General features: G+C 35.3%; 2 protein-coding genes and 1 long non-coding RNA gene across 4 annotated transcripts; all 3 read right to left on the reverse strand.

Moving 5' to 3' along the window:
* Nucleotides 1-1,632: 1,632 nt before the first annotated feature.
* On the reverse strand, nt 1,633-15,552 carry LOC127858030 (uncharacterized). Its single transcript, XR_008038730.1, has 3 exons — nt 15,401-15,552; nt 3,209-3,921; nt 1,633-1,748 (listed from the first exon to the last, which is right to left on the reverse strand). It is a non-coding gene; the product is annotated as an uncharacterized LOC127858030 (long non-coding RNA).
* A 971-nt stretch (nt 15,553-16,523) lies between these two features.
* LOC127858701 (uncharacterized) lies at nt 16,524-23,111 on the reverse strand. 2 transcript variants are annotated; one of them, XR_008039023.1, is made up of 4 exons: nt 23,007-23,111; nt 22,390-22,779; nt 21,743-21,902; nt 16,524-18,500 (listed from the first exon to the last, which is right to left on the reverse strand). XR_008039023.1 is itself a non-coding variant. In XM_052395931.1 (3 exons), the coding sequence occupies exons 1-3, from the start codon at nt 22,129-22,131 to the stop codon at nt 18,367-18,369; spliced, it is 339 nt and encodes a 112-aa protein (XP_052251891.1). In that variant the 5' UTR covers nt 22,132-22,308; the 3' UTR covers nt 16,524-18,366. The 2 variants fall into 2 exon arrangements, 1 of the variants encoding a protein (XP_052251891.1); XM_052395931.1 differs by lacking the exons at nt 22,390-22,779; nt 23,007-23,111 and adding an exon at nt 22,087-22,308.
* Nucleotides 23,112-41,885: 18,774 nt separating this feature from the next.
* Nucleotides 41,886-59,540, reverse strand: LOC127857251 (rho GTPase-activating protein 18-like). Its single transcript, XM_052393668.1, is given in 12 exon segments — nt 41,886-44,266; nt 46,497-46,636; nt 49,122-49,187; nt 51,509-51,534; nt 51,537-51,582; nt 52,510-52,734; nt 54,028-54,110; nt 55,309-55,432; nt 55,434-55,478; nt 55,826-55,903; nt 59,319-59,410; nt 59,534-59,540. Coding segments are annotated over 12 exon segments (1,113 nt in total). The 3' UTR covers nt 41,886-44,085.
* Between the last annotated feature and the right edge of the window lie 9,031 nt (nt 59,541-68,571).

A 68,571-nucleotide genomic window follows, 5' to 3' on the forward strand; every position in this document is an offset into this window, starting at 1 on the left:
TATATATATATATATATATATATATATATATATATATATATATATATATATATATATATATATATATATATATATACCGATAAACACCTGTACCTACACAGGGATTCTTCGCACCCGGAGTCTACAAAAAAGCAATACCATATGGTCTGGGTGTGCGTGCGAAAAGAATCTGTTCAGAGGAGGTTGACTACCGGAAGCACAGGCAGGCGGTGAAAACACAGCTCGTGAACCGTGCATATGACGGAGCGTTTGTGGAGACCGAATTGATAACGGTTGACAATAAAAAGAGAGAGGACCTTTTACGCGAAAAGACAAACTCGGAGCATAAAACAAGGATTCCGCTTGTGATAACGTTTTCGCGGTCACTACCCAACATCGGCCGTATCATCCGTAGACACCTACACACGCTGCACACGCCTGATAGAGTGAAGGAAGTGTTCTCTGAGCCCCCATTAGTAGCCTTCAGAAGGGATTGCAACCTGCAAGACATCCTAGTGCACAAAAAGCACAATAGGATGTTCTTCCGAAAGCCCAATATGGGCGGGCCCTTTAGGGCGCACAGATGCGCCATTTGCCCGTACATGATGAAGGCGGACTACTTCACAGATCCAAGCGGCAGTAAGTACAGCGTCAGAAACAATGTTGATTGCAAATCATCCAATGTTGTGTACGCGGTCAACTGTCGTCATTGTCGCAGGTTCGTGTATGTGGGAGAGACAGGCGGAACTCTGTACCAGCGACATCTATTGAATCTGTCGCGTATTTGCACACAGCATAGTTACCAGATAGCTGAACATTTCTACACAGATGGACATTCCATGGGTGATTTCCAAAAATAATGGGACTCGAAAAACTCAACGGGTCGGACGAGTACCGCAAAACCATGGAGCAATTGTGGAAGTCAAAACTAAGGACATACCGACAATATGGCATCAACGTGCAAGAATAAACGTTAATAAAAGGGCGCGTAAACAACGTTGACGCCGGAAATGCACGACGTCATTTCCGTTTATAATAAAATATCTGATAATAAAAAATGGCCGCTGATGAAAACCGTGAGGTCGAAAGCTTCGGCAAAAATAAATACAGCGTTTTTGTTTAAATAATACAAGGCTAATAGAGACTTTTGTTATATATATATATATATTGCAATGTTTTAGCGTAAACACTGAAATCTAAACAAGTTAGCTGTATGAAAAGTGAGAAGATTTATAAGCAATGCCTAACAAGAGCTAATGGTGAAGTGTGCACTGTGGAAAGAGTCCATATCCATAAGAGATTTAACTCGCAGTAACAACGTCCTGTGGTAGTTTTGTTTATGTGCTACGTGGTTTTATTGTTATTGTTGTGTTTGCATATTTGTTGTTTAATTGTGATTGTTTTAAATGTGCGGCACTTAATATGTTATTACCTTAAGAGTATCAGAAGTTGTATATTTGTAATTAACCCATTTATGCCTAGCGTCTAGAAAAAAGCATTGGCAAACAGCGTCTCAACAGGGTCTGCGCTGTTTGCTTAAATGAATTTATGTAAGAAAGAGTCTAAATATAGAAACAAATATACTAGACACCCCTAATATTGGAAATAAATTGATCCAATTTAGAAGGATGGGATACATCACTAGGCATAAATGGGTTAAGCAGGGTACGAACCATTCGTCCAAACAGTGGAGAGCTGAGAAACTGGACGAGTGCGAATACGCCAAATATCCAACCGGAAATGGTCGTGTTAACGTTCTTTAAATCCGCCTGTAAGCATGACAACAGTTACCATGTCAATTGAAATATAGCAACGAAATAAACTTGTGATTAGTGTAAGTTAAACAAATGCAATAAGTTTAGTTCTGAAAGCGAGTTATTTCTTTAACAATTTAGCATAATGCCAATAAAAATGTATCATTCAATTGAAAACATGTACGAATTCTATTCAAACAATCAAGAAAAGAAGCCTTACTTACAAAAATGAATTCATGTACATTAATAAACAATCGAAATTGGAAAACTAATGAAAAGTTTATTACGCCATATAACTCGAGTTTAGAAAAAACGCGTACAACCGGCATAGCGTTTAAATAATAAATCAAAAGCATGATTGGTGATGTGAGATCGTTTTAGCGTCTAGGCGTCCGGTATACAATTCAGTGACCGATGTTCTTTGTATTTGATATGTTTCGTGTTATATAATCATTTAAGCTATTAACACTATGAAACTGTATATGTAAATATATTAAGTAAAATTTGAAATAAACAATTATAATAACATATCTGAACAAGTCCTTTCGAGAAAAGCGAAATAAATCAGTACTCATTGGCCACTTGTCAATGACCAAAACACTGTGTAGTAGTCAAGAAATTGTTCTTAAAACTTATATAAGAGAGGACACTTCATTTCTGGCATCTACTAATTAAGCCAATTTCTGTAGAGACTGTGCGTTATGCATTTCCTAAAATGTCATCCCAGATAAGCCCGTGCTGTCCGCACATGCTTTTATGGTAAGACACATTTCGCTCTTATGGCTTTTTCGTTTCATGGATGACTATTCAAAATAAAAATTCAATCTACGCCGAAAGTCTCTTCCCTTTGTAGCCTGTGTGAATCTATATACAGCTTTATTATAGACCTGCTTTATGTATCCGAAAAATACAAGTTGTATCAATCGGTAAAATAAAATCGCTCATAAATAATTCCCGTATTATGCTACTCGCTAGTTTACCAATTCCGTATAACCATACTAGCCGGACTACTTTTAATAACGTCACTTTGAAAGCAGAAAATTATAAGGGCATTATTGTTTAATTATGAACGCGTAAACTTTTTTCACTTAAATGATTCAAAGTTGTATATAATTAAAGGAATATTACGCAAGTCGATCGTTACACATGTTTGTACCAGTCTAGTGGCTTGCGCTATTTCGTATCATACTCGAGGCTCCGCCTCTCGTGAGATACGTCATCACACAAGCCACTCGACTAATACAAACACATGGAACAATATTCCGTGTTTCTCGGGGACGACACGTAACGCACCTGCACAGTTCCGATTACCGAATGTCTTTTAGGATAACCGACTTAACATTAGTAATATATGAACAACAGTTTGATTTATTTTATGTAACAGCTCAAAGTCACTTTATGATATTTTATGAAATACATGTTTTATTTAATCTGCAAATCCTCTTCACAACATTTGTTAAAGTACGTTAACTTACCTCGAGCGGAAAAAATGGCGCAAAAATGGACAGACTCAGAAAACCGAGCAGGTTCGTGAAGCTTGTGAAAAACAGCACGAGTATCTGATCAAGTGTCAATTCTCGCCAAACGAGCGGCTTCTCCTCTACGTCGTCCTCGGCGGCCTCATTGATGTCGCCGTCGGCTCTCGGGAACTCGCTCGGGACATGATCGGTCGGTTATCGGGGTTGTTCGGGTCGTCCGGCCCAAGGTCTCCCTCCGATAGCGGCCACACCGCCCCTTTCGTGTTCATGTAACTGCTTAAAATTTCGATGCTAGTAGTTGACAACGACGACGCGGGTCTCCTACGAAACGCGCTTCGCGTTCCACCATGATCTTCCTCATCTTGTTTCCAACTCGCCGACCGAGTGTCATCACTACGCGTGGCACTGCCATTTGCTATTATGATCGCTTTTCAGTAGAATACGCATCGTTTTTATTCGGCGGTACGCTAGCCTCCCCCGGTAACTGCGACGGATTCTCCACGTCACGTGATGCTTCCCATACATTGTAATCCCGATCACGACCAGTACCGGAAGTTCTGTTCATACGATCTTCCGTCGCCAGTGTTGACGCGTTTGTTTGCGCAATATTATAAACGTCAACCAGAAAATGATTGTTTCCGTTAAGCGTGACACGCTTGGAAGAGACAGGAGTCGCCTGCGACATTCTTCCATTACGGTCCGATGTCAATCTGGAAAATATAATAAATCACTGTTATTGGTGGGACATTGGTTTTTTGTAATTTCGAGGGTTGAGTGAGCCATAGAATTAATAAAAACACATCGGAAAAATAACCGACGAATTCACCATAAACATTAAGGGAAAAATACCTACAAATTCAAAACAAACACATCGGGAAAATTACATGCGGATTCAACACAAACACATCAGGAAAATGACCGAAGCAAATCTGTTATTTTTGGCCGAAATTAGACATACTGAACTTTTCCGTGTCCACGGAGAAGTCATTTAAAAAACATCGTGTCGACGAATATGTATTGGCGTACAGTATTAAAAAATATGAACTAAGGTTTAGAGACATGAACGAAATGTAGAGTCGACGAATATGTTTAAATGTACGGTATTAAAACAATCGAAAAAAGCAATAAGAGAAAAGAACGTCTAATACAGATAACACATTTTATCATAAACGGAAGCTGAAAATAAACTGTACGAAGTGTACTACATTTATTGAGAAGATTAAGTATATTTACATAAACAGCATTATGATGTAGCGAAATTGTATTAGCAGTTTATTAGGGCCATTCCTATCGACAAGTTGTGTCACTGTTGTTTTGACGTCCTTACGCGTCATTTCCTGTTGTTGATGGTGTTTTATATGTATATGCAATAGTTTTTCCAGTAAAATAAAGTACATTAAGTCCATATATATATTAAAAATAAGGTCTGTGGAGGCGAATTATATCGGACACTAGCACATGTACTCTCATCCTGTCCTGTTGCTCTCTCTCAAGGTCGTTACAGATGGAGGCATGACCAAGTCCTGCGAGTGCTTGCCGACATCCTGGAGCAAGAAAGAAGGAAGGAGCGGCAAGTCAACACCAAAGGGCCAGGTTACATCAACTTTGTCAGGGAAGGACAGAAGGCAAAGGGTAGCCAGAACACAAGCCTGCTACAAGAGGCCAGACACTGGGAGATGAAGGTTGTTCTCCAACAGAAACTTGTATTCCCAGATGTTGTTCAAACAAACCTACGTCCTGATATAGTCATCTGGTCAACAGCTCCAAAGAAGATGATACTCCTGGAACTGACTGTCCCTTGGGAAGAAAGAACTGATGAGGCAAATGAAAGGAAGCGGTCAAAGTACCAAGAACTGGCAGACATGTGCAGAGAGAGAGGGTACACCACCTGGATCTTCCCTGTAGAAGTAGGATGTAGGGGCTTCCCTGCACAATCTGTGTGGAAAGCGCTAGGAGCTTTGGGCATCAAAGGCAGCGCTAGGAAAAGCTCTGTACGGGCCCTTGGCAAGGCGGCAGAGAGAGCGTCCAGTTGGCTCTGGCTACGACGCAATGAAACGACATGGAAGCCATCACAGACGAGCAGTGATTGATCACCACTGCTGCCCCGCCATCAAGAGGGTGTTCCGAGATAAGGGGCGAAATACCTGATGACTGATGGGAACTCGGCTGATGACGTCTGTGTTATGCAGTAACCACTGTATTACTCAACAGGGATTTAGTGATGGTAAGTATGTGTCAATTTGCTTGTATTCTTATTTGATACAAAGCTGAGAATAGACAACACAGTTTTGTATAAAGCGTCGGCACTTTAGAGAGGTACCTTAAAATTATTTCATCATGCTTTACTCTAAATTAAACATCTAATTAGATATCACTTAAGACATGCGTCGACCTTGATAGGTTTTGTTAACATTTGAATTAAAAAATGGGGTTGTATGCGATAATATATACGTCTGAAAACATGCGTTTGTTTGCCCTACATTTTGTCCGAAGACCATCTACTAAGCGTTTTTTATCAGTGAAACACCAACGTTATTACGATATGTGTTTTTTTAATAACATTTCAATACATTGATACATGTAGTTTCCTATACTGGAGTTAGTATCGGAACTCTTAATTCGTTGTTTATAAATGTACGCATAATTATAAGAACACAAGTTTAAATTAAAAATAACAGTACGCTCAGATCCTACTTTCGTATACTCGTTGATTTATTGTCAAATGACTGAATATTAATCAGTAAACACCGAATATCAACCCGAATAATCTTATCGCACCAAAGTGTATCGCGCCTTATCACGACGATATGTGCATATACCGGTAGGTCACGGACGAAAAGTAACCATTGTGTAAGTTTAAACTGTTGGCTTGTTTGTAAATCCTGTATAGTTTTGGATTCGCCACGAATCACCAATATGTGAAAACTTGTGTACGTGTGTAACATTTCGTCATGAGATATAATTGTTTAACACTAAACTCGCATTCGCGTAGATGATGAAGTTCCGTTTTGACTTAATAGTGATTGTCATTTTCGCATCTACAGTTTTACATTTTGATTTTTATATTTTGTTTAACGAGTATTATGTTCTAAGCCTACAAATCGCCAAAAATATCATGACACCTTTTCTCTCAGATGAAAATCTTTTTGCCGTGCTCTGTGAAAAGGGGGTGTGATGCATGTGCATAAAGTGTCGCCCCATATTGGCCTGTGCAGTCCGCACAGGCTAATCAGGGACGACACTTTCCGCTTTTATGATATATAACGTTTAGAGAAAGTCTCTTCTTATCAAAAATCAAGTAAAGGCGAAACGTTTCGTCCCTGATTAGCCTGTGCGGACTGCACAGCCTCATCTGTATCGACCCCTAACGCACATGCATTAAACCATCTTTTCACATAGCGCGGCTTATTTATGCAAAAGTGTACTATACGAGACCCATAGTTACGCTGTAAAACAGTAAATGAATTTTACATTCACATCGTTACTTATACGTGAACAGAAGAGATACCATCTTGCGAGTATAAATACGTTTTCCACGTTGATAACGACGTTGATAAAGTAGTGTATACTTAAACAAATATAAAGAAGTTAATAGGTAGTTGTTCTGCTTTCTGTGCAAAAAAATAATAATTTGTTTGCGTAGCAATCGCGGACGGCAGGCATGTACTCTATAGAGATCATCTTTTCATTCACTTCCTGAAATTTCAAGGACAAGTTATTTTCGTATACACTATATATTGAACGTACAAATAGTCACTTATAGTTCTTAAAGATCGGTAATGTATATGATGTTACTGTATATTATTGCTGTGTCTATTTTAAATGCATGTATGTGAATGTGACTGAAATAAACTACAGTCGAAACACGATGGCTCGAACTAGCTTGGTTCGAATTTCCGGTTGGCTCTAACTCTCCTCGAAGCACCGATGTTTTATTTCTATATATTCATATAAACTTTGCTCGGATGGCTCGATTTCGCTTGGCTCGAATTATCGGATGGCTCGAACTGTTTTCACAGTCCCGGCCATAGTTTTCACACGTTCTTTTGTTAGGTTGGCTCGAACTCGCTTTAGGTTGCATAAAAGTGTAAATCGATTAGGATCTTTTGATTAAAGCCAGGCAATATTTGATGTCACACAGGTTGCAAACATGGCATCGACTCGATCGTGAATTGATTTGAGTAAAATATGGCATTTTGTATAAAATCTGACTTTCTTGTAGACGCAGTATTATTATGGCTGAAACGGCTGACTCGCTTCTTGCTTAGCAATCCAGAAAAGAACCGGGTACCAAATCCGGGTGGGTATATAAATCAGCACTACCAAAAATGTCAGCTGTAGAATGTAAAGGGACAAAGAGAAAGTTAAACGATAAAGGTTACACATAAAAATATTACGCCATTTCGGCAGTAGAAAGAGGCAAAAACAACAAAAGAAAAATTTGCCGTCGAATTAGGAATGCATGAGTTGTTTCTAAGTGCGCTGTTACATGTACTCGTATGTGTGCTACGTATAACAATGCTGATATAATTTTTTATTTGATTTTTATTTGATTCAAACTTTAACTGATTTAGCATATTGGTTTAAAAAATATGAAGGATATATTTCGTTTGTATTAATTCTAAAGTAGAAAGTAGTGCGCAGTAGTACGGAGTTAAGGCAGTATGAATACTTTTTAACTGGAGGTGCATATGTATTGAAGACTTATGTTAGTAAATAAATGTATATTAGAAATCGGATGGCTCGAACTATTGTTGTCGGTCCCTGCTAGTTCGAGCCATCGGGTTTTGACTGTAATTAAATACTCTACATGTCCGTCGGGTTTTTATTTCGCGTGTTATTTAAAGCTGACAATTTATTCAGTGATGATGATTTTTTTGTGTAGCATAAAAACTGTTTGCATTCTACAGACTTAACCTTTGGTACCGACCCAACTTTAAGGTTATGCAGGTTGAGCTATAACCAATATTATACTATAATTGAACAAACCTTTGTTAAATCGCATAGTAAACTGTTTCATAATAAATCAAGAAAAAAATGCTGCATACAGATTGAACATGCTTATTGAAGTGGGAAATGCGCTAAGTATGTCATAAAAAGTTAACTTACAAACATTTGTGGTGTGGCGTACTTATCCTAGTTTGGGATGTTTTTGAAAAAAAAGTTGAATTGCATTGCATAGCTTTAAGCCATCTGGGCTTAATGCATGTGTAAATATGTGCGGTTTAGATTAGCCTGTGTATTTCGCACAGGCTAATTATGGACGACATTCATAGCCTTCAATTGATATTCATTTAAAAGAGACGTCCTTTAAACGAATATTTATATATTATATTATCATTATATATATATATTATATGTATGTAAGTATAGCGAGAAGTGTCGTCACTGAAATGCATGTTCGGACTGCACAGGCTAATATGGGTATCTTGTTCTGAGAAAACTGGGCATAATGCATGTGCGTTAAGTGTCGTCCCAGATTAGCCTGTGCAGTCCGCACAGGCTAATCAGGGACGACTCTTTCCGCCTAAACTTGATTTACGGTGAGGAGGGCATTTCTTGAAACTAAAAATACCATAAAGCGGAAAGTGTCGTCCCTGATTAGCCTGTGCGGTCTGCACAGGCTAATCTGGGACGACTTTTTACGCACATGCATTAAGCCCAGTTTTCTCAGAACAAAACACATGGGATCACAATTTCCGCAAACGCATTAGGCACTATGTTCCACAAGGCGGCTCATATTTCTGCTAACGTTGCTGTCACAGAAGTTATAATATGTGTCTTGTTCTGAGAAAACTGGGCTTAATTCATGTGCGTAAAGTGTCGCAATCAGGCTAATCAGGGACGACACTTTCCGCTTTTATGGTATTTTTAGTTTCAAGAATGCCCCTTCTTACCGAAAATCAAGTTTAGGCGGAAAGTGTCGTCCCTGATTAGCCTGTGCGGACTGCACAGGCTAATCTGGGACGACACTTTACGCACATGAATTAAGCCCAGTTTTCTCAGAACAAGACACATTTGTTAATTTGGACTTGATTAACAGTTTTCATCGGATTTTTGCTTACAAACCTCTTATGGAAGGTTTTAATAAATGTACATATTTTAATACCAATGCTACGTGACGCCTTGTATATACGTTGTCGCAACATTAACTTGAGCGAACGTGCATATGTCGTTGAAATGAAACGCACAACTATGTTTATGACAACAGACAACGTGCGCTAAAATGGCTCACTTTAGACGAGTATGACAATACAATAACGGAGAAAGTGTAGTTTATCCGCGAAAATACATATTCAATATAAGAAGAAAGAAGAAGGGATGGCGTGTCTATGTGTCCGTCTGTATGCCTGTCTTTAAATGAGCCCGATTATACTTTATTATCACATGTTTTGTATTTTATTTCTGTAAAAAATGTGTAATCTAATAAAAACTGAATCCTCTACATACAGAGTACACAAATTAATCATCTACATACATAGTACACAACAGAACCCTCTACATACAGAGTACACAACTGAACCCTCTACATACAGAGTACACAACAGAACCATCTATATACACATTTGTAGCATATGGTATTACTTAAACTACGCACCGCATACACGCGTTCACTTGCTTTTATGCAGTGACACATAAATAACTATTTAAAGGGACCTTCTCACGTTTTGATAAATTGACAATATACAAAAAACTATGCTTAAAATTCTCAAACTTTCTTTGTCGTTATGATATTTGTAGGGAAACAGTAATACTGGAAAGGTTCCGAGCTCTAAAATATTCATTATATGCATCTTTCGACGATTTAACAACATGAACATTATAAAGCGTTGCAACGCGACACGATTGAATCCTATGGATAGTTCTGTTGTAGTCGTTATATTTTGTGACAATACAAGGATTGCGTATATAAAGTATATCATATATCACTCAGTGCATGAGTACCGATGGCTGGGCGGTTGAAGCGTTAGACTTTTACTCCAGGGGTCAGTGGTTCGAGCCCAGTTTATTTTTATTTGTATTTCTTTACTTGTATTATTGTTTTTTATATTTGCGCTTTTTATATCCAATGTTTACTTTTATCAATATCAAACATCACCGGTATGATATTTTAAGTTTAATATACTGCATATAACTGTAAACTTAGTTATATTCGTCGGAACTGCATTTTTTGGTTTGTTTTTTCTTTAAAAAATGACTTTGTTCATGGACACTTAAAATCGCAGATTTGTGATGTTGGAAAATACATGAGGAATTTGCGTCGGTTATTAATGGATGTATGCTGTTTAAAACTTCTGGATCTGTAAACCCAATAACTCTATGCAAATTTTACCCATACGATTAATAATGAGTTGACAGTATATGCGTAGTAAAATATAAAGCTCCGCCGATGTGATATTTTAATTTAATATGTTGCCTATATGTTTATACAGAGAATGTAATTAATACAGCATATATTTGAATCATAACTATAAATGTATCACACAATATATTTTGGGTCCGAAGCAACATGTGTGATCGCTGGTTCTCCAATATACTGTAACATTTCATTGACAAATAAACGTTATCGTTATCAGCCCATTTAATCCTGTCCGCTTAATCGAATGTTCGGTTGAAAGATAATGACTTTCGATTATGAAATGGAATAACTGTCAACGATAACCGATCACGTGTTATACGCCGTATTGAACGATCACCGTTTCAGCAATGCCGTTTCTGCTTATATACTGTAAAAGATGATCATATCTGATTGCGCAACAGTGCGGCTAGAAGCTGTCCAAGCAAACATGTATATATTATTACTAGTGTGTATACAATGACACAGTTCAAGCTGAAAACATTTAACTTCGGTAGCGCGTTGTTGGCGTTTACTTGTTTAATCAAAGCGCTGAAGGCACTGAAGATGTTCGCTATTGCAAAATTTAACACGCAATTCATTTTTGAAAATCAATCGCAAGTTTAAAATGAAAACACGCCATTCAACTTTATTAAGTGTGTGTCATAGCGCACGGGTCGAATTGTGTGTGCACTTTTTATCATAGAAATAACTAAGACAAAATAAAAACAACATGCTTTTTTGGAAGTTCTGAAAGCATAGAAAGTATGATGAAAATGGTTATGAGAACTTAATATAAAGAAAATTTGCAGTCACCATCATATTAAAGGAATATTTTTTAATATCAAATGACTATCTCACCAAGAATATAAATTCATAATGAAAGTTCCGTGTACAAAACTTTTGATTTTTGACACCATATACAAATTCAAAATATACAATAATCTTCGTAGCTTGTATATGGAGGAATAAAAGTATATAAACATTGCTGTTTATGCTTTACTTGTTACCCGAGCAGTTCACACGGTGTCAACAACGCTAACAAAAACATAGGTATAGAGCACTAATGCGCTTTTAGGCGTAGCTGTTTCAGTTTTCATCTTAGTGACTTTTACATAACGCCAACAGACACGCATGAATATTTTCGAATATTTAATAAGCTGATTCGAGATACAACCTCTGAATTTTTGCTACATCAATGCGTATGTGCTCAATTCAAAGGATGTAGCACTGTTCAGTGTAAGGAATTCCGGACTTCTCTCTGTATGCTCAAACGACACAAATTGTGGCCCTGTTACAATTACGCGTTACAATCCAAATCGCAGAATTTCACTTTCGCCTCCAAGATGAGAAAACAATCATTAGCAAAATAGTATAGTGTCACGATAAGAGAAAATCGTTTAATTATCATACCACAATGTTTTCCGTACTTGGTCAGCACGTCTGGAAATCATTCCTTAATGTGTGGATAGGCTGCCATTATTAACAAGTTTGCTATTTTGAATTAAATTTTGTATCAAAAAGCATTGTTCTTAAATGTGGCATTTTCAATTCGCAATGAGATTTGTAATGATCCTCGTCATGCGAAAATGGGTCTTATTGCATATGCGCCCATCATATAAATAGCCCACTCAGCTATCCCTCCTTTTGGTAAGGAGAAACATAACATATTGAGTTTAAAGCGAACAGCATCGCCTATGGCCTGACTGCGCAAAAGCACATGTTGGGTTTAACAAACGCTTGCCGAAACGCATAAGACCCATTTTCGCATGACGGCGCTATTGACGTGTGATTTAAATGTGTCGAAAGAAAACTGCGTTTAAATCAAATATAAACATACGATATATTTCGATAGTGAAGAAAGATACTCATAACAAGGCATATGAGGACACATATGAAGTGCTCTCCAGTAGTATATTTTTTATTTACTCACACTAATGTGTGGTTTGGCAATGCTAACACACATTTCATGTGGTGAATATGCAGCTTACAAGTGAAAAACACAACACAATAGTTAAACTTTTGTTTAATTGTATTTAATTATTTAGAAAAGTAAATTGCTAACTTTATTTCAAAGTCAGCGTATACGCCGACTACATTTTTAAAAGACATTTATTGTTATAAATATATTTAATATAATATATTTAGTTGTTTTCGGTTTTAGCGATTATAAAGCATTTTCGAGGTTGCCTATAGTATGCCTGTAGTAATTGATGAACTCATATCCAACTGTCTATGTATTGAGAACTGTGAATATAAACAAGCGAAACCTTCTACTAACCTTCTACTTTTGCGTTACTATCACCCGTAATTACAAAAGATCGCCGCTATCTGTTCAGAACCAAAGAACGTTTTTAGAAATACCCGCTGTAGTAGCATAAACAAGGTTATGAAACAGGTCATTCGTATTATTATTATAAATGGTTTGTTATATTCGGGTTTAGCGATTATGAAACATTTTTTTTGTTTTTGTCTATCGTATTGTCCCGTAATCGTTCATAGTTCATAGACGACACATAGTTACTAACAATGTTCATTACTCTTAAATTACCGGTACGTAGCCTATCATTCGATATCTCGTCATGCGCGAATTGCCAAGATGACGAGTTTTGCATTAACTCCCATTTTCTCGTGCCGCTCTATTTATGTTAATTTCTCTGCATAATACAGGATAAAATATTCAACAACACCATGTATCAGTTTCTAGTCCAATTTAATGTCTAACATACTTAATATTTTCGGTTATACAAATACAGTCTGATAGCTACATGATCGTATCTTTCTCGATCCGTACACCTCCAAGCCTAAACGCTAACTGTCTCGTTTCCCTCTAACATCTGACCCGTGAAACTCAGTTATGAATCCCATTGGTCAGTGTTCTATACGTGCTTGTTCCTGATTGGCTGAATTTCAACCTACTGGAGAAGTCACTATTCAAGTATGCACACGTTAATGAGCGTTGTGGTACAAATAATAAATAATGCAAATACAGCCTAAGGCTTGTGTCAACAGCATTGTAACCCCTTTGTTGTTAATGCATACTCGCTACTGATATACTTGTCAATATTTCGTACATAAAGAAAACCCAAATATTTCACCCAATTTCTCATCATTATTTGACAGTATCGCTGAAGTTATTGTTGAACTTATGTTCAACGTTTTATAATTGAGAATATAAATAAGCGTCAACTTTTTCCCGAATCTCTCAATTTACGACCTGTACTACGTCATGGAGTTGTATGTGAGAGCGTAACCTATTGCGTTGTTATAACCCGTAAACTTTCCTTTGTTTATCGACAGGCGCATCTATTAATAGCCTCATATCATGAATGCCAAAACACCCGCGAAAAAAGAACCACGTGACCAAATAGGACGCTAAACGCAAATACCATGCGACTACGACTTTTATTATCGCTCCGCAATTCCTTTGAAGCCGGAGCCTTGTGGTTGCTATTACGTAAAGAATTGACCTCTAACTGAAGTAAGCAAAGGAAACGCAGCACCCATTTGACCCATTCCTTCTATGTGCGAAGGCAGATTGAATTTTACTAATGTATGGTTTGCCTATTATAACACACATTATAATGCGGTAAATATGCGACTAACAAGTAAAAAACACTATTATTAAACTTTTGTTTTGAATTAAGTTATTTAGAAACCAAAATTCCAAACCTTATTTCAAAACAGCAAGACTACATTTTTAGAGAATATTCTTGTTATATTTAAATGTTTTTTAACAGTTTCAGCGATAATGAAACATGTTTTATGTTGTCTATCGTATCCCTGTAATAATTGTTGAACTCGTGGTCAACGTATTATTAATTGAGACCTGTGAATATAAACAAGCGTAACCTTATACTAGTGCGTTATTCTCACCCGGACTTCCCTTTGTTTATCGCCAGCCGCAGAGTTATGAATGAGCTGAGCGAAAATACTACGTCACGCAGACGCAGCAGAAAGTGGACTATTTTAATCATTCATAAACAATCTCCTCCGCGACACGTACAATACGATCATTGTTTATTGATTCTTTTCTATAAAACACCGTTCGAAAATATTGAATGTAACACGATATTAATATAATGTTTCCATTTGTGAATACACATAATTGGAGAACTCAAACCTCTTGCATAAATTATACAACTCTTTCTTGCGCGGATACGCAAGCGGGTATTGGGTTAATCATACCTAGGCCGTATCGACCTGAATTTCACATCAAGCACTATAAACGGTCGCTAAAGCGACCATCTAAAAATGACAGTATTCGAAAAGAAAAAGCTCGACTATATATTTTGACTGTTCAGCAAACATTCCAAATAGTAAATAGAGTAATACATAGAGGAATATTTAGAGCTATCGGAAAATAACATTACATGTATTCTTTCTCAGTATTTGCAATGGAAAACACATGCCGTATTTATGTCTTACAGTTTTACATGTTGATAGCAATTTATTAACTTAGTTCGTTTTCCGTTGCGTAGATTTTTCTTTAAAGAATTGAATACTTGAATACTAAATAAAACGTAAAACGTAAATAAACTTGTTTAACTAGCACCCGGTTAATATAATATAACAATACAAATTATATACAGAAAAAAAGCACAAACGTTAAAAACGTTATTTTGGTTACTTACAACAAATGAGTAAGGTATGGCTGAATTAAGAAATTTAATAAGATGTAAATAAATGATTGATTTGCTGTTCTTTATATGTTATGCAAACTTATCAGTTGAGTATAAAATTGGTATATTTACATATTGTAAGACACGTCGTTGATTTGGTTGTATCAGTAATTGTTATAATTAAGCATAATCAAATTCAGTTTAGTTAATTATGTTTTTAAAAGTACTTACATGGTGTAATCTTGTTTTAAATCCTTGACACTTATTTTAGCCGCGTTACATATATTGTATTGTTTCAAAAGAATACCATGTGCTACCACAGTTAAAATGTATGACCCTACATCACATGACTGTAACTTCAAATAGATAATTAAACACGGCACAGCTCAACCTCATATATCAGATAAAAGAAGCGAGATATATTGAACTTACACATTCAAGGTTGGTAGCTAGGTTGGCGCAGTGATAAATGCGTATTGCAATTAACTCCCTTTTTTGTATCCAACGCGTGGGAAGTAATAAAGATTGATACGTTATCAGAAACAAGAAATATCTTTAAAAAAGATATACGGCGTTGATTGTGGTTGGAGTTTATGGAAGGTAAAGATTTAAATGAATGAGATCAAGGCTGGCTAATATCTTTTTCTGTGCAGTTTTTAGCTGCATCAAACGCAGTACGGGATGTTACGCGGAGTTTTCGCGGCTTATTTTACATTATTACATATTGCTGGTCATAAACCTATAGATACAAAAAAGAAAACCAAAGTCAACCGGCCACACGCGAAGTCTCCGTACATATTTTAAATATGTATACGCGCGTTCTTCGAACAAACCTGTTTGAGTGGTTTATCGGGACCCAGCAAACATTTTAAATCGGTCCGATATCGGCCCGATATTTATTTCAATATCGGCCCGACATCGGTAATTACATCGGCCCGACAACGGGAGTGCAACACGGCGCAATGTTGGCCCGACATCGGTATGTATATCGGCCCGACATCGGTAATTACATCGGCCCGAGATCAGGAGTGCAACACGGCTCGATGTTGGCCCGACATTAGTATGTATATCGGCCCGAGATCGGGAGTGCACCACGGCTCGATGTTGGCCCGACATTGGTATGTATATCGGCGATACCTTGTTGAGCCAGCATGGTGCCGACATACTTTTAACCATTCCTCAGTCCCTGTCTAGCCTCAATTGTTTTTAATTGTTGTTGGTAGTGTTAAGGGCCTAAAACAGTTTCTTAAATAAATGAAAGAAAATTTTCTTCAGACAACATTTTATTTTTACATTCTTTTCAACCAAACTGGAACACAGTATTTGCTAATTATACTACTGTCTTGAAACTGAAAATATTAAACTGATTTATTACTAATTCCAACATTTTTATTCTAATGGTGTAAAATTAATTAATATATACATTGACTAACAACAAATGTAAAAGAAATTATTTAAACAGTCTCTATAATTCTACAGGTACAGAAACTGAAAAAGTAACACATTGAAACAAAATGTTAAATGACCAAATGACTTGAGTTTTGTATTTTGGTAATAGAATATTCAGCAAATGAAAATCAAATAGAGAATTATGAAGAAAACCAACGTATCCAACACGCATATTGTATACATGGAAAATTACCAAACATGCATGTATAAATGGTTCATATCACCCATATTATCAAAACTGGTCTATATACCCTGGCAATTAATAAAATAACCCTTTCTTTAAACTGGATAATGTACAATACCCATAAAATAGTAACAATTAAGACTAGTTAGCAAAATACAACATAGTAGTCATACGATACACAAAAAATAGTAACAAGTAAGACTAGTCAGCAAAATACAACATAGTAGTCATAAGATACACACAAAATAGTAACAAATAAGACTAGTCAGCAAAATACAACATAGTAGTCATACGATACACAAAAAATAGTAACAAGTAAGACTAGTCAGCAAAATACAACATAGTAGTCATACGATACACAATAAATAGTAACAAGTAAGACTAGTCAGCAAAATACAACAATGTAGTCATATGATATACAAAAAATAGTAACTAGACTAGTCAGCAAAATACAACAATGTAGTCATATGATACACAAAAAATAGTAACAAGACTTGTCAGCAAAATACAACATAGCAGTCATACGATACACAAAAAAATTGTAACAAGTAAATTCAGCAAATTGCTATCCAGCAAAAAAAACACAACATAGTAATGGCACAAAATGTAAATGTACAAGTTACTAGAAAGCTCACTTTAAGGTAATGGGCCATGTTCTCAATGGCAGAACACATTTTTTCCCCCTAAATCAAGTCAAGCAATTCCTTATTGTTGAATAGTCTTAAATGGTAAATACTAGCTGTGAAATGTGGAATAAGACTTGTAGTTAATCAGTTGTACTTTTTCTGAACTGCAGGTAAATATATATATTGACACAACATTTCCCAATTTCATGGAATGGGGTCACATTCCCAAAATACTGAAAAAAAAAGCCATTAAGTCAGACCATTCCTTTAAAGAGAACTAATAATGTTATGCAGTATAAAGCAGCCAGTATTTGTTAATGAATACACTGCAGTAGGACAGAGCAATAGATTGCTGAATGATATATAATTGAGTAGTTTACTGGGACTTATTTACATATGGTTATAAATACCTTAAACTAACTTATATTAAAAGTATTTGTTGTTTTCACCAGGAAATGATCACTTGAAAATAAAAATAATTGAGTTCTGTCACTTATCAAATTCAAAATGAATTGAGGGAATTGGTTTTTATAATTGAGTATTTTCAGAAATAAACACCTTGTATGTCCCCTGAACTTAGACATAAATTATGGGCATTTCAAGAAAGTTTTGAATAAAAAATATTACGAGAATATTGTCTTCAATATTAATACAAACTACATGAAACTTGTTTTCTTCAAAAAAGACAAATGAAAACAATTAGAACAAGAATATATTGAAAAGTTACGTTTACCTAAGTAACACACAGAGTTACAGCTATTTAGGTAATAAAGGCAAAAAAACAAACAAAAAAATATATACACTGCTTCCATCATTATGCATATTAAAAGAAAAGTTGTGTAAAATAATTAATTTCAAGTTCAAAGAGACCTTTACATCATAACAAATTGCAGCAAGAGACTAAATTAAAAGTTAAAACACACACGAGTTAAAATTCATTAAGACGGTTCATCACTTTTTTTGGCTGTCCTCTGTTTTCTTCCACCGTCACGGTCAGAGGCTGTTCTAAACCATTCCCTGCACTCATGTTCAACTTCTGCAGCTGTGCATTTCAAGGACCGCATGACAGATTCTGAAAATGGTAATGACATGTAGGCTCATATTATTCTATATCCATTATATGTTCAAGCAGGGTTGCAAGAATTAACGATACTGGGCAGTTTATAAACCAATATTATTTCTTAACCCTTTTTAAATTTCAATATGAAGACTACTTTTGAAAAAGGAAAACAGTCGGATGCAATTCTGTATGTATATATATATTCACACATATGGCCAGTTACGGGGTCTCTGATTAAGAAATGGGTCATGGGTAGGGCTGCAACAATATACCGGTATATCGGTATATATCGCAATACGCAATCCGCATATTGTATTGCGATATGATTTTCATCATACCGGTACGAAAATTTTACAAAAATTCACTCACATTTCGTCTAGAAAAGCCATTCGAAATAATGATAAAAAGGTAAACAAAACAAAGCAGTGTAAATTATTTTTTACGTAAAAATAGCATTCTAAAAAGTGTATTATACGGAGAAGCGTTGTTACATCCATGGGAGCATTCATTCGATGCTTTTGAACAGATTATCGTTGAATTAATTGCGCACAGCTGTAAATGTTTCGTTCGATTCTGATTTGAGCATTATTTGTAATCCGAATTTCGGAAACACGCTTCCAAATTTGAATGCTAACGCGACAATAAAAAATTATAGCGTCAAATAAAAAGTGCTTTATCCTTTGTCTCAATAAAAAGCGCGTGAAAATTATACAGACATGTAGAACGTCGCATGGAAAGTATGGGTATATTTTGTGTTGTATAAAAACGGGAACATCACGTCAGCTGAATTACGCATGTTCAGTGGGAAAAACGCCCCGGTTGGACGTTATTTCATCACATCTTTAAATAGTAACAATTTCAACAAGAGCACCGCCTTGCGGGTGCAGACCGCTCATCTATTTTCTTTTTAAAGGTGAAGGGACTCTCATTTTCAATCACAAAGGAGGGAGGAGTGGAGTGAAGAGGGGTGTATAGTGTGGGGTGTGGACATTTATTACATTATCTTCCAAAAAAGCGAAAAAAAAAAAAAAATCCGGGGGGGGGGGGGGGGTTGGGGGGGGGCGATGGGGGGGGGGGTTTGGGTGCGATGGTTGGACGGTATTTCAAACATAACCATTTTTAAAAAAAAATGGGGGGGGGTATAGTGTGAGGGTGTGGTGGTAATTTGTGAGATGATCTTAAAAAAAAAAAAAAAAAAAAAAAAAAAAAAAAAATTAGGGGGGGGGGGGGTGGGGTGGGGGGGGGGGTATAGTGTGAGGGTGTGGTGGTCATTTGTGAGATGATCTTAAAAAAAAAAAAAAAAAAAAAAAAAAAATAGGGGGGGGGAGGGGGGGAGGGGGGAGGGGGGGAGGGGACGGCACGGGGGATGGTTTGGGTGGAGTCTATTGTGGTATGTCAGGTAAGAGTAGTTTCATCAAAGTATCAATCAAATCTAATCATAAATAAAGAAGTTATGGCAATTTTAGCAAAATTTAATAATTTGACCTTGAGAGTCAAGGTCATTCAAAGGTCAAAGTAAAATTAAAGTTGCCAGGTACAGTAACCTCATGATAGCATGTAAGTATTTGAAGTTTGAAAGCAATAGCCTTGATACTTAAGAAGTAAAGTGGATCGAAACACAAAATTTAACCATATATTAAAAGTTACTAAGTCAAAAAAGGGCCATAATTCCGTAACAATGACAACCAGAGTTATGCAACTTGTCCTTTTACTGTACCCTTATGATAGTTTGTGAGTGTTCCAAGTATGAAAGCAATATCTATGATACTTTAGGGGTAAAGTGGACCAAAACATAAATCTTAACCAAATTTTCAATTTTCTAAGTATAAAGGGCCCATAATTCCGTTCAAATGCCAGTCAGAGTTACATAACTTTGCCTGCACGGTCCCCTTATGATAGTTCATAAATCTTGCAAGTATGAAAGCAATAGCTTTGATACTGTAGGAATAAAGTGGACCTAAACACAAAACTTAATCAAATTTTCAATTTTCTAAGTATAAAAAGGGCACATAATTCTGTCAAAATGCCAGTCAGAGTTACATTACTTTGCCTGCACAGTCCCCTTATGATAGTTAGTAAGTGTTGCAAGTATGAAAGCAATAGCTTTAATGCTTAAGGAATAAAATGGACCTAAACACAAAACTTAACCAAAATTGTCAATTTTCTAAGTATAAAAAGGGCACATAATTCTGTCAAAATGCATGCCAGAGTTATCTAAATTTGCCTGCCCAGTCCCCTCATGATAGTAAGTAAGTGTACCAAGTTTGAATGCAATAGCATTGATACTTACTGAGAAAAGTGGAACTAAACGCAAAACTTAACCAAAATTTTCAATTTTTTAAGTATAAAAAGGGCACATAATTCTGTCAAAATGCACGCCAGAGTTATCTAACTTTGCCTGCCCAGTCCCCTCATGATAGTAAGTAAGTGTACCAAGTTTGAATGCAATAGCATTGATACTTTCTGAGAAAAGTGGACCTAAACGCAAAACTTAACCGGACGCCGACGCCAACGCCAACGCCAACGCCAACGCCAACGCCAACGCCGACGCCGAGGTGATGACAATAGCTCATAATTTTTTTTCAAAAAATAGATGAGCTAAAAATGTATTTGATACTTAAGAAAATTTGCGAATGTTTGTGTTTCTTATTATTCTTGAGCACATTTAAAGTAAATATTTACCAGAATTGGATTTAAAATTGGAATTTATGGGATTATCGGGTAATTGGCAAGTTATAATTTTGGTACAAGTTAGCAATATATTGCGATATATTGCAATACGGGTTTTTGAACTGACAATATATTGCAATACGGTTTTTGGCGTATTGTTGCAGCACTAGTCATGGGGTTCCCACTTTAAATAAATGTATCTCCATACCCTTTTTTACCCGATATTAACACGAATTAAGGTGTATAGGGGTACCTTATATAGTATAATATATAAATACGTCATTTATTTTAAGTCTCATACAAGGAAATATATAGCGACATTAATTGCGAGGTACATGAAATTTCAATTTCAGACGTGATTGTGGTTTTCGATATAAGACCTTATTGTGACATTTGATTGCATTACCTCCCCTACACCCCCCTCATAGTTATTAAAGGTGCCTAGAATGCGGGGTTGTATACAGAACCGGTTTTTTATATTGACCCCTTAAGTAAAGTCTGAAAACTACCGAGACTGCGTAACTGGCACTATGTATTAGTTCTAACTGTGACCTTATCTTTTTACACATACTATGACAACTTACTCTGCACAGCATCAGCCAATGGAAGTTTTCCAAATACTGCCTTTTTCTTCCTCCCATGCCAGCTGTACTGGTTGGCCACCTCATTTGAAATGCAATGCTTCAGAATGCGCCGGCACACATCAGCGCGGTTTCGGCCACCCAATACAGACAAATGGCTTACCTGAAAAGAAACACAAAGCATCTGTACACAGCTCTCAGTTCATTAATTTATGTTGCATACTAAAAGAACAATAAGTAATTACCTAAGAAATAGCTGCCAAATGGCCTGTTGCATTGGGCGTACTGGAACATGATTCCTCAGCATTGTAAACATGATTTAAGTGTATAGAAACAATTTTTTTTACCTGTCTGTAGGAGTGCCAGTATGTTTTATCCCTTGATTTTGACATTGCTAATATAATACACGGAGTGTTCTCAGTTTCACCAAAATTTATTAGAAAGAATTTTATGAAACAACTTATAGCTGACTAGCTATTCATTCATGAAATTAAACAAACATTGAACAGTCGCGAAAACATGTGACATTTGATGACAGATAGCAATTTCAGAAAAACAGCACTCTAAAAATGGTCTAATCTTGTGAATAAACAAATAAAATTGTTTACGAACAAAAATAAATAAAAAAATCCAGGACAGAAAAGTTCTACCTTGATAATTTCGAAATTGAGTCAATACAGCTTTGTCGCGCGCCTATTTGTATGATCATACAGGACTGAATATATTTTAAAGTCAAATATTTCAAACGCATATTTACATAAAAAGTAATATGACAAATATATTTATTAAATGAAAGGTATTTTATAACATTATGTGATATAAATTTAGTTGACATACTTTATTTTGTTTACTTCCAAAGCCTGGGCAGATTCACTGCACAAGAGCCAAGGGAAGCAACCTGTGTATTTCCTTTTAACAACGGTTACTCTTCCTGGACATGATAATATTGATTTTATATCAAGTATCTTACACGGTTTTTAAAAGAGACATAATAATTAAATTTAATAACAAGAAATTAAAAAGAAAATAATCAAAGTTACCTTTTCTCTTGAGTGTTAATTATGATATCGGGCCTATGTTAGGCCGATATCATACTTTGAACTGTTGAGTTATAAGTATTTTTAAAACAACGGGCCGACATCGGGCCGACATTGTCCTATAAATATAAATTGTATAATATGCGACCTATCTTTCACGGTTTTTAAAAGAGACATAGGCAATTAAATTAAACGCAACAAGAAATTAAAAAGAAAATAATCAAAGTTACCTTTTCTCTTGAGTGTTAATTATGATATCGGGCCTATGTTGGGCCGATATCATACTTTGAACTGTGGAGTTATAAGTATTTTTATAACAACGGGCCGACGTCGGGCCGACATTGTCCTATAAATATAAATTGAATAATATGCGACCTAATCAAACGTTATTAAACCAGATGGATTCACTAAAATGGAAAATTGCAAAAAGTTCTCATCTCTTAACAAAATATTTTTTGTTTAACATAAATGTCGGTCCGATGTCGGCCCAACATCGGCAAACCTCTGCCGATATTCCATCATTTAGCCGATATCGGGCCGATATGGGCATGTTTGCTGGGGAATTGCTACGTGTATTTGATTCGATTATTAACAGTATCGAGAATCATCGCGCTCATACTTAATACATTAGTCAATATGCTGCAATAATACATTAGTAAATATGATGGAATAATTCTTGTTAATTAATTAAAAATAATATTTATCATGGTATTGTTGAAAACACATTAAGAATCTATTATTGACATGCCATAAAATAATATCGCTGGATATCTTCATTTCACATCTTTCTGGTGGTAAAGAAAATTCCGGTTCACCTAGTTCACGCTATAGCGTCTTTATTATATAACTATTATATAACTGACCGCGAACTCCGAACAGCACAGAAGGTCTGATCTGTATATAAACTCGGACATTCAAACACACTAACCGCGATCTGACCCCTTATACCTCGCGGGTTGAAATGCAACACATTAAAGTGATGCATCGCTTCCACTGCTCTTTATACTTTTACATATAACATGTTGACAGGAATATGGAAGTCAGTACTAAATATGAGAACATGGCCTTTAAGTACACAACGTTCTCGCGCTGAAAATCCTCTGAAAATAAAAGATGTACGCACAAACTGTATTGATGTCGAGATTGAGTGTAAAACTGTTCTATCTATAAAGCCTTTTTATTAGAGATAAAACTGTTTCATGCTGAACACGCAGTAAAACAGTGTTACAAAGACGCGGACATGTTTCCAATGTTCTAGTGGTATTATCAAATCAGCCAATGCAGTCAATGAAGTGTATTCATCTGTACTTGGCCGCGGGAAGTTTTATTTGAGTTCTATTGGACGCTAACAAAGGTCAGGCTAAGGTGAAAAGCTGGCGTATACAGCTGACGCCGAAAAATCGATGATTGACATACCACAATAATATCGCCGAATATCTTTATTTAGTATCTCTCTGATCAAAACAGACTTCAAGTGCACAAAGTTTACGAGACGGCGTTTATATAAAGATTTCTGCAACTGACCGCAAACTGACATTGATACCTTGCGGATTGGAATGCAATGCATTACAGTCACTACGTTATTGTCAGTAAGACCGGTGTAACACAATGATCGCAACCCCTTCTGCGAACTCCGGTGATGAACTGTATATAAACTCTGACTTTCACAAATGGCCGCGTAATGACCCGAAACCTCGCGGGTTTAAATGCAATGCAAGTAAGTACTAAATATGACAACATAGCCTTTAGTATAAACGCTTTTGCGCTGTTAATTCTCTGAAAATAAAAGGTGAACGCACAAACTGTATTTATGTCGAAAATTGATTGTAAAACTGTTCTATCTATTGAGCCTTTTCATTAGAGATAAAATTGTTTCATGCAGTAAAACAGTGTTACAAAGACGCTGATATGTTTCCAATGTTCTGGTGTTATACTCAAATCAGCCAATGGAATAAATGAAGTGTATTCATTCGTACCTAGCCGCGGGAAATTTTATTTGAGTATTATTGGACACTTACAAAGGTCAAGTCAGGGTGAAAAGCTGGCTTAATACAGCTTACGCCGAAAAAAACGCAGTATAAGCGCAATTCTCATTAGTACAGATGTTTAACGCATTACTTAATATACTTATAAACCTTATGCTGAAGAAGATATAAATGATGACAATGTTGTTGCTGCTGCTGCTGCTGCTGCTGCTGCTGATGTTGCTACTGCTGCCGCTGCTGATGATGGTGGTGATGATGATTATTATAATAATGATGGTGATGATGATGATGATGATGATAATGATAATGTTGTTGATGATGCTGCTATTGCTGATGATTATGATGATGATGATGATGATGATGATGATGATGATGATGATGATGATGATGATGATGATGATGATTGATGATGATGATGATGATGATGATGATGATGATGATGATGATGATGATGATGATGATGATGATGATGATGATGATGATGAAGCTTTACGTTAGTTTCACTGCTAATACAATGGTAAACCTTCTTCAGATAGCTTTCGAGTTTATTCAATATTACAACGTTCACGTCATTATCCTAGTATAAATAAGAGATTCGCGAGATTTCTACATGGACCCAACATTTAAATCAATAGTTTAGGTATAACAGGCAATAGTTCGACTTCATTCAATCCATAACGTACCGATATACAATTGTATAAACTGGAACTTAATAGTATAATAACTCAATTCTGTGTATGATATGTTTCGTATTTGAACGTACAAGCATTCAACTGAAATCGAAAAGATTGTAAAGAAATGCTGTCAAATTTCAACGACTTAATTCAGCTCTTTATTGGCACAAAACAGAAAACGACTTTAGTAGATCTTTGAATTTTCAAGATGTATATTCAGTTTGCGAAATAATCATGAATAAGGACACTACGTATAAAAACATACTCCGTAGAAGTCGTTTTTGACGCGAGACGCGTAACGTTACCTTTTACTGAGTTACACAGTCCAAGATCCCTCGTTTACATTGTTGGCATATTCGTTTGTACCTAAATATCTTCTTATTAATTGGTCTGGCAAATGTGTTAACATCTTTTTGTACTGAAAATGCTCTGTCAAAACATACATGTTGTTGGATTTGATGTCTTATCCGCCACCATATTATTAGCTTATTATTACTATTATCGCCATTTAATACACGATGTATACTTCAGCATTTTGAGAGTCTGAATCACACTATTTAAAAAATACTTCAGTAACTAGAATTGAGCACTCTTAATATGTTTTTATAAAAACGAATGGGTACTTACCGATGATAACACTATTGATAATCGGTTGATGAGACAAAATGCTTCTGATTATTCTTTTGTTAAGTATGACGTTGATGATGATTATCTTGATCCTTCACCCTATATCTTCCTCCGAATCATCATTATCACCGCTACCACCACCACCATCAAAGTTAATTCAGTGGGCATCATCGTCGTCATCAAGATAGTATCGTCAAATTAATCCTAACCGACATCAACATTATCATGATATTTCTAATTTAAAATCAAAGATGTTGAATTTGATGATGATTTTAATAATGATGATGATGCTTTTGCTTGTGATTATTTAGCAATATGATGAAGACGATGATGAATGATGATGTCGATGACTACGATTACAATGTTATAACAGAAAATAAACGAGGATGTTCAAGTGGAAAGCATACTGACTGTATGTCCTATTTAAACACACTGTGGTCGCTCTTTGGTTTTTTGGGACTGAAGTTGGGTTAACACCCATTTGCGGTGCTACGTGCGCTTTGATTCCTACCGTACTCAGTAGATAGATTTATTGTAGATCAACACAGGACTTGCTTTAATTATGTGTTCATATTGTATTGTGCTTGCATTCATCGGGCTGTGAACAAGCTGTAGCTGTCTGCTTGAAGTTCATAGAAAAAAACTAATACTTGTTACTGTGGGTGTAAATTTTAACGGCTAAACTGTTTGTTCTAAGCAAGCCCATGGATTACAGTAGCTCCAGCAAACATATTTGCAGAATAGGCTATGGTTGATTTTATGATTACGCTGACCATGGTGGTTGGGTAACGGAGTGATCCCGTTTCGCTACTGCGCAATTATTTCGACTGTTCAACAGTAAAGAAGTCAACATGGGAAATTAGCCGTACTTTATTCCTCACGATGACATAAATACTGACTATTTTACTGACAACAATGTCGTAGGGATGTTAGATGGAGTGCCTTTTAAGTTTATTGGAAACGCTCCCTTACAAAAAATACAAACATTGAGAGGAATTTTGCATTTATATGGCATAGAGGTTTGGAAGACTGACGGAAGAAGATTTTTAGTGGGCTACCGCTGGGGGAATTCAGAAGAATGCAGCTTTAAAAGCGGAGAACTTATAACCCGGCTTACAATTCTTATAATCCGGCATACAAACATGGATATAACGTCCGCAATAACTTTCGAGACTAACATGAAATGCTTCGGAAATTCAAACAGGCTACATTTACAGAGGTAAAATACCCATTAATGGAAAGGCAATCGTTGAAACCAGGGACCTATACAAACATTTCCGATGCACATAGACAGAGCACGTAAAATCACTCTTAATTTCAACCGATGAATTGATTGCTGTCAGACTGTCATTTGCGTACAACTGTAACATTTGAATTGAATGCTCTAATTCCTTTACAGGGACCTATACAAACAAAGGGATTAGCAACCTCGCGATATCCCGTTACAGCACGCAAAATAAACCGGTGCGCGAGATCAGGGACCTATACTTTAATCTCGATCGATTGGTCCCGGTGTAGCGATAATAAACCGGTGCGCGAGATTTGATAATCTCGATCGATTGGTCCCTGTGTAGCGATAATGCGGCTACACGATATCGATTGCGAGGGATTTCGCTTATTTAACGCGTTACGTTTTTTCGGATTCAAATTATATTATGTTAAATAAACAAGTACCTATTCGTTTAATTGTTGTGTTGTTGATCTCAAAATCAATCATTAATTAATCTTATTATTACGCAGTATGTCAAACGGGCACCCAATTATCGGACTCTTTGATGAATATTAATTGCCGGTTGTTTCGCCAGGGTTAAATTGCCGTTGTTTATCGCACGTATGTGCATGTACAAAAGACCGGTCTTTTAATAGAATTAAAATGTTACCATGTTTTGTTTAAAATAGCAACATTATCAAGACATGTTAAGTGCAAACAACTCAAAATGTATAATTGTTCTTTTAACCTCCGACGCAGCAAATTTTCGAATGTCATTTTAATATTCATTTGGACTCCCTTAAGTCATAGTGAACGTCGGAATTCATGGAATTTACTGAAAATGTCTTCTAAACATAAAGATTTCCTTTCATGGGATGACGACATAGATTTAGATTTGGTATAAGGTGATTATACTGATGATGAGGCAAACAATAAATCGCAAGCAAGCACGAAAGAGCTGTGCTATATTTGTCCTGTTTGTGGTGCGGAGTATAAAAGTGTATCAGGATTTCGAGGTCATGTCATAAAAAAACATCAACAGAATTTACGAGGTAATAAATATTGGATGCATTTTTTTAGTTCTGCATTTTGCGTACAAACCAAACAAAAAACAAGAAAGGTTTTCGTGTTTTAGTAGTTCTATATATATATATATATATATATATATATATATATATATATATTCACACATATGGCCAGTTACGGGGTCTCTGATTTAGAAATAGGTTATGGGGTTCCCACTTTAAATACATGTATCTCCATACCCTTTTTTATCCGATATAAACACGAATTAAGGTATATAGGGGTACCTACTATTATTATTGTATATAAATACGTCATTTATTTAACGTCTTATACAAGGAAATATATAGCGAACTTATTTGCGAGGTATATACAATTTCAATTTCAGACCTGATTGTGGTTTTCGATTTAAGACCTTATTGTGAGATTTGATTGCATTACCTCCCCTACACCCCCCTCATAGTAATTAAAGGAGCCTAGATTGCGGGGTTGTATATAGACCCCGTTTTTTATATTGACCTCGTAAGTACAGTCTGAAAACTACAGAGACCGCGTAACTGGCACTATGTATTGGTATATATATATATATATATATATATATATATATATATATATATATATATATATACTCATGTTTTATTCGTTTTATTATCATATATATCTCGAACAATCAATATATAAAACAACATTAATAAATCAAATCCTCGCACATGCAAGTAAGATATCCAAAACAGTGGACACATGATACGGTGTAATAATGATGAGACAATTGAATCAGGCATTTACAGTTACTACTAAATAGTGTGTACAAAGGAGTTTAGTGTTTTATTCCTTTAATTATTTTCAAAGAAATGAATATAAAACGTGTTGTAGAATGGTTTTAACACAATTATGGACACAGATTTAAATGCAGTTAATAGAACATAAAAGTTTATTCTGACTTAAGCATGTTAAGCTAATCGTCATTTACATTATATTTACAATAACAGCATGCTTTTGAAGTAAATACAAATCATGCATCACTTCGAAAAAAGTTCCTTTTACAATATAAGGAATAAACATGTTTTCGTGAGAATGTTAATATTGTTAATACATAGTGACCTGTCTGTACCAAAGTTCATAAGTGAAAAATATAATTATTAAATGACTTTTTTTAAACAAGAATTACATACATTAATATAAAATTAGGACACATATAACTGCATAAAGTATATACTTGCATTGTTTTTTCATTCGTATTTTTTTTTTTTGAAATATAGAATTGAGTAATACTGACAATGTAAAAGCTGTATGATATACCTCTACCTATGCTTCACTTAATTGTAGTTAAGTATAAGTAAAATCCCTGTGTTGACAACCTATACTTAAGCAAAACTATAGTTTATGTATAGCGATATGGTTCCTTAGAGTATATAAAGTACAATCATTTTATTTAGAGAGAAATCTATAAGTAAAATTAATAACTCCATCTATATAAACTAGTTAATTTCATTTATCTATATCCCTACATCGACTATCTATGCGAAAAAAAAATAATTGAAAATTCCACCTCAGGATTTCCTATGCAGACATCAAATTTTAACAGTCTTTCCTATAACACCAGAACATAAGCAATGCGATTGATATGTTGTGGCAGTCCAGTCCATATTTGGTGAGATCTCGGAATGCATTTCCGATGCACATAGACAGAGCACGTAAAATCACTCTTAATTTCAACCGATAACTTGATTGCTGTCAGACTGTCATTTGCGTACAACTGTAACATTTGAATTGAATGCTCTAATTCCTTTACAACGAACTGAGATGAAAAATTTTGCAGTTTAAGTTCCACAGCAAAGTCTGAGAAGGTTGTCGTCTCCACCTCCATTTCTAGAAGCCCTGAACTACATTCCATCACATCAGCTTCAGGCTTATCATTGTTTGTCTCCTGGAAGGAGTCAAGCTCATATGTGGAGTCTTCATCAATAGCATAACTATGATCACTTGTGAACTGCACATTTTCACTTTCTGACTGGGTAGAAGAATATGTTGTAGCTTTAATGTTCACCAGGGGTTCACTGGCAACATGGTTTTCTTCCTTTGGCTGTTCAGATGTTATGTAGTGGTACTTGCGTTTCACCGTAAGGGATCCTCTTTTGCGTTTTCTAGGCATTCTAAAAGCATAAAACAAAACATATTCTAAAAATCAGTTAATAAAATGTTTACACAGTCACCATCATTTATTGAAAACATGGCTTGCCACCATAGGAAGACTTATAGACTATGCCACCTTTTTCCACATTTTTCGAAACGTTAACGCAAAACCTAAACGCAAAGTGTGACGGAATTTCAGACGACCAGACAGATGGACATAAAAATGTACTTAGTTGTATCAACATATCAATAAAATTAATTGAAATATTTATGTAAGAATTCCGATTTTTTGCATTAATTGAATAACAATTATCTACACATTTCAGAAATTCTTAATAGAAGCATTAACAATGTGGAAACAAACTCTTGAAAATATCTCAGAATAAATGTTTTCTCCAATGATAAAGAAATATGACCTTTGAAATTTTTCAATTTTTTTTCTAGAATAATAGTTATTAAATTTATATTTAAAAAAAAATTGGCCAAACATTCTGTGAATGAGAACGATTATATGTCTCGTGTTTTGAGAAAACTTGGCATAATGCATGTGCGTAAAGTGTCGTCCCAGATTAGCCTGTGCAGTCCGCACAGGCTTATAAGGAACGACACTTTCCACTTTTATGACATATTTTGTTGAAATGAAATCTCTTCTTAGCAAATATCATTGAAAATTCCACCTCAGGATTTCCTATGCAGACATCAATTTTTTTTTTTCAAAAAATGCATTTAAAATATGCACCATACATTTCATTGAAATGTAACATTGGTACAAACACAAACAATAATAGAGCTTGTATTGATCAATCCCTAAGAAAAAGCGGAGACAAATGTTAATCTCAATTGTTTGTTTTAAATAATTGATTAAGGACTAATATTGTATCATCATTGAGCTTATACAAATCAAGAACTTTGCAAATAATGCAAATTAAATGTACACCACACAATGCACTGAAGTGTACAATTTGCTAATCCTTAGCATGCTGGGAAATTTGTCGTCTGCTAAAGTGTTGTCTGCTGAATTTCTAAAATTAGCATTTTCTTAGATTTTTTTCACAGAATACTTTCAGAATAGCAAACAGTTTGAATCCTGATGAGACGCCACGTTCTGTGGCGTCTCATCTGGGTCCAAACAGTTTGCAAAGGCCTTTAAAGTTTGATTCCAGCGCTGAAAGGGTTACGATACCAACATGAATAATATAGGGCTAGTATTTACAGAGCCTTGGCCCTTACGCAAAAAGCAATGACATATGTATACAAAACTGAAAGCGGTCTAACAATTAAAAAATGACTAAAGTTATATTGTCCTTTAGCTTATACAAAGTTATGAGTTAGTAAATAATGCAAATTAAATGTGAAACACACAATGCATTGAAGTGTCACATATCTAAAGATACCAACATGATTATCATAGGTCAATTATTGACCGAGCCTTTTGAAAAGAGCATTGACATACACATTCAAAACCGAGACTGGTTAAAAAAAATGCCTAAAATTGTATAATCTCTGAGCTAATACAAAATTATGCCTTTGCAATTCATGTAAATAAAATGTGCACCACACAATTTATTGAAGTGTAACATTTGCAAAAATACCAACATGATCAAAATAGTGCTACTATTGACGGAGTCTATTGAAAAAAGCCTCAACATATGTTGATAACACGTTTAACTAAAAAAATTAAAAAATAACTGAAATTGTATCATCTTGGAGCTAATACAAAATTATGCCTTTGCAAATAATACAAATAAAATTAGCATCACACAATGCCTTGAAATGTAATGTTTGTAAAGATACCCATAAGATTAATATAGGGCTAGTATTGACTGAGCCTTTCGAAAAGAGCCACGACATATGTTGATCAAACTGATAGTGATTACAAAATAAAAAAATGACTAAAATGGTATTATCTTTGAGCTAACACAAAATTATGCCTTTGCAAATAATGCAAATTAAATTTGCACCACACAATGCATTGAAATGCAACGTTTGTAAAGACACCAACATGATATATATAGGGCTAGTATTGACTGAGCCTTTCAAAAAAGAGCCACGACATATGTTGATGAAACTGATAGTAGTAAAAAAATAAAAAAATGACTAAAATTGTATTGCTTTTGTGCTCATTCAAAATCATGAATTTGCAAATAATACAAATAAAATTAGCATCACTCAATGCGTTGAATTGTAATGTTTGTAAAGATACCAATAAGATTAATATAGGGCTAGTATTGACTGAGCCTTTCGAAAAGAGCCACGACATATGTTGATCAAACTGATAGTGATTACAAAATAAAAAAAGACTAAAGTTGTATAATATTTGAGCTAATACAAAATTATGCCTCTGCAAATAATACAAATAAAATTAGCATCACTCAATGCGTTGAAATGTAATGTTTGTAAAGATACCCATAAGATTAATATAGGGCTAGTATTGACTGAGCCTTTCAAAAATAGCCACGGCATATGTTGATGAAACTGAAAGTGGTAAAATATAAAAAAATGACTAAAATTGTATTGCCCTTGTGCTCATTCAAAATCATGAATTTGCAAATAATACAAATAAAATTAGCATCACTCAATGCGTTAAAATGTAATTTTTGTAAAGATACCCATAAGATTAATATAGGGCTAGTATTGACTGAGCCTTTCAAAAAGAGCCACGACATATGTTGATGAAACTGATAGTGGTAAAAATTTAAAAAATGACTTAAATTGTATTGCCTTTGTGCTCATTTAAAATCATGAATTTGCTAACAATACAAATAAAATTAGCATCACACAATGCGTTGAAATGTAACGTTTGTAAGAATACCAAAATCAATAGTATAGAGCTTTATTTGACCAAGCCTTTTGAAAAAAGCCACGACACACGTTTTTCGGATTATGGAAGTGTAAACAATGATACGCATGATTTAGTGAAAATACCCACCGTTGTTTTATAAGTAAATACAAAGCATAGTCGAAAACAAATGAAACAATAAGATGTATCAAACTCAACAAACCTTTGCAATGAATACTTCTGTGTTGGCAACACTTGGTTAATTTGTACTCTTATTATTTCTCGATTGCTTTGTCACGGTCTCGCTTTGTCAAAATGGCGGCTGTTAAAATTTGCCTCGAAGCGCGAAGTCTCGTTGGGTCACAAGTCTCGTTCCCTTTTGCGTAACAACGCGATAGCTTGTTCTTCGGTTCAGTGAGTGTCTCATCCCTTTGTTTGTATAGGTCCCTGTTGAAACTAAGCAAACATCAGTAGATGAACAAAGTTTCTGCAGCTGTACAGATACACCTCAGACGTTCTATCTGAGCGGCTCAAAAACCGTGACTGTCACAAGAGAATGGGGTCGCAATTGACATGACGCCTTATCTATGATCGCTCCGCCCACTAGAATTGATCTACCAATCAGCGATCGATTAATCGGGCGCACTCGTTAGCAACGACCTGTCCGCCATTTTCTAGACAAGCTACGTGTTTAGGTTCACTTTTATTCCAACGAGTTTCTTTTGTTTTCCTCTTTAAAAAGGCGATTAAAAATGGTTAAAAGGTGTCAATGGGGATTATGTAACTCGGACAATCGATATCCTGAAAGATTAGTTGGTGACATTTAATTTATATCGTTTCCAAAGCCGAAAAGAGATCTTGAGAAGTGTAAGAGATGTATAAATACATGCGGTCGTCACCACGAACAACTGAACGTCAACACTGTCAAAGACAATTATAATATATTTTTATCGGATATACTAGCAGATTTAAATAGTTTATGTTATCGATCTGATTATCACATAATATTTCACTTTTTTTAAATAGTTTTATCAGTTACTAGGTCAGAAGCGAGGTTTATCTGCATTACTTAAAGAGAAATAAAACCCAGCATGAAGCCTAATTCATGCTGTGTTTTATTACTCTGATAGTAATGCACTTAATTGACATCATACATGTTATTTGAAGGTGACATGTGATATATTATCTTATAAACGGTATCTACACATTTGCATTCATGTGGTGTCACCAATAAACGCTTTCAATCCACACTAGGAGCTCGAATGCCTAGATCTCAATTATTAAACGAGTTTCGTTTATTTTGTTCGGATTAAAAAACGGAAATGAAATATGGCAAAAACGGTGTAAAAAGGGTTAATGCAACTCTGACATTTGGTATCTAGAAAGATAAGTTAGATGAATTAAATTTATACCATTTCCAACGCGGCAATGCGGTCATGACAAGAGCGAGTGGAAGCTTCAAGAATTACCGAGATCCCCTTTATAGAACATTGATTTATTTCACAAACTTGAAATGTCATATATGCAATAACATATATGTAAAATAATTGAGAATTTTGATACCCAATTCGTGTAACTTTACGAAATCCCCGTTAAAAATCGTGTTTCTGTGTGTGTCAGAAACAAGTAAAAACCATTTTGTTATTATTTTAATAAAGACGTATCGATAAATGTTATTGTAAAAGAGTTATTATTACTGATATTAGTCAACCAATAAATGCGGTAACTTCGGGGAAGTCGGTATCTGCGCGAGCGTCTGATATTGGTAGCCTTATTAATTTATAATAGCCTGACCGTATTCCATTTCGTACAACGCTAATTTTATATCAGACAATGTCCAAACTTACTGTGTTGTTTTTGCGCTTTAAATTATAGTGATTGATAAATGTCCCATAAGCAATGTTTAATATGATTAATATCACTTTTATACGCAATAACATGTGGGATTGAGGTACCAACCCGGCATCAGAAAGCGCGTAAAACTTCACCGAATTCCCAGTTATAAAGCGCTAATAACACGGGTAAATACCGGTGAAGTGTTAATTTATTGCAAATACCACCATTACACGTAATAACGGCTTCGATTTCGGTAAGCGCGCAAGCGTTTGAGAGCGTGTTTATATACCGATTTACCCGTTATAAATAGCTGATGCTCTCTTTAATCGTATATTTTTGTGCATTTGCAGAATAACTAAATGGCATCAACCCCTTAACAAATGTAATATGGTGTTAAACAAGTCCATAAAATCATCCGGAATATCGCGTAAATCTATATGCAGTCTATAGGCAAAGAAGCCATTTTGGTGTTAGATTGTCTAGGTTTTCTTCCCGCTGAGCCACGTGATTAAGTGGGCAGAGCGATCACTGATAAGGCGTCATGTCAATTTTACGGAGTCATTACTTATGCCTGTAGAAGTTAACGCTGGTATACAGATGATTGCATCGGCGGGTGGGGAGATAAACTTGACTATAAGCAGTAAAAGAGCATACACAAGCTCTTCCACGACATCTCAAACACAGGCTTGGAGATGGCCGCTTGTTGTAGCCTTGTACTATAAGATATATATTCCGATGAGGGGATTTAGCTAATACTTGTATCTATTTCTGTTTACGTGCATTAAACAATCGAACAATATCAATCACATATATTTACCTTATTTTGACATTGAGATGGTAAGGCTGTTTCGGGGTCCAATATTGACCCTTTACATTTACATCGTTTCCCTATAACAGTTTTAAATAATGTGTTAACATTTTTACTATGAACAAGGGTGACCCCTGTCAGACATGTAATATTAATTGTATTATACTGAACAAGTGACAAGAAATTGACTATGTTAACCTTCAAATCCTTCTCGCTTATCGTTGAAAAGCGTTTGCTTGCAATATTGCATGCCATTGTGTCGTCTGTTTACAACGTCATAAATTGCGTAATCATGTGATAAGAAATTGACTGTGTTAACAAATGTACTTTTATTTTTGTTTTCAAAATATAAATGGTTATTCATTGCTGTATTTAAATACAATTATTGAATATTAAAATTTTTCATGGTTCTTATAAATTGTTCATGTTTGAAAAGTTTGTTCGGTATAATAAAATAAATATTACATGTCTGACATGTAAGACAGTAAATTTATCAACTTTCGGAAAATACTGATAACCTCGGCTTCGCATTGGTTGACAGTATATTATCAAGTTGACAAATTTACTGTCACCCTGTCAGCCATGTAATATTTATATACTATAAACTTTATATACTTAATATAATTTATATACTTTATATACTTTAAACGTTATTAAAGGCATTGCGATTTTCTAATCAGAATAATCGATACATTTAGTAACTGGTGTAAATAAATCTGTGTGAGATTAGTGTATCATGTTTACTTATCTTGTGTTGACTTAAACAGTCTTCAACTGCTTTCAACAAGCATTTGCTTGGGGCAAGGAATACCTTGAATATTATGTCTCCAACAGTACCAATACTTACGCATTATTGTTGTCTCGCCCCGGGGGGGGGGGGGGGTAACTTCCCAAATTTTAGACTAGAATTTGATAATGGAAACATTTCATACTAGAGTTTTAATTTCTTTCATATCAATACAGTATACTTATTGCATTTGCTATTATATCGTTCCCGCTACGGAATTTTACTTTTTGATACCCATTTATATACAAGAATGACATTTATCATACCCATTTTGATACTGATACTTTCAAATCTATATGCATTTATATACAAGCAAATTTCTGATTTCAATACCCATATATATATATATATACTTAGATGCTCAAAATCATACCCATATTTATAATTTTAGTCGAAAAACACACCCCATAAAATCGGCACACCCCTATATAGAAAGTTACCCCCCCCCCCCCCGGTTAGTCAGATTGACTTTGTATTACCGGAGTTCAATGAACTGTTAATATATCCTACATAGAATCTACACATTAATAATGAATGCCAAACATTTTAAACATACGAAAACCTGGTCATATCCTTTGAAATTTATGGGAACGCATCGTGAATGTTTTTGTTGTTTAATTGCTCATATTGTGTTTCTTTTTGAATATATTACCAAACCAGCTTTCTTTATTATTTATTTTCATTTACTTGATTTCGCAATTTATGACGTACCTAGTGTGACGTCATTTCTCTGATGAAACATACTAGTTTATGCAAGACTTTCTGGATTTGAGGGACAATTTTGACGTGGTGGTTTTTAACAGTAATAAAACAAAATAAAGCATCGAACGAATACATTATGTTATCCGGTTGGTTAGTTTGTGCTGCATAATTGTTAAGTTCGATAGCCTTTTTAGGAATAAAATAGCTCGCTCCTTCAGGATTACGATTTCGTAAATCGTGTTTTGGGCCAGACTCAGAGTCTTATAGTGGTTAACATTCGATTCAAACGCTTCCAAAATAGTGTAGTTAAAAATACATTTCGATAAAGGGATGGAAGACAAGAACATGGATTTCCATCAAGGGATTGAAGAAAAGAAATGGGAATGCATATCGCTGTAAATTTATTGTAATAAACATTGGATTAAAGTTGTCACTGAGGTCAATAAAATTGAGTTTGTGTTTTGCTGTTTCTTGTTTTTTTCATTTTTTTCTAATAAGAAAAGTATCCCATTATCGATTCGTTTTTCATTTCGTCTCATATTTGCAATTGGAAAGTATTTTTTACGTGACACAATCGGTAGTTATTCGGTCGTCAAGAATGCTGTTGGAGGCCCGACTAATTAGCCGTATCAAGTGTCTTTAATAAACTGTGTTAACGGCATTAGCTTACGTGAAGCAGGATTAATCGAATACATGAATGGTGCCGAGATGGAGAAAGTTTATCCGGTTCGGCCCAAAAAATTTCTAAGTCTCACCGGATGAACTTTCGCAATCTCGGCACCAACCATGCATTTCTGTTTATTATTCCAATGCATGTGAACCCGGATACATTATAACTTAATTATAATATTCAGCTATACCTAAATAATTCTAGATATTATTCTCATCAATATGTAAGCGTGTACATTATGCTCTCGTTAACGAGAACATGCAATATTTCGTCTAAACATGTTTAAAACATTACACATGTGACTAAGTTAAGTTCCACATCTCTTACCTGTATTCTAGCAGAAGTATGGTCTTCTTTGTAATAAGACATGTTTTGACGGTAAGAATACAACGTCTGCATATCACTGTTCCTTCTTAAATTCTAAATTTAACACAGTTTATCAAAGACACATGATACGGCTAAGGTCGCCGTGGTGTAATGGATACGGTGTTCGCCTAGCGACCGGGAGATCACGGGTTCGATCCCCACCGTGGGAGCGTTCTTTCGATCTCCCTCAAAGACACAAAGTTCTGGTTCTAGGCCAAGGAAACGGACTCGAGAGCGTTTATATAAGCCTTAGGCTTTCGATGCAATCGAGCTTAAATAAATAGGTTTAAACTTAATACTAAATTAAAAATTCAAGCAAGTGTTCTGGATAAGTTTGTGATGTCGCTGTTCGATTTTAATAACTTCGATCTGCTGCAATTTCGCAATTTTAATCCCCATGTGAGTACTTGAAGAAATAGTCAAAGATTACAATCGGAGCCAGATCGACCAAAGCCAATATTAGACAATTTATAAAAAAAAACATATTCCAAATAACTTTATTTTGTTCTTAGACTTTGCGGAATGTGTTCAATTTGTCTTCACAGTCATTATATTAGGCGATTGGCATGATATACACAATACAGTATTAAAGTGCAACAATATTTGAGTGCGCTGTTTTGTGTTTTGAACCTTGATTGTGTATGCCTCGATGTGTCTTATGTTAAATTATATGTAACGCTATCAGCATTTGATTATAAAGTTGAAACATACATTACAACTCGGAAAACATGTCAGAGAGGCCTTAGTTTCAAAGAGTTGTTAGTTTAAGGATTTGGTCTGGCACACACACATACACACACACATACGTGCAAATGGTGCCAAGTCACTACACTACATTTTCTATCGGAAACCCACTACCACTAGATCTAGCTATGCCAGCGATTTAATATTTGGAAATATTATGTCAAATGGGCTGTTTTACTGAACGATGATTTTAGTATTTGAATTTAATGTATTTTTTAACAAACTTATGTTTTACCATGTTACTCACTACATACACGCCTCTGAAAAAAAACACCGGGTGAATCACTACATTTATACCCATTAGTTTGTCACTACATGTACACACACATTTTCCCAGACAACTCACTACTTGAAAAAATCTCAAAAAATAACTACTGGACGCTATGGTTTTCAAGCAATACTTATTAGATTGATCAGGCAAACAAAGCCATTTATCCACGCACTTGTTCAAAATCTCGATATTCGATGAACTATAATTAGTAGATATACAGCTTGTTGTTAAACCGTTCCCATCCGAATACTAAAATAAGAATTTCTGTATGAAACAATCATAACTGCAATACAAGTCTTGCTTTGATCACGAATATATATATATATATATATATATATATATATATATATATATATATATACTTCCAGTTTGAGGATGATGTGTGGGGCTTATGGACGCATGGTATCGAGACACTTAAAACTTTCCATACACATGGAAATGAAACCAACCCTCGCATTAAACTCGAGCTCAGCTGTTCTTCGTAAAAACTCGAGTTTCTGGTCACGGTGACATCAATACAAAACGGGCGCCTTCAAACCGACCTATATACTAAACCTACTTATAAACATCTGTACCTACACAGGGATTCTTCCAAACCGGATTCTACAAAAAAGCGATACCATATGGTCTGGGTGTGCGTGCGAAAATAATTTGTTCAGAGGAGGTTGCCTACCGGAAGCACAGACAGGCGGTGAAAGAACAGCTCGTAAACCGTGGATATGACGGAGAGTTTGTAGAGACCGAATTAATAAAGGTTAACAATAAAAAGAGAGAGGACCTTCTACGCGAAAAGAAATACCCGGAACGTAATACGAGGATTCTGCCCGTGATAACGTTTTCGCGCGCACTACCGAACATCGGCCGTATCATCCGCAGACACCTACACACTCTTCACACGTCTGATAGAATGAAGGAAGTGTTCCCTGAGCCCCCATTAGTAGCCTTCAGAAGCGATTGCAACCTGCAAGACATCCTAGTCCACAAGAAACACAATAGGATGTTCTTCCGGAAGCCCAACATTAGCCCTTTGCCCGTACATGATGACGGCGGACTACTTCACAGATCCCAGCGGCAGGAAGTACAGCGTCAGAAACAATGTTGATTGCAAATCATCCAACGTTGTGTACGCGGTGAACTGTCGTCGCGGTCGCAAGAACGTGTATGTGGGAGAGACCGGCGGAACTCTGTACCAGCGACATCTATTGAATCTGTCGCGTATTCGCACACAGCACAGTGAACTGATAGCTGAACATTTCTACACAGACGGGTCGGACGAGTATCGCGAGACCATTGAGCAATTATGGAAGGCAAAACTAAGGACATACCGATCATATGGCATCAACGTGCAAGAATAAACAGACATTAAAGGGCGCGATTGTTATCGTTGACGCCGGAAATACACGAGGTCATATCCGTACATATTTGAAACATCTTGAAATAAAAAATGGCCGCTGATGAAGACCGTGAGGTCGAAAGCATCGGCATAAAATAAATACTGCGTTTTTGTTTAAATAATACAAGGCTTATAGAGACTTTGTTATATATATATATATATATATTATATATATATATATATATATATATATATATATATATATATATATATATATATATATATATAATTAAGTCGCTTTTAGCCGTTTATAAACAATAAAACGCTTTGATTAAATTTGCCGTAGCTTTCGACCTCTCGGTCTTCTTGAGCGGCATTTATTTGTGAAGCATATCATGTTTAAAGGAAGTGACGTTATATTATTAAATATGTTTATTAGTCTTTTGTGTTTATTCCATATGGTTTGAACGTCCTCAGTTTACGCTTCGAAAGTTGTTCGATGGTCTTCCGGTACTCGTCCGATCCATATAATTTTTCGAGTCCCATGATCCGGAAGTCCGCGACGCTGTGGCCATTTGTGTAAAAGTGCTCGGCAACCGGGTCATTGTGTCGAGTCCCTATCCGGGACAGGTTAAGGAGATGTCGCTGGTACAGGGTATCTCCCGTTTCCCCTACGTATATAAAGGTCTTACATCGTTCGCAGTGTACAGCGTAGACTACATTGGTGGATTTGCAGGTGACCTCGTTCCGCACTTTGTAACTTTTGCCGGTGGTATCGCTGAACTTTTCGGCCTCCATCATGTACGGACAGATTGCGCACCTCTGCGCCCACAAGGTCCGCTCCTGTTTGGAACCCGCAAAAACATTCGGTTGTGTTTTTTATGAACTAATATTGCAGGTTCCAGTCTATCCGAAATGCTGCTAACGGGGGTTCAGGAAATACGTTTTTCATTCGATCGAAGTGTGGAGTGTGGGCAGGTGTTTCCGGAGGATATGGCCGACATTTGGTAGCGCTCTGGAGAAAGTGATAACGAGCGGAAACCTGGAAGTACTTTTTGAAGACACATTTTTACATATGGGGCACGTAAAACGTGTCATTAATAATCCAAAATGTACATCAAAACTAAAGCATACAATCGTTAAATATACTTAACATTTCAGTTGCACATGATATTTATTTGAATCTCGTGTTAGAATCCTTTTTTCATACAAACGTTATTTAAAAAAAAGCAATTAAATAGAAAATCCAAAATGACAAATTACCAACATTAAGTAAAACATATTTCTTCTATGAACAAATAACAATATCAATTTTTCCAGTTAAACATTTGATTGTAAAGGTGACTATGGCATTTAAGAGGGACATACATTCAAAATATCTGTGATTTGACCAGTCATTATATTGAGATGTTCTTTAAAACGAGGCTAAAACTTGTAGAAAAAGTGAGCGCACAGCTTCTAATGAGACTTGTTTGAAATATCTAACAACAATAACAACACAAAAACAGACATTGGCAAGGGTTCAACTGACTTTGTGCAATTTGGTGTTTTATATAAAGCTTTTATCCTTATTCTTCAGCAAAATGAAGGAAAATGTGTTGAGATATATTACTGTAAAATCATATTCTTCATAGGACAATAATTTGTGTTGATTGTGAGGGTTGACTGATCCATGAATTTAACACAAACAGATCCGAACACATCCGAAAATGGCCGATGATGACATCTCCTTAATTTTCCAAAATCAGAAATAAATAAATTTGTGTCCATAATTTTGTTTTAAAATCCACACAATTTCATGACGATGAATATACGAACATTTTTCAATAGGGTTCAGAAAATCTATACGTGTTTTTCGTCCTATAAAAAAACACTGATCAACAAAAAAGGCACAACCGCAGAAGTACAAGCTGTCTGATTTATGCACACAGACATTTGTCAAAGATGTCAACCGCTTGAGAAAAAATTAAATACACTTACACATGTACGCCCTTAATAAAAGTTACGGTTTGCATGTGTTATGACTGATATCAAATATCATTCAATGGTCGTGCAATGACCAATATAACATATGCACCTGGTACTAAAGAGTCAATGGTCATGCAATGACCAATATAACATATGCACCTGGTACTAAAGTACAAATTAACACCAAACAAATGTACACTGCTAGAATAAGATCAATATTAAACAGTAATATGGTTATGTTAATTACTTGAAAAAATACAAAGCCCTCCATCAAAAACCATTTGTATCATTTATCTAAACTAAATTTCCAAGAAATAAATATTCACGTGCGTTTTCATTCCATACATTTACTTAACACATTATTATAAGCAAAAGCATGGAGTCTCAATTTTAATACAAATGTCATGTAATATACAATTGTGGTGTGCTGATTCATGTATTGAAAAAAACAAATACTGAATGGTTTTGTATAGGTCTATTTTATCATCACAAGCAAAGTTGGCACAATCCTCTAATTTTACTACATGAATTACTTTTTCCCAGTAAACTAATATTGTTTGCACTTAATATGTAATTAATAAATACTTTATTGCCTAACAAAGGCCCTGTTCAATCAGTAATATTGATAAAATGTGCTCACATTTGAACTGTAAAATCATTAATAGTATTCCCTTCTGCTTAAAAGCTCTGGAACAAGCTTACCAAAATTTAAAATGTATATACTTTTAGATCATTATAATTTAAGGGACAATGCTTTTTCTTCATTTCACAGGTTGACCGATCCACGAATTAAAAAAAAATCAGAAATCCTGCAATTAACGTGTCCACAAGAAGTCATTTTTTGAAAAATCTTAAAATGCCATGACCAAAAATATAAATTATTTCACAGTAAGCAATTCCTGACAACCTTGTCTCTGCCAGCAAAATTCCAGTCTCTGTCAAACAGTTTTTAGACGCTTTCAAAAGAGCCTGAACTTGGGATAACTAGGCTTAATTGTTGTGCCTTAAGTGTTGCAGTGTTTATTTTCACCATTTTGGGAATGGGGCCGGGAACCTTTGGATTGGGAAAATGTGCTGCGTTTTGACTAACATTGGGAAATTAGTATTGTTGTTGTTTTGCTAAAAAATGCTTCAAAATTGAGAAAACAATTGTTTTCATTAATATATTTACAAACGTTGAACAGGTTATAAGGTTATATGGATGGGAGTTGAAAAATATATTGAGAAAAACATATTGAGAGTTGTCACTGATTAGCCTGTGCCGACTGCACAGGCTTACCTGGAGCAACACTTACGCACATGCATTAAGCCCTGTTTTTCCAAAGCACTGCTAAATGACTTTCAGATGCAGTCAGACTACTTTCAGTCTCTGTCTAACAATGTTCAGACGTGATCAAACAGCTTTCAGGCGTTGTCTGTGTTTCAAGACCCACTCAGCGTTGGGGTTGATCTTGTATAGAGCCAACATGTTTGTGTTGTCAGGCAGACAGCGCTCACCGATGTTTACCCCAACCTCATAGAGATATGTGTCAACATCAGCTGCAATAAACTTCTTATCCTTACTGGAGGATTTCCTGAAATTACACAACAAACTATGGTCTTTTTTTGGTGAAATTAGAGGCCAAAATTCGGCATCATTTCTAACCCTTAATGTTCATATTTTTCTGAAATGACTAGCTAAATTTACAAATTAAAGGTTTAAACAAAAATTATAAACAAATATTCATATCTTTTTTTTATAATAAATTGCAACATTTAGTTATTTTCCTAGTTTAGCTATAACAGTTTAACATAGTAAATGCAATATTTGGAAACAAAACTATTCTTCATTTTAAGGTATTTGTAGGCACAAAAAAACAATATCAATTTCCCAGTTTTAAACGCAATAACGTTGTTTTTTTCCAATCCAAAGGTCCCCAGTAATAGCGCGTGTTTCGGAGGAAAATGTATTTGATTTAACTACAAATTCAAATTTAAACTTGGAGATAACTGTTTTTATTTTTTAAATAAAACCAAATTCACTACTACACGACAACTTTTATTGTGTTTATTTTTTTAGATTGCAATTGATTAATTCTAGGGATGTCAACGAATATCCGAATATTCGGTCCCGGACCGAATATTCGGATACTATTTTCCGAATCGAATATTCGGAAGAAAAAAATAAAAAAATCGAGTAATTTCAAAGACTTTGTATTCGTGAAATTTGCTTCAAACATTGTACAAAAAGTCGTTCCTCGTGTCATAATGTTTAGTCCGGATAATTCGTCGCTATGGTGATGACAGTATACCGGTCATAAATCCCGCTAATTGCCTAACAAAGACAGTCACTTTGTGTCAAAATTATGATAGGTTCTAATCGCATCGGCAATCAAAACACCGACCTGCACTTGAACCAATGACTCGAATTACATTTAAAATTATCAAAGATTAAATGAGTAAAGGAAAAGCCGACTTGGTGTAAAAAAACAAATAAGACCGTATGGCAATTAAAACACCGACCCGTCTTGATCTAATAACTCGAATTACATTTAACATGATAAAAGATTAAATAAGTAAAGGAAGTGCTGACTTGGTGTGAAAAACAAAAAAGATCGTATGGTTATAATCACGTTGTCCAATCAAAAAAGCTTTTAGAAAATAATTTACTCAACCTCTAACCGAGCAAGAGAATTCTGACGAACTTCAAAGATATTTGCTTATGAAAATGGAGCCAACCGCTAAACCTCTTGACTGGTGGAAACGTCACGAGAGCGAATTTCCGAAAGTCGCGTATGTTGCTAGGAGTGTTCTATATGTACCTGCAACTTCTATGCCATCTGAGCGCATATTCTCAACCACTGGATTGCTCATCAATAAACTAAGAAATAGACTCGCCAGTGATCTGGTCGACGCAATCGTGTTTTTAAATAAGAACAATGTTCATGTGCCCAGTGACGCCGATCCGAGTGACTTTTAAATGTGGCAACGGTGTTTTGTTTGCATGTGTTCGCTATGTAAATAATACGTTTAAGTTCAGTTCAAATTATTTATAGATCTAACTGTTTTGTCATGTAATTATTTTGTCGTCATGTAAATATTATGTTTCTCGTTCTATTGTTGATGTACAATATTAAAGCACGTGTTCGCTATGTAAATACTATCTTTAAGTTTAGCTTAAATTATTTATAGATCTAACTGTTTTGTTATGTAATTGTTTTGTCGTCATGTAAATATTATGTTTCTCGTTCTATTGTTGATTTACAATATTAAAAGTTTAAAAACAGTTTTCGGCATTCAATTTTAACAATTAGCGACGGCAATGCTGTGTCAATATTTAGTCACTTCCGGGGAACTTCCGGTAAAAACGAAAGTAGAATTCATGGAGTAATGGTACGGTAAACATAGCTGATTTTTTTCTAACAGATGTTGACCGAATATCCGAATATTCGTTCGGAAGGATGACCGAATATCCGAATACCAATATCGGTATTCGTTGCCATCCCTAATTAATTCTAAATATCTCAACAACTCATCTGACTGCCCATGAATCATGACACTTGGCAGCAGACATCAGTAAAGTGTTTATCCATGCCGTTATACCGTGGCGTGGCGCCATGCCATTTTTTGTAGCGCCACACTGCCCCCTTTCAAAGCAATTTAGCGCCACGCTGCCCTTTCCAAAGGCCGCCCTGCCCTTTCATGAGCATCCGCTGTTTTCCATCCTCTATTGGTACGGTATGCTGGATCACAATGTGCCCTTATTGATAACATCTTAATTGCTGAATATTTTTATAAATTATGCCCTAGTACATTTTCACTTACTTGCTGTCTGTCTTCAGTGGACTGACGGTGAATCTTGAAATGATGTCTCCCGCAGTTATGGACTGGTCAAGCTGTATGGCTGTACTGGACTTAGTCAAGGAAGGGGCCTGAACACGGATCACCCCTTCTTGGAAATCAGCCTACAGGGAGAGAAAGAGACGGACATTTTCTTAAAGCAAATTTGTACATTTAATAATATTATTTTATATAAGAATCTTTTTTGGGAAAACAGGGATTAATGCATTTGCAAGTATCAGGTATAAAACAAAACAATATTTTACAAGGGGAAAGTATAGTCCCTGATTAGCCTGTGCAGGACAGGCTTATCTGAGACAACGCTGTAAGAACATGCATTAAGCCCTGTTTTCCCAGACCAAGGCTCTAATCAGTGGTGAAGCTGCAGGTTTTTTTTGGCCCGATTTTATAGCCGAAATTCGGCTATGTTCCCAATCCCAAAAAGTATACTTTTTTCCCAAAATGTGGCAAAAAATTCCCAATTCCAAGAAAATTTTTTTTTTTTTTTTAGAAAGAAGTCTTATGTGTATTTTATCTCAATTTTAATTCAATATTTACATCAAACAAAGTATTATATGATTCTTTTCTTTTATTTTAATGATTATAAAGAGTTAAATCAAATTTAGTATTTCCCTAATCAGTGGACTTTTCGTGTGGAAAAAAGGCTAATGAATTTATTTTCCCAATTTCATGAAAATGCTGATAAAATTCCCAATTCCAAAGCCATGGGCTATCTTCCCAAAAAGTGGAAAAAAAAACCTGAGCTGCATGGCACTGGACTTGGTCAAGGTGGAAGCCTACAGAAGGATCACCATTACCTCGAGATCTGCCTACAGGGAGAGAAAGTGGCAAACATTTTAACCCTTTATTACTCATATATGCATTTTGACGTGTTTGTAGTCCCTTAAAAAATTGTCTCTAATCAAAGGACTTTCTTACAAGGTTGGGGGCTGCACACGGATCACCCCCGAACTGGAAATCAGCCTACAGGAGGAGAAAGTGGCAGTAACTTAAGGGAATTCCTTCTCAAACAAAGTGTATTTGATGCATATTGAAAGCAGTGGTATAAGTATCAGATTAAATGCACCTTAAATGTGCCTTTTATGCACATCTAATACACAAGTCTATTTTTTACTGTACTTATTCTGCATTTATGTATAAAAAGATTACAACTGCATTTAACATATACTTCTTACACAGATAAAAAGCACTGCAGCGTAAAGCACACAGATGAACCCTTCCTGGAAATCTGCCTACAGGGAGAAAATGGCAGTCCTTTTAATAAAAAACCCTTTGCCATTTAGATGCTCATTCGGACCCATTTGCCATCCCTTAGAAAAGTAAACTTAATTAAAGATCTTTCTAACTAGATTCAAGTTTTAAAGGCTTCATTTCCATATCTCAGGTGCTGATCAGCCTCTTACAAAGTTACTCGCAGGCTGCTCTGGTTTTATGCTGGTTGTATATAATAGCCCTAGTTACTGTGTTTCTAAGGATAAAAGGATTAAGGGAATCTGTATCATTCAAAGCTGAACAAAGATAATCATGTATCATTCAAAGCTGAACAAAGATCATTTTACATATCAATGCATTTTCTTATTTTTTTTATGACAAGTTTGTGGTCGCCTTCATTTTTTATTTCTGATTTTGGAAAAAAACAACTACAACAACAAGATAGTAATGTGGATCGATCCACCAAAATCAAGGATCGATCCACCAAAATCAAAGATATAGAGGATATTTGTTCATGCCAGTGTAAGAGCGTTTGTTATTTCACGAGTGATCATAGAAAATATTATTTTTCTATGATCACGAGTGAAATAACAAACGATCTTACATTGACATGAACAAATTTTCTGTTTCTTTTATGCCCCTTTTTCAAGAAAATAATTGACAGCTGTTTCCCTTTGGCTGAAAAGTTACCCTTTCTCAGAGTTTCTCCCGTGGCGTGCCTCAATACATTGATATGACGTCATATTGTTGACGAAATGACGTCATTTTGTTGACAAATTACGTCATTATTCCAGGGAAATTCTTCAGTTAAATTCTTTTACAATGTAAATAAACGGTAAAAAAAGGCATAAAACTAAAAGAAAACGTGTTGGATTCGGAGGAATATCAATTTTGTTTTACTCGTGATCATAGAAAAATATAAACAAGGACATAAACAAGGGAAGTACATCTTGATATGATAATCTAAAAATAGAAAAAGGAATTCCGAAAATTTGTTCTTTTCATCGGTGAAAAGAATGATTGTGTTATTTTCACTGCTGTTATTTTACTGCAGAAATGTCATATTTGATCATTAGGTATAAAAGAAACTGTTCGTTCCAGGAAAAGTAATGATTTTAACCCTTTACCACTTAGATACATATCTTGACGCATTTGTAGTCGCTTAAAGAGTCAATTTAATTAAAGACCTTTCTTATTATATTCAAATTTTAAAGACTTCATTTCCAAACCTTAGTTACTGATGAGCAGCAAATGTCATAAAACCTGAACAGACTGCGAGTTACTCGCAGGCTGTTCTGGTTTTATGCTGTTTGAAAAAGCCATTTTCACTTTGCTTCTTATGGAGGAAAGGGTAAAAGTAAGTCTTAGTAAAATTACCTCATGTTTTAATGCTGGCTTTTTATACACATCAGTTTTGTCCTTCTTTGCAAGGAACTTCATTTTCTGAAAAAAATCCAAACCATCACAAAATGGATTTAAAAATATGAGCCTAGCTCTGGGAAAATGGGTTTTAAGGGGCCTTTTCACAGATTTTGGCATATTTTGAAGTTTGTTATTAAATGCTTTATATTGATAAATGTAAACATTGGATCTTAAAAGCTCCAGTAAAAAATCAAAAATAAAACAAGCAAATTCGTTGAATTGATATCCCCCGCCTATATACTTCTGGACACAAAAGTGTTATATTTGACACTAATAATAGCATTTTTTTGAAGATACAAAGGGCTATAACTCTGTTATTATCAGATGGTGTACAGTGCCATTTGGCCTGCATCATCCTATTATCCATATATATACTCATACCAAGTTTCAATGAAATCCGCAAAAGCACATAACTTATGGCTCCGGACACAAAAGTGCCTATAGTAAAAAGCATTTTTTCAAGATACAAAGGGCCATAACTCTGTTTTTAACAGATGGTGTACAATGCCATTTGGCATGCATCATCCTCTTATGCATATATTTACTCATACCAAGTTTCAAGAAATCCGCCAAAGCACTTCCAAGACATGGCTCCGGACACAAAAGTGCCTATAGTAAAAAGCATTTTTTCAAGATACAAAAGGGCCATAACTCTGTTTTTAACAGATGGTGTACAATGCCATTTGGCGTGCATCATCCTCTTATGCATATATATACTCATACCAAGTTTCAATGAAATCCGCCAAAGCACTTTCAAGATATGGCTCCGGACACAAAAGTGCCGGACGGACGGAAGGACAGCCGGACGGACAGACAACGCCAAAACAATATCCTTCCGCCTCTGGCGGGGGATAATAAAAAAAGGAAAAAAAAGTAGCCGGTACCAGGGCTCGAACCAGTGACCACCGGAGTCCTGGAGTTAGTCTTAAGTAAAAACGCATTAGCCCTCTCGACTATTCCGCCGGGTCTACACAGTTTAAGTATTTTATACCTTATATAAGCAATCTTCGTAGTTTCGTAAATTTAAATGACAACAACAGAACTCTCCAAATAATTCAATCGTTTCGCGTTGCAACGCTTTATAATCTTTAGGTTTTCAAATCGTCAAAAGATGCATATAATGGCTATATTAGACCAAGGTAAATGTTCAGTATTACTGTTTCCTCACAAATATCATAACTAAAACGAAAATTTGCGAATCTGAAACAACTTTTTTTAATTTTGTCAATTTACCAAACAGTGAAAAGATCCCTTTAATGCATGGTACATCAAGTGTCATCTCTGATAAGCCTGTGAAGTGTGCTAATCAGGGATGACACTTTCCATGTTTTCGAATTTTCTGTTTAAATGAAGTATATTCTGAACAAAAATCCAGTCTAGGCAGAGAGTGCGTGTGCATCAAGTGTCATCCCGCATTAGCCTGTGCAGTGTTCAAAGGCTAATCAAGGGTGACACTTTCCACTTTTTGGATTTTTTTGTTTAAATGAAGTGTATTCTGAACAAGAGATGTGTTTTTCAGAAACACAATGCCCACTTTTGCGCCGCTTTGAAATAAAATTTCAATATATTATTTGGCAGGTTTAGAAATTATCTCCCTTTTAAAGCTTGTTACTTCTCTGCGATTGTATTTTTTGACTTTTGACCTTGAAGGATGACCTTGACCTTGACCTTTCACTACTCAAAATGTGCAGCTTCATGAAATACACTTGTATGCCAAATTTCAAGTTGCTATCTTCAATATTCAAAAAGTTTTGGCCAAACTTTAACGCTGGTTAAAGTTTTGGGATACACACATACAATGACAGACAGACAGACAGGCCAAAAACAATATGCTACAGATCTTTCTATCAGGGGGCATAACAAAAATCCAGTCTTGACAGAAAGTGTCATCCCTGCATTAAGAACTGTTTTCCCAGAGCATATATACCGCTCATATATACCATTTTGAATGTAATAATAAAAAGACAAATATATTTTATCATGGTCTGTTTGTATAATGCAATACATTCTCTTATAAACAGCCCCATTTTTAAAACATAACCGAAACTGTGCAACATGCACTAGGGGGAATTTATTAGGAAATATATGGTATATAATTTCAACGGCAAATATTGAGGTGAAGTGGTGAAGTGGATATGGTGTCCGCCTAGCAATCTGGAGGTCATGGGTTCCATCCCCACTCTGGGACCGTTCTTTAGATCTCCCCCATAGACACCAAGTACTGATTCTTGTCCCAGGAAACGGACTCGAGAGCGTTTCAAATAAGCCTTAGGCTTTCCATGCAATCAAGCTAAAATAAATAGTTTAAACTAAACTAATTGCAAAAATAATGGGACACTCACCGACTTCTCTCTATTTTTCTTACTTGCTCCTGCTCGTATTGTCTACGGACAAGACCTAACAGATAAGTGGGAATCTGAAAAACAAAAATTCATTTTATTAAGTGTAGAACAAAACAGAATGTTATAAAGTATGTGTAATACACAAATAATGTTATGAAGTGTAACAGATTAAGACCCAAATATATATATTTTTTAAACATCTATATAATATAGATATCATTTAAACTTAAATTCTATTGATTGTGCATTTTGCATTATTTCCAATTAATTTTCATTCCATTCATTTCTACATTGACTATTCATTTAAAAGAAATATACCTCAATGTCAATATATATGCTGATAAACATTTGATACAATGAAAATTATTACACACTTTTATACCTGTTGCTTTTTTAAAAATTATTTAAGGAATACTGCTTTATAATGAAAGGTCAGTAATATCTCACTATCCACGAGATGTGTTTGTATCTAATCACCATCGACACGATATTCAAAGCGTTTAATGCATGTGCCTAAAGCATCCTCCCAGATAAGCCTGTTAAGATTAAACCAGATACAAAATGCTCGTATTTATTTTGTGTGTCACAATATATTTCATATGAATTTTCCGCCACGATATCTGAACATTTACGAGCGAACGCAGGATTGGCTTCCAGCAGCTAATGAGAACTATCTAGTGCTTTCAAAGCTGCCTGAAGCCAATCTGGCGTTTGCTCGTAAATGTTTGGATATCAAGGCGGAAAACTCTCATGATATATATTGGGACACAAAAAATAAAAACCAGCATGTTGTATCTCGTTAAATCTATATTAACATACCACATCTAGAGTTGACATTTTTGCTTTTGCTATAAGTAACAATGGTTGATTATGGGTTAATTTTACAAAACATTTTACGAAACATTCGTTGATTTTTAGTATTTATGTGGCTTTAAATTGTATTTAAGATGGAATAAATTGTGAACAGTTTTGCTACAAATGCTAAAAAAGAATATACTCACAGTCCATAAGATATGCTTGTATCGAGTTATCATCTGTACAATATTAGAAGTCCCCCGTGCCATCTTGATTTCGAGGTCCAACGCGTCCTTGTTCTTGCCGATGTTTGCGTTCCCTATTTTAGGGGCCAGAAAGAGATTAGGGGCCATGATCATGGCCACGTTGTTGAGGCTCATCTTGTTGGTGTTGCTGTGGCTGATGATCTCTAGCAACAAGTCCAGAAGTGCCTGAAACAGAAACACTTATGGTAAAAAGACTCCCATCTGTAAACAATGTTCAAAACACTTAATGCTTTCACGTATTTGTTATCAGAAACATTGATAACAACACACTATAATGTGAAGTTGAAATAAAATATCTACCTTGAAATTGATAGTATTTTTTAAGAAGGCATCAGGGCTCGAAATTAACACTCGCACACTCGCAAAATGCGAGTAAAAAATACCGAATGCGAGTCAAGTTTTAAGCCACTAGTATTTTTTTGCAAGTAAATAGTGAAAAGAAATGAGTAGGTATAATGCTGCTCGACACATGATCACTAAATCTTAGGTCAATTTATAGAACGCCCAAGAACCCTTATGCGTAAGCGCGCACCTTGTATGTTGACTGGTATATACAGACACGCGGATGGTATTGGTACAAAGGCAGTGAAACAGTCGACTATTCACACATGTTCATTGAAGCGAAAAATAACTTGTCACTTTATTCCCACAGACGGAAATAACACAAAATATACATAATACAAAAGATAAAGCAAAGTTAACCGTTTAGTTAGAAAAAAACAGATTTTAAATCCTTCTATGAAAGCAGTGAATTAGTGGAAAAAATAACTTAAAATAAGACTAAAACTTGTTATAGATGAAGATGGTCAATCAACCTAATGTGGGCCCTTGTGGTACAAGGAACTGATATCTTTGTATGGTTGCAGAAATAAAATGTGTATACCGGTACATGTTAAGTACTTTTATTTTGTTTAAATAGAACTAAACTAAAACCAAGGGTTTTTTATGTTTCCATCAAAATTTGCGAGAATGTTTTTGATTTTGCGAGTTGGTATTAAAGCTGCTCGCAATTTTTTGCAAGTAGAAAAAAAAGTTAAATTCGAGCCCTGGGCATTATTTACAGTTTAGTATGTTGTATTAATTTTGACAAATTGTCGGTAAAGTAGAAATTTTCATATATGTTTGCGTCAGAAAAATTCATTTTAATTCAAAACTCAATACTGAATTTGATTTTTTTATCAAATCTGTCTATGTGTGCATGAAACAGTTTAAAAATATAGTCAAAATGATCAAATATACTATCACTTTCAATGACGGTCATAGATACAAAATGATCACATATACCATCACTTTTAATGAAGGTCATAGATAAATGCCTATAATATTTAAAGTATGTACAGAATATTACAAGGAAACAGTCAAAAAATGAAAGGAACAGTTTAATTTGAGAGAATCACCAAAATGCAGTCAACTCAAACGGAGGTGACTAATACCAAATTCAGATAACACTGAACTTACTCCTAAAGTGTCCCGATGAACGCTGGGCAGTAGTAACACGAGCAGATTCAACGCATGCAGCTGCTGCTTCTTGTCAGGAAGTTCTGAAGTAAAATAATATAAATATAACAAGAGTTTCACGGTTGGAGACATATGCCCACCCCAAAACAGGGCTTTGAACTAGTGACCCCAATTTTAATAGGGGTCACATAACGTCCAACGCTGATGCGCATGGGAAGTATCAACCCAATCAGCTCATCAGTTCACAAGTTATTAATCAGACACAATTTTCATTTTTAGCGTGATAGTGACCTTGACATTTGACCATGTGACCCCAATTTTAATAGGGGTCATCTACTGGCAAAGGCCAATGCAGATTGATCAATCCAGTCGCAAGTTATTTATCAGACACAATTTTCACTCTTAATAAGAAAGTGACCTTGACAGTTGACCTAGTGACCTCAATTTTAATAGAGGTCTTCTACTGGCAAAGGCCAATGCACATGGAAAGTATTAAGCCCATTGGTCAATCGGTTCACAAGTTATTTATCTGAAACAATATAATATCTAGGTGTTGCAATATTTGTTTACATTTGAACCACTTTCTGAGAACACAGGGTTTAACCCATTTATGCCTATTATGCCTAATATTTCTATATTTAGAATATTTCTTACAGAATTTTTTTTAAGCAAACAGCGCAGACCCTGATAAGACGCGGCATGATGTGGCGTTTCATCTTGGTCTACGCTGTTTGTCAAGGCCTTTTTTCGAGACGCTAGGCATAAATGGTTTAATGCACGTGCATACAAAGTCGTGTCATTCCACAAAGGCTTATCAGGGATGACACTTTTATGGTATTTTTGTTTAAAGAAAGTCTATTCTTAGCAAAAATCCACTTTAACCGGAATATGTGGTCCCTGAATAGCCTGCGCAGACTGCACACACTTATCTAGGATGACACTTAATGCAAAAGCATTCAGCCCTATTTGCCAAGAACGAAACTCATTTGCATTGGATACGATCTGTCATTTAATGACTGATTCCATTCAGGCCATGTTATTTGTCTGAAATATATTTTTATGTTATAGAGTTCAGCGGTTATTTCAAGATGTCATATACAACTTTTGACAGTATATATAGTGCCCCGGTGAACACTCTTTAAGTTGAATTTTCTAAGGTCATGTGCGAGTACACAAATATATATTGATATCCATTACCAGTATTGTGCTTTGCTGTTTTCATAAAACAATTTTAATTCACACCAAAAATGGTAACACACTACTAAAGTACTAGCTTCTCACCTTCAACTTGAGCAAATGCGTCGATATACTCGTCTGTTAATAGCGGTACAGGCAGATCCCTAAGGAACTGTTTCATAAGGGCTGCCACATCATTAGGGGTCAGGTCAGGCCCCCAGACAAACGACAAACGTTCCCTGGTAAAACTTCTCCTCCATTTCCTGTCTCAAGGTCTGAAAACACAGCCCAATAATTGCCCTTTAAATTTAGTTTTCCTCACATTTTTGGTAAATTGACAAAATTAAAAAAAGTTTCAGATTCGCAAATTTTTGTTGTAGTTATGTAGTTGTGAGTAAAGTGTCGTCCCAGATTATCAGGGACGACACTTTTTGCCTAAACTGGATTTTTGTTAAGAAGAGACTTTCTGTAAATGAAAAATACAAAAAAAGTGTAAAGTGTCGTCCCTGATTAGCCTGTGCGGTCTGCACAGGCTAATCTGGGACGACACTTTACACACAGGCATTAAACCCCCATTTTACAGAGTACGGCCCAAATGATTACACACAGTTATTCCACCTACTTTTATTCTCGTGGAGGAGCCCGGTATTCTCAGTATTCCCTCTGTGTCCAGACAGTTCTTGGATAAATAATGCAGGATCTGAAAGTATACACAGGGATTTCAATAGATTTTGTTTGATTTGCATTCACTTTTGAGAAAATGTCAATTCCTAATCATTTGCAATATAATATACTATCGGCTAAAACACGGTATTGGTGCTCATAGTAGTCTCACTCACCTAAAAAATTGAAATTGTAGATACAGCATTTCCTTGGTGTTATTTTTAAAGCTCAAGGTATCCCCTACTCAAATCAAGTTGAATTTTATTTGATCATGCATGCATTATTTTTTTATCTAACATTTTCATCCTATGGTATATAACAAGTTACAGACACTACACTAGTCATATAATATGCAAGAAAAACATAACTTCAAAACGTCAGATATTTTCACTTTAACATCAACTACAGGTTATAAACTGTTGAAATAAAGCAAAAAACCAAAGGTGATTACTATCTTAACAAAAAAAATCAAAGCATTAATTAATCAGGTATCAGACCAAAAGAGAACCAAGCAAGAAACTTTTCTATAACTTTCATTATAGACCCACAAGATAGCTAATTAGGCATTTGTCTGAAACCAGGAAGTATATTCAAACAAAATAAATCGAAACAATTGGTTTGAAAAAGCATAAGTTTTCATAAAAGGTAGAATTGCATGCTCATAAGTTTGGTTACAGACACTACCAAAATATATGATTCCAAAAACAGTTGCAGAATGGCATAAAGCATTAAAAAATGCACTATAAAAGCAAGTTTACATAAAAACAGTGACTTGAACATTATATCAAATGATTTTTGATCTGTTAGAATTTTTGTTAAAACACATTTTTTGTGTACATGATCTGAGTTGGTTACAGACACTACACATGGGGTAACAATAGCTGTCCAGGAGACGTGTAGCTTGACAATTCTCAGTGCTGGGCACATACAAGTCAAAGAAGACTAATCTGACATTATGAGTTTGGCATCTCGTATGAATTGGCACACCTGTATAGAGTTTCAAATTAATATAATCTAGAATTTCATTATGCAGCAATAAGCATTACCAAATAATGTGCGGAAAACTTACCAAACATTTCAGTGTAAAAAAAAATGTAATTTTGCAAGCAGCAAATCAGTGATGTATTTATAACCCTTTGTTACTCTAGCTATCAAGATAATCACAGAGAAGTTTAAGCTTTAAGTAATGTTTGCACTGAATTTGAATTTGCGAAGTCCACTTTCAATAATATCTTTGGATCTTGTGCGCTATAAACAAGATGACATCTATTGATTCCTGTAAACAGTCATCTCTTCCAGGCCAAATTTGCTTAACTCTCAAAATAAATGTATTTCAATCTGATTTCTGTTCCAAAGCAAACACTAAAATGTCCTTTGATTCCATTCTTTTGCTCTAGCCTAGCAGCTACGAAGGCATCATAGTTGTATTTTAGCTTCTCATATTTTCGTTTGTTCTCCCAATGCTTAACCTTCATGCAGCCAAACCTAGTCTTATTTTTTATTTTATGCTTTCCGGTGGTTTATAGAGAAATATCAGTGAATTAAAACTGATCATTTCACTGTTTCAAACAGTGAAAATTATCAGTGAAAATTATCGATAGTTTTCAATGTTTCCTGTGAAATGACGTCATTGTTTTACGAAATGATGTCATTATCGCAGTTTTCTTTAGTTAAACTCTTTAAAAATGTATATAAACTGTAAAAAAAAGCATAAAATAAAAAGAAAATTTGTTGGATTCGGTGGAATATCTATTTTAATTCACTCGTGATCATAGAAAAAAAAATTTTTATTTGATCACTCGTGAATTAAAATCGATAATCCACCGAATCCAACAAATATCCTCTATATATTTTCTTTTTTGCTTGATTTACCTTTGCTTCCTGAAACAAGAACGGAAACAAAATTCATTTTCCTTTCTTCAAAGTTTCTGCTACTAATTAAAGTATAAGAATGTAAATTTATATACATGTAGTGTAAAGCATACAGTGCGCATGTCTTCATTGATCCATTCATAAGCAAAGGAAATGATTAAATGCAGCCATTTGGATCAAAGTAAAAAACAGAAGTTACTTCAGACATGGTTAAAACTCATCACTTTAGCTTTAAAAATGATTTCATATGCTCTTTGATAGCATGAACAATAATAAGTTAAATGTGTAGGCATTGTAGAGTCTGTAACCATATGACCATCAAAACAAACTGTTTGATATTGTGTCTGATCTCAGTAAATTCTCAAATGGTTTTGTTTGGATTTACTGTTCCCATGATATTTAATGCAAAAAACTATGTTTCCAATTGCATATTCTAGGAGATAATTGAAAAAAATGCCAGTTTATGGAAAGCTACACTATGAAGACAATTTATTTACATTATTATGATAAATATTTCAAATTTCAGACAGAAAATGTCTAAATAATGCACCTTAGACATCAGCAATGTAATACAAAATACAATTTTGTTTCATTTTACTCACATATAACAAAAAAGGTTTAAGGCTTACAGAAGGAAGTTAGTGGTTACAGACACTACGAATTTTAGCGTAGCATAATCAAAATGGTAGATACATACCTGAGTCATTACAAAAGGTTTGCTCTTGTCTTCTCTCCATATTAAAGGGTTGTATCATCGTAAAGAACACAGACATATTTAGATAAATCATTTTAGAAAAAGAAAATCAGGTTATATTGTTCCTAAATAAATTGTTCATAAAATAATTCCACAAGAATGCTTACAATATTTCATCCCAAGAGGTCTTGCTTTACCTTTTTTTGCACATTAATCTATTGCACAATGTATGATGTAACATTCCAACATAAAAGATGGAAGTTTCTCATGAGTAAAACAAAATATTTATGAGAAATAGAACAGGGATTTTTTTCCTTCATTTTTTACATATTTTTGTAGTGTCTGTAACTTTTTTTTATTGAGTTGCTGTTTTTTAATGGTACAATACAGCACCACCAATTTTGGCCAACTTGGACATCACATGGATACACATGAGCCAATGTAGGATTTATACTTTTCCATAATGAAACAACAAAATTATTGCCATATAAACTTATAAAGGTTACAGACACTACAAAATTTAGAACTGGAAAGTTTGACAAAGAACAAGCTCTCATTCGAATATCTTTGCTAGAAATGTGATTTAAATGGTTTAACTACTTATTATAGTATACAGTCGAGTTCTAGATGTCAATAAAAGTTATAATTAATGTCATTTTGTACACAATGTTAGCATATAACAACAGATTAGTGTTTGAATTTCAGTGTTGAAACAAAACTTCTACTGACGGTACTTTGCTTATAAAATCCATAATATTTTACCGAATTCAAGAAGCTACACTCCATTTATTGTTGCACACACGACTACATCACACTTTATTCTGTAAAGTGCACAGGCTACATGCCACTTACTGTTAAACATACCCATAGGCTACACCCCACTTACTTCTTGATACACAATAGGCACCCTAGTATCGGGTGCCAGTTTCTGGTCATGTTCCAACAGTGTTTGCAGAGGTACACCAAATATGCCGTGCTCTGAAAGGAAACATAAAACATATACTGGTTGTCTCTCTCAAGTTAACAAATTGAGCCTTGTCTTGGGAAAACTGGGCTTAATGCATGTTCATAAGTTGTTGTCCCAGATTAGCCTGATGGCACTTTCCATTTTAATGGAATGTTTTGTTAAAAGAAAGTCTATACTAAACAAAAATCCAGTTAATGCTGAAAGTGTGGTCCCTGTGGGAGGACACTTTATGCATTTCGCCCAGCGTTCTCAGATCAAAGTTCTGGAAGGAAACATTGAACTTAATGCCTTTAGTTGACAAAATACTAGTAATGCTGTTTAAAAAGCAGCTTTTAAAAATGCAAAGATTAGTTTTACAAGACCAGCATAACAGTTAAGTCAAAATTATTAACACAATTTACTTTTAATTAAGTCAGCAAGATTTTGATTTCGGGCAATTTCTGCTAAGATTAGCGCGATAAACCTTGAAATTGGGAAAAATAGCGCGATAAACCATGAAATTGGGAAACATTATAAATATGATTATAAGAACAGAATAAAAATTGCTAAGTTCATGTTTGACAGCATTTTTATATTATAAAGTGTTGCTTTCATGTCTTCTTACAACGTTTAGTTAATATCCTTCCACATGCATATTAAACTTGCAATAATCTATAGATTCTTCAATATACATGTTACGTCATGTACCATTATGATTTAATCATAATCTCTTTAAGAGTATGAATTTAATTCAGGATGTTTTTTAAAGTAAAATATGATATGGTGAAAACATTAACAAATATTAACAAACACGCTTTTGTGTTCTTGCTGTGTTAATGTTGTATTAAATGGAGCTAAAATAATACATTTCATTTGTTTACCTTTTAATATCTTGCACAATTGACATCCTCAGTTCAATGCTATTTCACCAAACTATACAGCGTGACAAACATAATAAAGCAGAATATGCATATGAATCTGAATATACACAGATCCACTAACATATAAATCAAATCATGTTTGTCTCTTTCCATTTTCGAACGGTTCTCGTCTTAAATGCTTTAACTTTGTGAACTCCAATTTCCCAACACAGATTACCGTGACGCACATTCACTGTGAACATTTCTAATAAATATTTGTTGTTGTTCATAGTATTTTGCGTTAATTGACACACACATTAAATTATCTCCTTACAACCATGTGATATCCGCTGTTAATTTTAGTGTTATTTATCATTTTCGCTGCTCATCGCAAACTTCTCGTCTGCTTGCCGCCATCTTGGACATGTGTAAAAACAGGCGTTAATAATCGGGATACATAGACTATCGTTGGTATCCTCCGCAATATAGAGAGAGCAACGGAAAATCGTATTCGGCTACTTTCGCGAACATTCGTAAGTCATTTGTCATTAGGCTAAGACTCGACAAGCTCGATCGGCTAAGACTCGACAAGCTTGATCGGCACTCGGTCTACGAAATTAACGCTGGATGACATTGTAATCTTATTGGCTTAATTGGGAAAATTTGGTCATTTTTTGGGAAATTTTGGTCAGATTTTTGGGAAAAAACGTCATTTTTTGCAATTGGGAAGCAGCCGAATATCTGCGGTAATTTTGGGCAAAAAAAATCACTGTAATTTGAATTTTATACTCCAAACAAAGCTCACTGGCAATCTGACTTCATGAGACAGCAAGGACGGAATGCTGACCTTCCCATGGACATACAGGAGTTCTGGAGCCCTTTTGTTGTACGCGGCGCTAACAAGGTACTTCCAGTCTTATCACGTCCTGGTGTAAAAGAGCAATCAAGGTAAGGATTAAAGTGTTCACAGAACTGGATTACGCTTTTTGAAAGCTACGAAAGCTTGCCTAGCTTAATCCTCTGAGATCAACTGTTCAAAGTAGACAGGACACCTGGCATGTACTGGTTCAAGCCAAGGGAAGGACTCTCAATAATCCTAGATATTGTACGCAATGAAGATGATTTAACGAAGTTTAAACTCGAATAAAATCCAATCAAATCTCACTAGATCGGATGAGAGAATTTACTGGGCTTTCGTTAAGTTTTGAATTTTTGAAAAAAAGTCGTTGGAACATCGTGGGCTCGACTTTTTGAAAGTTTCACATGTTTGTGTCTACGTACCAAATACTCCGTGCAGTTGTATTCACCTGGTAAATGGTCATTTAACAAGTTGGTGTGCATTATACATTGATACAAAGCTATTCTGACTGCTAACTTGCGAGCAATTCATTGTGTCTTTCCTCAATCGGCCATATTTGGCGCGCGCTTGTTGTTGTTGTTGTAGGGCTATGTACTACTATGTTGAAAGGGCTGTCGTCGACATAGCGAATAGCGCGTATGAAGGGCATTTGATGGCACTGATTTTTGAGAAGAGCAGAGATATAAGCCAAGTGATTTAGTACGTTGTTATTTCTGTATTTATTCTATGTATGTGATATGTTGCTTTGTTTATTTGCGTGCGTATGTGAGCGTGCGTCATGTAATTGCGGATTGCGCCAGTAAAGTGAAACTGAAAGCATCAGGCCCGTGAAAGCAAAAGGAAAGTAGAAGTGGATGTGGAAAGTAGTTCGAAGCGGATTTCGTATTGTGTTTTGAGTGATTTATTATTGAGCGGTGATGATTAGCGCAAGAGATAAATGAATGTATGTTGTGTGCACTGTAATGTAGCAGAGTTGCTGTGTATGCGGACTATGTTGTGGTGTGGGCATGCGCGTATGCTTTGGTTAATTATGGTAATTTTCACATTTTGCGGGGTATTCCGGAAATAGTTATGGTAATTTTCACATTTTGCCGGGGATTCGGGAAATAGTCGCTGCATCACGATTGGCTGATTTATGGTGAAAACACACTAAGATATTTGCTTCACGTGGTGATTGTCGAAAGTAGTGCCTATTTGTAAAGAGTTCTCTTTCTCTTCTGGATGAAAAGCCATTTCGCGATCGCGCCCATTCCTTTAGTGGTTATCAACTGTCTCCTAAGTGTGTCTGCAACATGTATTTCATTGGCAGCGACGTTGACAGACGAGAGTTTGTGGTGCATTTATTGAAGTGAAGGTGTATCGCTCGCTTGCATTTGGGCGAATGGGATTTTCTTAGAAGCTGCGTGATATACGTTTTTGATTGCATCTTTCGGAATAAGATCGATTGATCTTTAAAACTGATACTAGGCTTGCTTACTCTGATGCAAAGAAAAGGCAGGACCATAAACGTCGGCCGTTCATCAGATGCAGTGTCAACTAAGTAATAACTGCGTTAATGTACTCTTGACCAGTCAGGCAACCCCAAATCGTATACTGACCGAAGCCGCATACAGTTTGAGGCTGCCTGGCTGGGTTTTCTCATTTACCCAGAGTGTACTGAACATTTTGTCCTGGGTATCAATCAGTGTATAATCAACGATTTTAATAGCAATCAATGTCGGTTGCTCTTTTAAAGTGATATTATGGGCATCTAACAGTGTATAGGTGTCTATCGCAACCGTTGTTTATTTTTGGTGTTTTCACTTCATACACATGTATATTTGTTAATGCAGCATCAACATACCAAAACAACATCCCGGAAAGTGAAAAATAATGCATTTGAATATCATCCGTACTTTGTGAATCTCAATTAAGTTTAAGTGCAGATTCGTTCATACGACACGTAAGACACTCTTTTGTTTTACGGATCATTTCGGCTTAGAGGACTGAATGAGTCATGTAAAATATCGAATATAATTTATATATTTTTTTATAAACAACTGGTAGCAAGATGAGTTGCAGATACTTGGTCTGTTACCACATTTTAACTAACTCTTTTGACCAGTTAAATTTTTCAGCTCAATTCATCAGTGAAAAATGCCCATAATATCACTTTAAAGAACACACTGATTATGTCGTCGTCAGAGATTCGAAACTAACCACCGCGTTGTAGAACATCGGGCCAAGACTCACCCATGAAAACCATTCGGCAAACCTATTTTGCTTTTCGAGTTAAAACTCGAAACACCTGCATTAGATATGAGTCGCATAATGTGCGTAAAGCGTCGTCCCAGATTAGCGTGTGCATTAAGCCATGTTTCCTATCATGCGACCCTCGTATATCTATATATCAGCTGTCAAGAAATCCTTACCAGTAAGTTCTGCATCAGCACAATTCATTTGAAAGACAAAATGAGCCTCGCTCTGGGAAAACACATGTGCATGTCCTTTCAGCGCAGTGGTTGGTATACACGCTTCTCACCAAGGCGATCCGGCTTCAATCCCAGACTCAGCTGTTGGCATGATGCGAGTGATTTAGTTTCTTAACTATATTGTAAACGTTTGTTTTATAATGCAGAACTGTTGGATAGATTTAAGAACATGATATTGAAGCGATAGATGCGGAATGTTATGTCCGTAACATTTAAAACATAAATAAATTATTTATTTATTAAAAAAAAATAACGTTGAAATAAAATAAACAGATGTTTAATTATATATGCCTATGACCACGCTGATCACGAATTCGTTGGAATTTTTAAGATATCTACAGCCGTTCAAAAGTTATCAATCTTTAAAAAATAAATAAAAAAATACATACGTATCATATAATGAAAAAAAAAATGGTTTTCAATAAAACATAAACAGTTTATAGTGTTGTTTAAAAGTTTGAAAAAAAAAATGGAAAAAAAAAAGAAAAAAAAAGTTATAATCAAAAAATGTTTTGCATTAAGCACCCTTTTCTCATGCAGTCCTATTTACCTGCACAAATGAAATACGCTCGCTCGCTCGCTAGCTCGTTCGCTCCATCGAAATCAAACAATAAGATAGTGAAATCTCAATGAATTTTTGTCGCTGAATCCGAATCCGGTGTTAATTTTTTCGATATCTCGACTCGTTAAAGAATTATTGAGTTTAAATTGTGCATTTCGATAAGAATGCAGCACCCTTTTAATAGAAGCGCAAAACCCAGTACACCTTACATTCCAGTGAAATAAAACAATAAGATAGTCCAATCGATGTGATTTTGTCTTCCTGAATCCGATTCCGGTGCTACTTTTCCGATATCTGGACCTCTTAAAGAATTATTGATGTTTGACTGATTGGTGGTTAAGTCTAACCATTATATTTAAGCATTTGTTGTATTTTGAACTACGGATAATAATACATTTCATTGCATCTAATCGCTGCATTCAAGATTTGAGAGTTATTTATCTCACTAACACGGACGATCATGTTAATAAATGAATGGATGAATAGATAAACAAGACAATGTGAATATAAGCAATTGTTAAAGTGATAGTATGGGCATTTTTTCACTGTTGAATTGAGCTGAAAAGAATTAACAGGTCAAAAGAATTAGTTAAAATGTGGTAACTGACCCATTATCTTCAACTCATCTTGCTACCAGTTGTTTATAAAAAATATGTATTATTTTCTATATTTTACATGACTCAACCAGTCCTCTAAGCCGAAACGATCCGTAAAACAAAATTGTGCCTTTGTGTCGTATGAACGAATCTGCATGAAAACTACATTTAGACTCACATCGTTCATCGAATCATTTCTGTCGACAGTTGTCAAAACGAAAGTACGGTTGACATTCAAATGGATTATTTTGCTCTTTCCAGCATATTGTTTTAGTATGTTGATGCTGCATTTACAAATATAAGTGTATATGACGTGAAAAGATGCCCATAATATCACTTTAAGCTTCCAACACAAACCACAGGGAGAACCCAGGGACGCATTTCCAGTAGTTTCGATACGTTCATTATTATGCCTTAATGGTGAAGAATACATTTTAAATAGATGCATATCAATCACTCATTTAGTCAGTCACTCACTCACTCACTCCTTCACTCACTCACTCCCTCACTCAGTCAGTCACTCAATCACAAAGTCACTCACTCAGTCAATCAGTCATTTAGTTTCGCGGATCAAGATTTTGGTTTTAATTATCGGATACAGTTAGCCCTTAAATAATAGTGTAAGCTTGTTCGCACTTTTGCGTTTGAAAAGTCTTTTCGCTTAGCTCAAGGCAATATTGATAACAACGAGCGAGTGTCTGTAATATTAATACACTGATGTGTGTATTAATTTTTTCCGCCTAAATTAATGTTTGCTAAGAACAGACTTCCTTAAAACGAAAAATATCATAAAAGCGGTAAATGTTGTCCCTGATTAGCCTGTGCGGACTTCACAGGCTAATCTGGGACGACACTTTACGCACATGCATTAAAGTTAACCCTCTGTTCACAGAGCGGGGCTAAAATATAATTTTGGAATAAAACTAGTCATTGAAGTCTATACTGTAAAACGCATTATTATTCGGGACATGATCTTTTTCTGTCATTTTGTGTTTTTGAGTTAAGTTTACAGTATTTGAGTATGGAGATCAATGGGTACAAAGGTAACTTACATGATTTTATGTTGGTATGCTTTAATTGCTCGGATTATTAAGCGGCTATAAAGTGTGGAATGCCCAATATGTGCTGGTGATGGTGTTTACATCAGAAATTTCTTTCATTAAACCAGGGAGTTTATGGTAAATACCCTTAAGTATTCCTATTCAATCGCAAACACGGATTATAATATGCCGCACTCTGAGAAAACAGGGCTTAATGCTGTCCGCACAGGTTAATCAGAGACGACACTTCCCGTATAGACGGGATTTTTGTTTACTTCCTTTACGCTTAAACAATCCGCCGGAAAGTGTCCACCCTTATTAGCCCGTACGGACTGCACTGACTATTCTGGAAAGATGCTCTACGCACATTCATTAAGCCCTGTTGTCCCAAATACAAATTTATACAAGGATTAAGTCTGACAACAACAAAAAATACAAAAACACCCTTTCATCTTCAGACGTATTTAATAACATGTGTATAACCATATTTACTATTATAGTGCATATTCCTAATAATCATCTAGTATACAAACACAAGAAACAACTTAGCGCAACATTTGTGATGCACATAACATTAAATGTAATGGGACAGCACTGTCGGATATGGGTCAAAAAGGGCCAGCATCAGTAATTATAATACATGTATAATACTTTGCAGAAAACATACAATAACAAAGAAGCTTTAAATAGTAATGGGAGCAATACATATAAATTGGAGCTCTAAACAGACATTAGGGCTCTAAAAACACAAGTGAGCTCTAAATAGAAATGGGAGCTCAAAATAGTTATTGGAGCTCTAAATGGAAATGAGAGCTATACAAAGAAATGGGATGGAGGGCTTTTGTCAGAACAGCTAAATACGAGGTTTTGCCAATTCTCTCTGCCAGCAAAATTTCAGTCTCTGTCGAACAATTTTAAGACGCGGTTAATCGGCTTTCATGCGTTGTCTGTGTTTCAAGACCCACTCAGCGTTGGGGTTGACCTTGTACAGAGCCAACATGTTCGTGTTGTCGGGCAGGCAGCGTTCACCAATGTTTCCCCCAACCTCATAGAGATATGTGTCAACATCAGCCGCAATAAACTTCTTATCCTTACTGGAGGATTTCTTTAAATTACACAACAAACTATGGTCTTTTTTTTGGTGAAATTTGAGCCCAAAATTCGGCATCATTTCTAACCCTTAATGTTCATATTTTTCTGAAATGACTACCTAAATTTACAAATTAAAGGTTTAAACAAAAATTACAAACAAATATTCATATCTTTTTTTTAATAAATTGCAACATTTAGTTATTTTCCTAGTTTAGCTATAACAGTTTAACATAGTAAATGCAATATTTGATGCATATGTTTAAAATGGCGTGCAATATGCAAACTTCGTGTTCTTAATGTGGGTCTTTCATGAAACATCCCTTCCATTATAAGAGAGTTTAAATTTAATACAGTTGAATGCATCGGAAGTTTTATCGTGCATCCTCGGTACGACAACGTACTAAGATTGCGCTGATACATGGTTTGAGTTGTTAACAAACTTTAATTTCACTGATGTTGGCGGCTTCGTTATTGTTTCATGCAGTGTTTGTGATACGTTGTAATATGTTGTAATATGTCGTCCGTGCTATTTGATTCACCACTTATCCTAAGTATTTGAAAATGTTTGCGTCTCAAACATTATAATAAACCAGTTTTATTTTATGTGCATGTACACGTTTATCGTTAACATAGTGTGTAAATTTGGTGCTGATTGTGACAATTTATTTTTATCAAACGTGTTCCAGAATGTTCGCAAAACATCTACTTCATATATTGTTATAACGCCATGCAACTAATAGCTTTCGTTACCGATTCACAATTCGCTTGTAATGTGTGAAAATTAAATATGAAATTTTATTGAAATAATGGCATGTGTCATACATGTAAATATAAACCATTATTGATATCGGTATCAGATTAACAGCGGCAAGATAGACTCAGCCGACCTCTGCTACTATAAAGAACCTTTTTCTTAGCATAATGCTCATTGTGTTAGGGGTACTTTATTGTGTCTTTTTTGTTTGTTTCGGGTTTCCAAAAATGGCTAGGGGTGAATAATTTAGCGTTGGTTAAATGCGTTATAATATACACGGCGAGCTTTTCGAGATTTATTGATGACGTACATCGAGTGTCAGATATAATATACAGATGTTTTACTTGAAGCGTATTGGGAGGCAAATATTGTTTTCATTATCGTTTGATTAAGTTAAAGATCTTAGGTTCGCGTCTTATCGCTTGAGCATAATTTGTTGGGGATCGGGCAGATATTTACAAATCATTCACTTTTTTAAAGTTTTGAATCATTGATTGAAAATAACTAAATATTAAATAGTTACTAGGGCTGTGTTTAATCATGTTTGCACCATGGTATGAATTTGTATGACATTTTGTTTTGATTTATATTCAAATTTAAATTTTGGGCAAAGTACTGTGTTTTTACTATTATTGTAAAACAATATTATAATATTATAACGGAATGATGTACATACAATTTTACATTCAAAACTGGATTCAAATGAAATCAATAGAAAAAAAGATTTACATCAACTCTCAATAACATTCGGGCGGGAGGGGGGGGGGCATGTATATACGTCTGCTGACTGTGTTAAAGTGAGGTTTGTCGAAAATGACTTACAAAATTGCGTCGTTTTATTTATTACCGCCTTGGACCAAGCCTCTGAGAATACCACGACTTATTGGTGACAGTACATGTAGATGCATGTATGCGAATGCCTTTAGGTTGTTTAACTACATTTCATTACTAGAGAACAT

The sequence above is a fragment of the Dreissena polymorpha genome, chromosome 14 (genome assembly GCF_020536995.1).
Source record: "Dreissena polymorpha isolate Duluth1 chromosome 14, UMN_Dpol_1.0, whole genome shotgun sequence".
Classification (NCBI taxonomy): Eukaryota; Metazoa; Mollusca; class Bivalvia; order Myida; family Dreissenidae; genus Dreissena; species Dreissena polymorpha.

What these genes read in the sequence shown, in the direction of transcription:
- LOC127858701 (XM_052395931.1), bottom strand. Translation starts at nt 22,131, where the DNA reads ATGTCAAAATCAAGGGATAAAACATACTGGCACTCCTACAGACAG. An exon ending in ACTGGCACTCCTACAGACAG is followed by an intron (nt 21,903 to 22,086) that starts GTAAAAAAAATT and finishes GTTTCTTTTCAG; the next exon opens with GTAAGCCATTTGTCTGTATT. An exon ending in ATTGGCTGATGCTGTGCAGA is followed by an intron (nt 18,501 to 21,742) that starts GTAAGTTGTCAT and finishes TACCATTTTCAG; the next exon opens with AATCTGTCATGCGGTCCTTG.